This window comes from Triticum urartu, chromosome 7 (genome assembly GCF_003073215.2).
Source record: "Triticum urartu cultivar G1812 chromosome 7, Tu2.1, whole genome shotgun sequence".
NCBI lineage: Eukaryota > Viridiplantae > Streptophyta > Magnoliopsida > Poales > Poaceae > Triticum > Triticum urartu.
In genome coordinates, this window is record NC_053028.1 from 612,518,571 (window position 1) to 612,590,659 (window position 72,089).

Below are 72,089 nucleotides of genomic sequence, written 5' to 3' on the forward strand. Positions count from 1 at the left end.
CAAAGGAGGAGATACACATATCCGTATTGCCTAGCTTGCCTTCCACGCCAAGTAGAGTCCCATCCGGACACGAGACGAAGTCTTCAATCTTGTATCTTCATAGTCTACCGGTCCGGCCAAAGGATATAGTCCGGCTGTCCGGAGACCCCCTAATCCAGGACTCCCTCAGTAGCCCCTGAACCAGGCTTTCAATGACGATGAGTCTGGCGCGCAGTGTTGTCTTCGGCATTGCAAGGCGGGTTCCTCCTCCGAATACACCACAGAAGTGTTTGAATACAAGGATAGTGTCCAACCCTGCAAAATAAGTTCCACATACCACCGTAGAGAGAATAATATTTCCACAAATCCAATTTGCTGACTTGTCTTGGCAACACGACATTATGCCGTGGCCCAACGATTATTCGAACCGTTTCCTTTAACTAGCCCCGCACATAACGCGAGGCAGTTTTTTAACACGTCTTGTTAAAGCAGAGATCGTGTCCCCTTATCATGGGATTCTCATCAATACGGGCGTGGGTAACCCAACCGCGTCTAGGACTCCTAGATAATAGGTAAGTCCTAAACGGCCACGGAGAGGACGCTTGATATTCACCCTCTTTATAAAGGGCCAAGGCTTTCACTTTTTTCCCTCCCGTGCTCAATCGAATCCTTCCCCCGCCTCGAGTTCTAACACCCAAAGCCCAGGTCAGGTGCTCCGGATCCTCAATCATGTCCGGATCCATCCGTCAAGGCCGATGGATGCCCTCCTCCGTTATGGAAGAGGATATCAAGAAGTTGAGGGAGGCCAGATACCTGACCGCCGAGGTTTCGCATCGGCTGCCTGCCCGAGGGCAGGTCGTCCCTACTCCTGATCCCAATGAAGACGTTGTGTTCATCTCCCACTTCCTCCGAGGTCTAGGCCTCGCTCTGGATCCCTTCGTAAGGGGTTTGATGTTCTATTACGGGCTAGACTTCCACGATCTAGCCCCGGACTCCTTTCTCCACATCTCAGCATTTATTGTCATGTGTGAGGCTTTCCTCTGCATTACACCTCACTTCGGCTTGTGGCTCAAGACCTTTGATGTGAAGCCGAAGACAATCGAGGGACAGTACACAGCGTGCGGAGGCGCTTTAATAAGCAAGATTGCAGGAGCTCCGTGGCCAAAGGGTTCCTTTCCAGAGGTGTCCAGAACGGGAGTGGTTTTACATCACAGCCCCCAGAAGTGCCAAGTGGGTGGCTGCCCCTGCTTTCCGCTAGCGCCCCCCACCACAACTGATGTCATGGATTAGCAGAGGGCTGAGCTGGGGTCCCGCCAAGGACGTGCCTATACTGCAAAGCCGCATTCAAGCTCTCTTCGAGGGAGATTTTAATTTGGTTATGGTAATGCAAGTCATGCTGGTTCGTCGAGTGCAGCCTTGCAAACGCCGACCCCTTTGCCTGTGGGAGTTCAACCTAGAAGGACCGCGTGCTATTCAAAGTTTCCTCGGCCTGACACATGAAGAGATGTACAAGTCATTCTTCGGACCTCAAACAGAGTGTCTGGATACTACCAAGGACGTGGGCCTGAGTAGCAACGGCGCCGCCGACCAAGTAAGTAATCCTCTAGCTGAACACACCGTCTTTTATTTACCATGACGTCATTCTGAGAAATCGCCCTTTGACCATGACTGGCTAACAAAGGTGAAGATGATTCGGTGTTCGGCCCCCTCCCTGAGGGTTTGGAAAATCCGGTACTGGAAAAGATGCTTGAGCTCGCACCTTGCCCAGAGCCTTCGAAGGAGGATAAAGGGGGGAATAGTGCGGGCGAAAGCGGGCCCCCATCGCTACCAATTCCAACCGAGGGAATGAGCGCCTCCATGAGGGAGGATAACCAAGGGGAAGATTCTGAACTTCTTTCGCTACGGGGAGAAAGAGGATTGCCTCTGAAGATCCGGAAACCGAAGCTTCCAAACGGGACAAAAAGTCTCCAACGGAGGGTCCTGCCTCGGGGGGTGCTCCTGCCGCACAAAGTCCGCGCGGGGATCAGCCCTCTAACGAGCCGTAAGTGATCAAAAATACTTTAATAGTGAAGATATACTACCTTTCCTCTGAGGAAAATAACCGAAGCATATATCTTGCAGTTCGGATCTTAGCCCTTCTCAGCTGAGCTCGTCTTCAGGGGATCTTCTTCCGGAGATGGAGAGCGAATGCCTCCCCCGGACTCCCCGCTCAAGAAGAAGGTGACCTCGAAGTGTCGTCACGGAGGGCCTCTCCGGATCCGGTGAGGCCAGAAGATAATCCTATAATCACCCGAATTCCCCAGCGTCCGGCTCTCGAAGAGAGCAAACAAAAGAGTCCGGCACCATCTGGTATGCGGTCGGACGTACTGAGGGAGCTATTGGAGCGAGCGGCCATCTCAGAAGAACATCGTACGTTGATGGTTACGGTGATGGAAAGAATTTCGTCCGCCGAAAGCGGATTACATGAAGCCTTTATGAGTCTACTGACGGGCTTTGAGGTATGTGAAATGATATACTTTTTGATAGTACCACACATGTTTAGGTGTGCCTGTGTAGATAGTAGCCCCTGAGACTCTGGTTGTCGTCGAGAACGGCGGCAAACAGAGGATCATAGTCCCAGGTAATAACCAGACTGCCTTTATGTGCAGGTGGTGGAAGCTCCGGTGGCTAGCCGGACTAATGAGTTTGCTGAACTAAAGCGGCAACTGGATGCGGCAGACGCCGACATCGAGCTTGTTAACAAGCGGCTAGACGAGTCACAGGGTAAGTAATGTTTTCTGGTGAATGTCACATAGTAAGAGCAGCATGATGCCAGTATCTTTAATATGTTGTGACTACAGACGGAGCTACCACCATGGAGACCCTTCGGGCGGAACTTGCCCGAGCCAAGGAACAAGCGAGGATTAATAATGCGGCTGCTTTGAAGGCGGCCGAAGAGTTAAGAGCCGAGAAGGCTGCGCATTGTGAAAGCAAAGAGAAGATGGCCAAGATGGCCGTAAAATTAAAAGACACTGCCGATCGTTGCTAGTTCCTTGAAGAAGAGAACCAAGTGAAGGCAGCGGACCTTGAAAAGGCCACGGTGGTGACCAAAGACACCCGCTCTGCTATGAGGGCGAAGAAGAAGGAGCTGCGTGAAGCTGGGGATCTTGCGGCTGGGAAGCCCTTTCTGCTGCAGAGGAAGTCCGGAGATCCACGATATGCCCCTCTGGATCGGCTGTGGAGTTCGGCAGACGCATATATGGACTTGGCAGCGAGCGCTGTCGATGCGGCCGAATACTTCCGAGATCAGACAGATCGTGAAGTGGACAAGCTGTTCTGGTCGCAATTTAACGTTCTAGAGTGTCCGCTTCCCTTGACTGATCAGCTAGCTGAATGGGCCGAACTTAATAGATTGTCCGGACTTGCCATGAGGTCCATCGTAGATTATCTGTGGCCGGAGAAGCCGAAGCCGAACAGCTATTTCAGCTTAGTGTAGCAGTTCCTTGGTGCGGTGCCACGCATCAATGCGATGAAGAGGTCGGCGTGCATAGAAGGCTCGCAGATGGCCCTTGCCCGTGTCAAAGCATACTGGGCGGAGATGGATGCTACCACTGTTGCGGCGCAGGGTTCAGCCATAGGTAGAGTGGCTGCCGAGCACTATTTTGAAGAAGTTCTTGAGGGTGCTCGTTTGATAGAGGCCCGGTGCTCGAAGAATATTATGTTTGAGTGACATGTATTCCCATTGTAAACACAATTTTTTTATGAAATGTATTAAGGCTGTTTTTATACTTTTGCCTGAAAGTAATATTATGCCTCATGTGCGGCTGTTTATGTATATATGTATATAACCTGAAAGATTGCAGTCGTCGGCTTCAACCCCCACGCATATAATGCGGAGGTTCTCGCAAAAGACGTGTGTTCACACTTAACCCAACGTCTTGGTCCTATTAAGGAGGTGATAGCGCAGCGAACGAGGCAACCGGACTATAATGCTTTAACACTTTCACTTAGCCATAGGAGTTTGACGGTGGGGCTACTATATAGCCCCTGGTGGCTCCGCACTCTCCCAAACTAGGGGTGCGTACATGCCTAGCCGGGAAACGACCCTTCGTTAAAGCGGAGGAATTCTAACATTCCGATAGGTCATCGAGTGGTTGACTAGTCTCGCGCTATATCATGACAGTCAGTTTTCGGCTTTCTCTACTGAGGTGCTCGTCCGGATGAACCAGGGCACAACCGCAGTAGTTCTCCTAGTGCTGCCTTAGCCGATAGAGCGGAACGTAAGGCACCAAAACACAGGAGCCGGGCAAACCCAACATTTGACCAAAGACATGATTCGGAGCTGATGCATATAAGGCGAAACTCACGACGCCGAACACTCCCTAAGGTATTCAGTCTTCATGGTATAAACCGGGCCTAAATAGTGCCCTTTGTAAGAAGCCCCTTGTGTCCAGGTACGTGCATTATTCTGACGTGGCCACATGCCAAGACGTCAGCATCCTTCTCAATTGTAATGAGAATCTGAGGGATGTGTATCAACAAGAGACAGTAAAAAAGGTTTACGCAGGGTCTTAATCTAAAAAGAATCCTTGGAACGGGTCCCTGCTGCACGTCTGTGTCTGTGTCTCTGTTGTGCTGTATCCTGAACGGGTGTAGCACGATGGTCATCTGTAAAAGAGAGGAACTTAGGTGAAAAGTTGTCGTGCAAAAAGGTAGTTTTAAAGAAACCATGTATAATTCAAGATGAGTAAAAATTTCCACTTGTCTGCACGCGTTGAGCCCCTTGTATTTGTAATAGGGGTGTGGCCATCAATCCTGTATGAATTACATATAGCTGCGCTGGACTCATCTAACCGTGTCCGTGGTCTTGACGACCTATCAAATGCTTTAGTTGGTGAGGCCGTTTTTAGTGTGCGGCTGCCAAGGCAGTCGCACTCTCTTCGGCGCGCAAAGATCGCTCAATATTTCCATTCACTGTAATGATGCCACGTGGACCGGGCATCTTGAGCGTGAGGGAAGCGTAATGTGGTATTGCATTAAAGCGAGCAAAAGCTTCGCGTCCAAGTAGTGCTTGATAGCCACTTTGGAACAGAGCAATGTGGAAGGTTAAGTGTTCGCTACGGAAGTTATCGGGGAAGCCGAATATAACCTCTAGTAGCAGGGAGCCCGTGCAATGAGCCCCTGGGACTGGCGTTACTCCTTTAAAGGTAGTGTTGTTGTGGCAAATTTTCGTTGGGTCTATGCCCATTTTGCGGATTGTGGCCTGGTATATCAGGTTTAGACTGCTGCCACCGTCCATCAGGACTCGTGTGAAGTGGTATTCGTCAATTATTGGATCTAATACCAAGGCAGCCCATCCTGCACGCCGGATACTTGCTGAGTAATCCTGATGGTCGAAAGTGATCAGTTGAGACGACCAGTGGCAGGACTCCGCGGTGATAGGCCCTTGGGCATATTTCTCTGGGAGTGCCGCTTTGCTTCTCCCCTTGATCACGTGTAACACGTTTACTGTTTTGACTTCTGTTGGAAAGTTCTTTTGTTCCCCAGTGTCTTGCTTGAGAGGCTCATCCTCGTCTTCGCTTGGTGTATCCTCCCCCTTGTGTATGGCGTTGAGCTTGCCGGACTGCTTGAAGACCCAACATTCTCTGTGGGTATGATTAGCGGGTTTACCAGGGGTGCTATGGATCTGACATATTTGGTCCAGAATTTTGTTTAGGCTGGACAGTTCATCTCTGGCGCCTTTAGAGGGCGGCTTTTGCTGACCTGGCCGAGAGCTTCTGAATCCGGCGTTTACTGTCGTGCTCTTCGGGCTGTCTTCTTTATTCTGGCGTTTATTATTGTTGTTGCGCCGTGATTTCCCGTTCCCATCTCTAACTTCAGATGTACTGGGGTCGCTGGTGCTGCATCTGGCTAGCCAGCTATCCTTACCCGCGCAAAAGCGGGTCATGAGGCTTGTTAATGCTGCCATTGTTCTCGGCTATTCTTGGCCGAGGTGTCTGGCAAGCCATTCGTCACGAACGCTATGCTTAAAAGCTGCCAAGGCTTCGGTGTCCGGATAGTCGACTATTTGGTTCTTTTTAGTAAGAAACATGTTCTAAAGCTTTCGGGCTGACTCTCCGGACTGTTGAGTTATATGACTCAAATCGTCCGCGTTCGGAGGTCTGACATAAGTCCCTTGAAAATTTGCCCGAAAAGCGTCTTCGAGCTCTTCCCAGCTTCCAATGGAGCTTTCGGGGAGGCTTTTAAGCCAGTGCCGAGCTGGCCCTTTGAGTTTGAGGGGTAAATACTTAATGGCGTGGAGATCATCTCCTCGAGCCATATGGATATGGAGGATATAGTCCTCAATCCAGACCACAGGGTCTGTTGTTCCGTCGTATGCCTCTATGTTTACGGGTTTGAATCCCTCTGGAAATTCATGGTCCAGCACCTCATCGGTGAAACATAGGGGGTGTGCGGCACCCCTGTATCTGGGTGTACCGCATTGTTCGGATGTTTGTTATGTTGCATCATATGCTGGAGCACGCTTGCGTGGTCCATAGATGGATCTGGGTTTGCCGTCCTTTTGATGCGAGCCCTCGCGTGGATCGCGTATTGGCTTGTGTGCGGCGTTTTTTGCCGCTCTATGTTGGCCGTGAGGTCGTCTATCCGGCCAGATGGCTGTTTTAATTTTGGTTGTGGGGGATCTAAGGCCTCCTCATCGAATTCAGGTAGCAACTTCCGCTTCGGGTAGCTCTTGGTGGGGCGATTACCGCCATACTTCGCTGCTGTGTTGAGTACTTTACTCCATCTGATTTGGAGTGTGTCTTGCGCAGCCTTGAGCCTTTGCTTCTGATTTTTTAGACTCCTCGCGGTGGCAACAAGCCTTTGATGGTCATTCTGTTGTTCCGGGTGTCTGTCCGGTGTAATGCCGTCTGGACTATTATCTTTGACAGAGTCGGGTTGTTCGGTTTGATTCTCCATGTTGCCATGGTCCGGCAATGGTTCACCCTGCTCTAACACTGGGTCTGTATGATCGTTGTTTCTACCGAGGCGGGATTTGGGGTGGCGCTTACGCCGCCGCTTTGACTGCTTCTCGAGGGGACAATCCTTCATTGTGTCCTTCCGTTCCTCGTCATCATTTTCTTTTGGTATGTCCACCATGTATACGTCATGTGGTGAAGTGGGCGTCCAGTGCCCTGTGGGCAGTGGTTCCTGTTCGTCTCCTGCATCGTCGTCCATACCGTCGATGTCTTCGGAGTCGAGTCGAGCATGTTGGTTAAGTCATCGACGGCGTCTACTAAGTGGGTGGTGGGTGGGTGGCGAATTTCTTCGTCATCCGCATCCCAATCCTACCGGGCGTAGTTCGGCCAGGACTCTCCTGACAAGGAGAGAGACTTTAGTGAATTCAGTATGTCGTCAAAGGGCGAGTGCTGAAAGATATCCGTGAAGGTAAACTCCATGATCGTCGCCTAACCGGATTCGATAGGAACAGGCGCAGGCGGTTCGGAGTCCGTGGCCGGAGAAGTATCCAGTAGTTTAACAACATGGCTCTTGTGAAGGGAAAGGTCGATGTTCGGCTCGATCGCCACTGAGGGTAATGCCTCCATGGCAGGGTCCATCCACCCGTCCATGGACGGCGTGACTGGCTCCGAATTGGGGGTCGGAGCGGCTGCCGGTGCGATCTCCTGAACACTGTCTGATGGTAGAGCTAAATCGTACTCATCGCGACCGTGTGACGCACAAGGCAGAGGCTCGAATCCGTCGAAGATCAAGTCTCCGCGGATATCGGCCGTGTAGTTTAAGCTTCCAAACCTGACCTAGTGGCCAGGGGCATAACTTTCAATCTGCTCCAGATGGCCAAGCGAATTGGCCCGCAGTGCAAAGCCGCCGAATACAAAAATCTGTCCGGTGAGAAAAGTCTCACCCTAGACTGCATCACTAACGATGCTCGAAGGAGCCATCAAGCCTAACGGCGACGACACAGAGGAACTCTCAATGAAAGCACAAATGTCGGTGTCAAAACCGGCGGATCTCGGGTAGGGGGTCCCGAACTGTGCGTCTAAGGCGGATGGTAACAGGAGGCAGGGGATACGATGTTTTACCCAGGATCGGGCCCTCTCGACGGAGGTAAAACCCTACGTCCTGCTTGATTAATATTGATGATATGGGTAGTACAAGAGTAGATCTACCACGAGATCGGAGAGGCTAAACCCTAGAAGCTAGCCTATGGTATGATTGTCTGTTGTCCTACGGACTAAACCCTCTGGTTTATATAGACACCGTAGGGGGTTAGGGTTACACAAGGTCGGTTACAAAGAAGGAGATACACGTAACCGTATTGCCTAGCTTCCCTTCCACGCCAAGTAGAGTCCCATCCGGACATGAGACGCAGTCTTCAATCTTGTATCTTCATAGTCTAACAGTCTGGCCAAAGTATATAGTCCGGCTGTCCGGAGACCCCCTAATCCAGGACTCCCTCAGTAGGACCGAAACGTTACGAAGGGAAACAGAGAGATTACAACCCCATCTCGGTGTGACCGAAATCCCTATCAGTGAGACCGATTTGCCTAGGGTTTGTGGCAGTGGCTATGACATTTGAAACTCGGTGGCGCCGGATAGAAAGAATTGGTAGGGCCGAGTTTGACTTTTGGTTTAGGTCATATGTGGATGTGGGAAGGTAGTTGAGGATTTTGGAGCATATCACTAAGCACTATGAAGCAAGCAAGCCATTAAGCAACACCTCATCCCTCCTTGATAGTATTGGCTTTTCCTATAGACTCAATGTGATCTTGGATCACTAAAATATAAAATGTAGAGTCTTGAGCTTTGAGCTTGAGCCAATCTTTTTGTCCTTAATATTTTGAGGGGTCCACATTCCTCATCCATGCCATGCCATTCATTGAGCTTTTCTTGAAATATTAATCTTGGAATAGTATTAGCTCAATGAGCTATATGTTGTTAGGAATTACCAAAACCACCTAGGGATAGTTGCACTTTCAATCTCCCCCTTTTTGGTAATTGATGACAACATATAGATCAAATCTTCGACAAATGATAATAAGAGTGAAAAACATTGTCGCTTTGAGAAGTATGTGAAAGGCAAGAGCTCCCCCTAAATTTGTGCATAGTTTATGGTTTGCTTTGGACTGCAAATGCACAAAGAGTTAGGCTCATGGGTTACTCTCCCATGTCACATACATCTTGGTGGAGCGCTCAAAATGATAATAATTAAATGCATGCACTCATCACCAAGCAAAGTGAATGATTATATAGGGATAAAAAGATAATGTCATCCAACAAGCATTAATGTAGCATATGATCAAACACATGATCATCCATGTATCACGCAGACAGAAAGTATCTCAAACAAGCAAAGCAAATAAAGTTCAACCACCAAAGCAAGAGAGAATAAAAAGTGACGCTCTCTCTCTCGAAGCCTATGATCTATACATTTTTCCCCCTTTGGCAACAAGTTACCAAAAAGTTCCTAGAAAATGCATAGCACTAAATCGTCCCTCAGGCTTGGTCTTCAAGTGGTGGTGTCCGGATAACTCCAAGAACGAAGGCTTCAGTCGAAGTAGATTGAGCTGATGGAGTAGGTGCTGGAGCTGGTGGTACTGAAGCTGTAGCTGGTGCAGATGACGTGGCTCTGGTGTCTGGAACAGGCACTGCAGCAGACCTCTGAGCTCTAGGCACTCTGGCAAATGCATCAGTGGTTATCTTGCCCTTCCTCTCCTGCATATCATCTTGAAGTTGCTCCACAACAGACTGGATCTTAGTTACCTTCACATCCAAGTCATAGAACTTTTGCTCCATGATTCTTTCCAAGCTCTCCTGGTTTTGAGTCAGGGTGGCCAGTCCCTTCTCAATCCTCAGAGTGGATGCAATTAGGTAGCCAAGCTGATCTTGCTTGCTCTTCAGGAGATACTGAGATGCTTCTTCAGTAGTTGGCATCCTTGCAACCTTTTCAGCTTTTGCCTTCTCCTTCTTGGCTTGTGCGTGCACAGAAGATGGTTCATCCTCATTCATAACCACAGTGTTGTCCTCGAAGTCTGGATAGATAGGCATGTGCTCCTTATCCAACAGATATGTACCAGTGCCCATCTTGGAGTTGATCAGCTCCTAGATCTGTGGGGCATACCCACAACTCCTCTTTTGATCTGCAGTTGTCCTCTTGATAGTTTCAACTATTAGGCTCATGACTTTGAACTTCTGTGGGACATCGAAGATGTGAAGAAAGTTAATTGCATGGCCTCTGATAATCTTGTGATCACCTGACTTTGGCAAGAGAGTGTGCCTGAGGATCCAGTTGATGGTTGGCAAGCCTGACAGAAGGTAATGTACAGATCCAAACTTATGTGTCTCGAGAGCAGCATCTGTGATCTCCTTGTACATGTGTGCCATGGTGTTGTGATCCTTCTTCTTGTTGATAGACATCCAAGTCATCTTCACTCTCTTTTGGGGCATTGATCAACTTCGCCCATTCAGCAACCGTGGACTGGTACCTCGTACCTTCAGACATCCAGACAATCCTTCCATCTGGGTAGAAATGAGCTGTGGAGTAGAACTGCATGATGAGCTCATCATTCCATTTTGTGAGCTTCTGAGCCACAAACTCATCGACTCCACAAGCCTTGAAACTGTCATGTACACCTGGATAGTGATCCTCATTCTCTTTGATGTAGTCTCAGTCGACCCATCTCATGTCACACACTGTGGGCTTCTTGTCAAGCAACACTGTCTCATAGAAGTCCTGTTGTTCCTTTGTATGGAACCTATAGTCCACAGCAGTCCTCCTCCTGGTGGCATATGGATCTGACTCTCTCCATAGCCTCAGACCTGAGTCCTTCCTGATCTTCATGTTCTCAGCAACTGGATGAGCATCATTGTGATCTGGGATTTTTGGCTTCAGCTTCCTCAAGACATGTGACTCATCATCTTCTTCTTTCATTCCAGCTTCAGGCACTGGGGCCTTGTTCTTTTCCTCAGCAGGGATGTTCCTGGTGCTCCTTTTCGGTTTTGGCTTTGGAGCTGGAGCAGCAGCCTTTGGAGCAGTCTTAGGCTTAGATGGAACAGCCCCTGCCCTGATGGCATCACCCATAAGCTTCTGAGCTTTGGGTGCTAGTGCAGCATCTTCTTCCTCTTCCTCTTCAGAATCTCTCATGATTGAGGATCTCCCAAGCACTCTAGCAGTGGTCTTTTCGACCCTCTCCTTCATCTTCTTCCCTTCTGCAGTAGCCTCTTTGGGTTCAGATTCCAAAGGGACTTGAGTAGATACTCTGGCCTTAGACATTGGAATTATCTTTGCAGGCACTTTGGTTTTCATGCCAGGCTTAGTGGCAGCAGCAGTGCTATATTCCTTCTTAACCACTTTCTTCTTGGAAGTGGTCTCATCCTCAACTGCCACATAGTCTTCATCCTCAGATTCAGAGGTCTTCTTCTTTCTGGCCCTGGTGGCAGCTTTGGGTAAGTTGCTTGGGTGCTCCTGCTACCATCATCTGAGCTGCTAGAGGTACTAGTGCCCTCACTCAGGTGAACCTGCTCCTCTGACCTGTTCTGGCTGTCACTCTGATCAGACATATTGCAAACACTGACAGCAGACCCTGTGAATAGATATAGATGAGATAGAGTGGATGAGCATCACAAAATGCAGAGGTTTTTGCAAAAGAATGAGTCAAAAACTTAGTTTTAGTTTTCCACAGAAAGCATTTCGGATCAACCGATTTGTAAACTCGGTGATACCGAAGCAGCTGTTGGAACCTAAACTAGTGAACTCGGTCAGACCGAGTCACAGTTCGGTGGCACCGAGACTGCTAGGGTTTCACAAAGTCCTGAACTCGGTCACACCGATTTGCAATTCTCGGTCAGACCGAAAATTACATGTGCAATGGCCTGAGCCGAATCGGTGGTACCGAGTTCCACAACTCGGTGGGTCCGAGATGGTTTCGGCGGAAACCTAACCCTAAATTCTCAATTCATGACTAAACTATGGAGTGTTTTGCCTGGATAAGAATGATCTCAATCATGGCAAGATACATGGCAAACACAATGTGCTAGGAATCAGATAGGGATAGCACAGAGATCGAGTTCATACCCTAGTTCGGCGATGAACTCGCTACGGCGGCAACGGCGGGGTTGATTCCCGTTGACGGCGACGGAGACCAGCGGCAGGAGGCGGCTGGCGACGAGGAAGACGATCCGGAGACCCTAGAGGCAGAGCGGTCTAAGCGTGGGTCGAGGAGGTTCGGAAAGTTTTCCAAAATTTGACCCGTGGGTATATATAGCCCAACCCTGTCGGTGTGACCGAGTGGAACAACTCGGTGGCACCGAGATGCATAACTGCAAGCAGTTACTGCAACTCGGTGTGACCGAAAAGTTCAAATCGGTTGCACCGAGATTGAAAACCTAGATCGACTTAGTGATCTCGGTATGACCGAAATGGGTGAATCGGTCAGACCGAAACGCACAAAGAAGTTTTGGAAGTTTAAGTCTATGACGAATCAGGGACTCCGAGTGCTCCTCACACAGAGTGGTTCGAATCTGACTTGATCAAATTTTGTGATGCAGCATGAATAGAGTTTGAGACGAGAAAAGCATAGATAGCTAGAGAAGGTTCTTAGGCATTCTTGTCCATCCACTTGGCCAAAAGAAAAGGAAACCAATCAATCAAAACAACAAGTGGATGTCCTCGAATGAGTAAATTATGCAACCAACATGCTCACACAATTAAAATGGCAAATGAAATATGTGATAAATCATGCACAAACAATTCTAGCATCTATCAAGCAATTGGCGATGACTAGGTCATCTATATATGAGTATATTGACTTAGGAGTCAAATGAGAACATTTGATCATAGGTCATACTCATCGTTTAAGCACAAGTGGGGTTACCACTTTTACATAAAAGCGTTGTTGTGTTCACACCATTAGAGTTGCTTTAACTCAATTGTTAGAGTAAAGCTCCCCTAGATGTGAGATCCCCCCTAAGAGGGATGAACTAACCTTGGGTTTTGTCGATGATGACTTCATGTAGGTGTTGAAGATGTGGATGCTCTATGTTGATGTAGATCATTTGGAGCTATCCTTTGGAGTGAGTTACACTTTCAATACCTACACGGGTTAGTCCCACAAGGAACAAACAAGGGTATCCATAGACATAGAATGATGCACACACAAGATGATGTCTATGAAAGCTTTAGGTTACCTTGTCCCTTGTCTTACCAACAAGAGGGTTTGTGACTCCTTGAACTAGTGCAAGATATGGAAGTTGATTGCACTTGTTTTTGCCAAAATGATAAGAGTGAAGTATGTTGGAGGAGTCACCCTCAAGAACTCTTCTAGTTCTTCTTCTTCGGGATCCACACCATCTTGATGGGAATCCTCGGAGTTGTAGTTGTACTTGATGTAGTCTTGGGAACCCACTTGACCAAGGCCTTAGGAGCTTCTTCAAATGCATCAATTTCCTCTTGAAGCTTGTCCTTGCCTTTTTGCTTGTGGTCTTGTGGTGGAAGATCATCTTGAGCTTGTGTCCCTTTGGATGAAGTAGGATCATACTTCTCTTGTTGAGGAACAAACTTCGTCTTGGGGTATTGATCCTCTTCCCACTCAACTCCATTGGCATTGAACTTTCGTTCAAAACCAATACCTTGATTCTTCCGGTGCCTTCCTTGCTTGCGTACAATTTCCTCGAATTGCTTGCTCCCGGCAAGGCTCTTGTAAACACCTTTCTCTATAATTCCCTTCAATAAGCTATTTTCTTGCTCAAGTGTAACTTGTTTAAGAGAATCATTAGTGGAATCAAGAGAACTACTAGAAGTGACAATATTGGATTTAGCATGATTATTGTTACTACTAGAAGAAGAATCCTTCTTGTTCTTGTTACTAGACTTGACTTGAGGCATGTAAGTGGATAAGAGTAAACGCTTGGCAATGTAAGAAGAACTTTTCTTGCGAAGATCATCATTGATTGCCTTTAAGAACTCATGCTCTTGCTCAAGGTTGAGCTTTTCAAAACGTAATTTCTCATGAGTCCTTAAAAGTTCTCGATGATCTCCTAAGATAGTTTCATGAGCTAACTTAAGAGTGTTTAGTTCTTTAGTTAGAGACTCAATCTTCTCCTTATCATTGTCATTCGTTTCATCATAGTATTTATCACTATAGTTGTCAACAAGTAACTCATCATCACCTAACAAGTCATCTTCATCACTATTGAAATCAACATACTCGGGGTGTGATGCCTTTGGACCTTTGGCCATGAAGCATCTTCCAATTCCTTCATTTGGTGAATCAAATTTGTCGTAGGAGTTGGTTGACACAAGTGCTAGTCCGGCAACACCTTCATCTTGAGTATATTCGGAGTCGGAGTGATAGCTTCTCTCGGAGTCTTTGTCAGAGTCGGAGCCGGATACCCATTCACCAACATGAGCTTGATGTCTTCATTTTGTGTAGCTCCTTGATGACTTGTCCTTCCTTTCCGAATCCTTGCTTCTCCGTGAGGGTCTTCATTCATACCGATCATCCCTACTCCTTATCTCCCTTGATGGTGATTCTTCTCTTCTACTTCTTATTTTGGGATAATCTTCTCTTCTCTTATGGGGAGCCGTACACTCATTGGAGTAGTTTCCGGGTCTTCCACAATTATAGCAGTTTCGCTCTCGACTAGAAGATCTTTTGTCATTGTAGGACCTTGACTTGAAACTTCTCTCTTTGCTTATATTCTTGTAGAACTTGTTGAAGTTCTTCACCATTAAGCTCAATTCTTCATTGAAGATTTGTTTCTCACTTGATGATGTGGGGGCTTCACATGAGGCTTTGTAAGCACCACTTGACTTGTTATGGAGCTCCTCCTTATCCTTGAGTGACATCTCATGAGCAACAATTCTTCCAATGACTTCCGTTGGCTTGAGATCTTTGTAATTTGGCATCATTTGGATCAATGTGCATACGGTATCGTATTTTTCATCCAAGGCTCTTAGGATCTTCTTGATGATGAATTTGTCGGTCATCTCTTCACTTCCTAAGCCGGCAATCTCATTTGTGATAAGAGCAAGCCTAGAGTACATTTCAGCGACACCTTCACCATCCTTCATTTTTAACTTTTCAAGTTGACTTTGAAGCACATCCAACTTGGATTCCTTGACGGAGTCGGCACCTTCATGCATATCAATCAAAATATCCCAAATTTCCTTTGCATTCTCAAGACGGCTGATTTTGTTGAATTCTTCGGGGCACAATCCGTTGAACAGGATATCACAAGCTTCAGCATTGTATTGTAGCATCTTCAACTCACCCGTGGTAGCTTCACGATTCGATTCTCTCCCATCAAAGAATTCACCTTGCAAGCCAACACACACAATAGCCCAAACGGTGGGGTTATGTCCAAGAATATGCATTTTCATCTTATGCTTCCAACTAGCAAAATTAGTGCCATTAAAGTAAGGACCTCTACGGTGATAATTTCCCTCGCTAGACGCCATACTCTCCTAGGTTGTGAAACCAAGGCTATGACCACCAAAAGCTATGGAAATCAAAGCAAATGGAGACCAAAGCTCTGATACCACTTGTAGGATCGAAAGTATGTCTAGAGGGGGGTGATTAGACTACTTGACCAAATAAAAGTCTATCCTTTTCCCAATTTTAGTCTTTGGCAGATTTTAGCTATCTTAGCACAAGTCAAGCAATCTTAACACAATTCAAGCAAGCATGCAAAGAGTCTATGAGCAGCGGAAAGTAAAGCATGCAACTTGCAAGAATGCAAAGGGAAGGGTTTGGAGCATTCAAACGCAATTGGAGACACGGATGTTTTTGTCGTGGTTCCGGTAGGTGGTGCTATCGTACATCCACGTTGATGGAGACTTCAACCCACGGAGGGTAACGGTTGCGCGAGTCAACGGAGGGCTCCACCCACGAAGGGTCCACGAAGAAGCAACCTTGTCTATCCCATCATGGCCATCGCCCATGAAGGACTTGCCTCACTAGCCGTAGATCTTCACGAAGTAGGCGATCTCCTTGCCCTTACAAACTCCTTGGTTCAACTCCACAATCTTTGTCGGAGGCTCCCAAGTGACACCTAGCCAATCTAGGAGACACCACTCTCCAAGAAGTAACAAATGGTGTGTTGATGATGAACTCCTTGCTCTTGTGCTTCAAATGATAGTCTCCCCAACACTCAACTCTCTCTCACAGGATATGGATTTGGTGGAAAGAAGGTTTGAGTGGAAAGCAACTTGGAGAAGACTAGAGATCAAGATTCATATGGTAGGAATGGAATATCTTGGCCTCAACACATGAGTAGGTGGTTCTCTCTCAGAAAATGTGTATTGGAAGTGTAGGTATGTTCTGATGGCTCTCTCCACGAATGAAGAGTTGGTGGAGGGGTATATATAGCCTCCACACAAAAACTAACTTTTACACACAATTTACCAATCTCGGTGAGACCAAAGTGAAAAACTCGGTCGGACCGATTTAGCAAACCTAGTGACCGTTAGGATTTTCGGTGGGACTGAGATGCAACTCGGTAGGACCGATATGGTTAGGGTTAGGGCATAACGTAATCTCGGTGTGACCGATGTTGGGGAACGTAGCAGAAATTCAAAATTTTCTACGCATCACCAAGATCAATCTATGGAGTAATCTAGGAACGAGGGGAAGGAGAGTGCATCTACATACCCTTGTAGATCGCTAAGCGGAAGCGTTTAAGTGAACGGGGTTGATGGAGTCGTACTCGTCATGATCCAAATCACCGATGATCCTGGTGCCGAACGGACGGCACCTCCGTGTTCAACACACGTATAGCCCGGTGACGTCTCCTATGCCTTGATCCAGCAAGGGGAGAAGGAGAGGTTGGGGAAGACTCCATCCAGCAGCAGCACGACGGCGTGGTGGTGGTGGAGGAGCGTGGTACTCCAGCAGGGCTTCGCCAAGCACCGCAAGAGACGAGGAGGGAGAGGGGTAGGGCTGCGCCAAGAAGGAGATTGATTCGTGTCTATGGCAGCCCAAAACCTCAAGTATATATAGGGGGAGGGGAGGGGCTGTGCCCCCACCTAGGTTTCCACCCCTAGGGGTGGCGGCCAGCCCTAGATCCCATCTAGGGGGGCGGCCAAGGGGGGAGAGAGGGGGGCGCACCACTAGGTGGGCCTTAGGCCCATCTGAGCCTAGGGTTTGCCCCCTTCCACTCTCCCTTGCGCCTTGGGCCTTGGTGGGGGGCGCACCAGCCCACCAAGGGCTGGTCCCCTCTCACACTTGGCCCATGCAGCCCTCCGGGGCTGGTGGCCCCACTTGGTGGACCACCGGGACCCTCCCGGTGGTCCCGGTACATTACCGATAAAACCCGAAACCTTTCCGGTGACCAAAACAGGACTTCCCATATATAAATCTTTACCTCCGGACCATTCCGGAACTCCTCGTGACGTCCAGGATCTCATCCGGGACTCCGAACAACATTCGGTAACCACGTATATCTATTCCCTATAACCCTAGCATCATCGAAGCTTAAGTGTGTAGACCCTACGGGTTCGGGAACCATGCAGACATGACCGAGATAACTCTCCGGTCAATAACCAACAGCGGGATCTGGATACCCATGTTGGCTCCCACATGTTCCACGATGATATCATCGGATGAACCACGATGTAAAGGACTTAATCAATCCCGTATACAATTCCCTTTGTCTAGTGGTACGATACTTGCCCGAGATTCGATCGTCGGTATCCCGATACCTTGTTCAATCTCGTTACCGGCAAGTCTCTTTACTCGTTCCGTAACACATCATCCCGTGATCAACTCCTTGATCACATTGTGCACATTATGATGATGTCCTACCGAGTGGGCCCAGAGATACCTCTCCATTTACACAGAGTGACAAATCCCAGTCTTGATTCGTGCCAACCCAACAGACACTTTCGGAGATACCTGTAGTGTACCTTTATAGCCACCCAGTTACGTTGTGACGTTTGGCCCACCCAAAGCACTCCTACGGTATCCGGGAGTTGCACAATCTCATGGTCTAAGGAAATGATACTTGACATTAGAAAAGCTTCAGCATACGAACTACATGATCTTGTGCTAGGCTTAGGATTGGGTCTTGTCCATCACATCATTCTCCTAATGATGTGATCCCGTTATCAACGACATCCAATGTCCATGGTCAGGAAACTGTAACCATCTATTGATCAACGAGCTAGTCAACTAGAGGCTTACTAGGGACATGGTGTTGTCTATGTATCCACACATGTATCTGAGTTTCCTATCAATACAATTCTAGCATGGATAATAAACGATTATCATGAACAAGGAAATGTAATAATAACCAATTTATTATTGCCTCTAGGGTATATTTCCAACAACCGATACACAAACTCGGTGGGACCGATTTTGGTAATAAGCTAACCAGAGAGTTGGTCAGGTAAACTCGGTGGGACCGATCGCTCATTTCGGTGGGACCGAAATGTTATGAAAGAGAAAAAAAGAGTTTACATTGCAATCTCGGTGGGACCGATCGCTCATCTCAGTAGGACTGAAACGTTACGAATGGAAACAGAGAGATTACAACCCCATCTCGGTGTGACCAAAATCCCTATCGGTGAGACCGATTTGCCTAGGGTTTGTGGTAGTGGCTATGACATTTGAAACTCGGTGGCGCTGGATAGAAAGAATCGGTAGGGCCAAGTTTGACTTTTGGTTTAGGTCATATGTGGATGTGGGAAGGTAGTTGAGGGTTTTGGAGCATATCACTAAGCACTATGAAGCAAGCAAGCCATTAAGCAACACCTCATCCCTCCTTGATAGTATTGGCTTTTCCTATAGACTCAATGTGATCTTGGATCACTAAAATATAAAATGTAGAGTCTTGAGCTTTGAGCTTGAGCCAATCTTTTTGTCCTTAATATTTTGAGGGGTCCACATTCCTCATCCATGCCATGCCATTCATTGAGCTTTTCCTGAAATATTAATCTTGGAATAGCATTAGCTCAATGAGCTATATGTTGTTAGGAATTACCAAAACCACCTAGGGATAGTTGCACTTTCAGATATGTGTTTTGCCTGGAGCGTCTTTTATGATTTGAGTCTTTGCTTGTTAGTTTACCACAATCATCCTTGTTGTACACACCTTTTGAGAGAGCCATACATGATTTGGAATTTGATAGAATACTCTATGTGCTTCACTTATATCTTTTGAGCTTTATAGTTTTGCTCTAGTGCTTCACTTATATCTTTTAGAGCATGGTGGTGGATTTGTTTTATAGAAACTATTGATCTCTCATGCTTCACTTAGATTATTTTGAGAGTCTTAATAGCATGGTAATTTTCTTAAAATCCTAATATGCTTGGTATGCAAGATTAATAATAAAACTTTCTTATGAGTGTGTTGAATACTAAGAAAAGTTTGATGCTTGATGATTGTTTTGAGATATGGAGGTAATAATATCAAAGTCATGCTAGTTGAGTAGTTGTGAAATTGGGAAATACTTGTGTTGGAGTTTGCAAGTCCCGTAGCATGCACGTATGGTAAACGTTATGCAACAAATTTGAAACATGAGGTGTTATTTGATTGTCTTCCTTATGAGTGGCGGTCGGGGACGAGCGATGGGATTTTCCTACCAATCTATCCCTCTAGGAGCATGGGCATAGTGCCGAGGTTTTTGATGACTTGTAGATTTTTGCAATAAGTATGTGAGTTCTTTATGACTAATGTTGAGTCCATGGATTATACGCACTCTTACCCTTCCATCCTTGCTAGTCTCTTCGGTACCGTGCATTGCCCTTTCTCACATTGAGAGTTGGCGCAAACTTCGCCGGTGCATCCAAACCCCGTGATATGATACGCTCTTTCACACATAAACCTCCTTATATCTTCCTCAAAACAGCCACCATACCTACCTATCATGGCATTTCCATAGCCATTCCGAGATATATTGCCATGCAACTTTCCATCATTCCGTTCATCATGACACATTCATCATTGTCATATTGCTTAGCATGATCATGTAGTTGACATAGTATTTGTGGCAAAGCCACCATTCATAATTCTTTCATACATGTCACTCTTGATTCATCGCATATCCCGGTACACCGCCGGAGGCATTCATATAGAGTCATCTTTGTTCTAGTATCGACTTGTAATCATTGAGTTGTAAATAAATAGAAGTGTGATGATCATCATTATTAGAGCATTGTCCCGAGTGAGGAATAAATAAATAAAAGAGAAAGGCCATAAAAAAGAGAAGGCCCAAAAAAAGAGAAAGGCCATAAAAAAGAAAAGGCCCAAAAAAGAGAAAAAGAGAGAAGGGACAATGTTACTATCATTTTACCACACTTGTGCTTCAAAGTAGCACCATGATCTTCATAGTAGAGAGTCTCTCATGTTATCACTTTCATATACTAGTGGGAATTTTTCATTATAGAACTTGGCTTGTATATTCCAACAATGGGCCTCCTCAAGTGTCCTAGGTCTTCGTGAGAAAGCAAGTTGGATGCACACCCACTAGTTTCTTTTGTTGAGCTTCCATATATTTATAGCTCTAGTGCATCCGTTGCATGGCAATCCCTACTCCTTGCATTAACATCAATCGGTGGGCATCTCCATAGCCCATTGATTAGCCTCGTTGATGTGAGACTTTCTCCTTTTTTGTCTTCTCCACACAACCCCCTTCATTATATTCTATTCCACCCATAGTGCTATGTCCATGGCTCGCGCTCATATATTGCGTTAAAGTTTATAGATTTGAGATTACTAAAGTATGAAACAATTGCTTGGCTTGTCATCGGGGTTGTGCATGATGAGAGCATTCTTGTGTGACGAAAATGAAACATGACTAAACTATATGATTTTGTAGGGATGAACTTTCTTTGGCCATGTTATTTTGAGAAGACATAATTGCTTAGTTAGTATGCTTGAAGTATTATCATTTTTATGTCAATATGAACTTTTGTCTTGAATCTTTCGGATCTGAATATTCATACCAAATTAAGAAGAATTACATTAAAATTATGCCAAGTAGCACTCCGCATCAAAAATTTTGTTTTTATCATTTACCTACTCAAGGACGAGCAGGAATTAAGCTTGGGGATGCTTGATACGTCTCCAACGTATCTATAATTTTTGATTGCTCCATACTATATTATCTACTGTTTTGGACTATATTGGGCTTTATTCTCCACTTTTATATTATTTTTGGGACTAACCTATTAACCGGAGGCCCAGCCCAGAATTGTTGTTTTTTGCCTATTTCAGTGTTTCCGAGAAACAGAATATCAAACGGAGTCCAAACGGAATAAAATCTTTGGAAACATGATTTTCTCATCAGATAAGATCCAGGAGACTTGGAGCCTCCGTCAAGAAATCCACGAGGTGGTCACGAGGGTGGAGAGCGCCCCCCCCCTAGGGCGCGCCCCCTGCCTCGTGGGCCCCTCGAAGCTCCACCGACGTACTCCTTCCTCCTATATATACCTACGTACCCCCAAATGATCGGGGACGGAGCCAAAAACCTAATTCCACCGCCGCAACTTTCTGTATCCACGAGATCCCATCTTGGGGCCTGTTGCGGAGCTCCGCCGGAAGGGGAATCGATCACGGAGGGCTTCTACATCATCATCCAAGCCCCTCCGATGAAGTGTGAGTAGTTTACTTCAGACCTACGGGTCCATAGTTAGTAGCTAGATGGCTTATTCTCTCTTTTTGGATCTCAATACAATGTTGTCCCCCTCCCTTGTGGAGATCTATTCGATGTAATATTCTTTTTGCGGTGTGTTTGTTGAGACCGATGAATTGTGGGTTTATGATCCAGTTTATCTATGAATAATATTTGAATCTTCTCTGAATTATTTTATGTATGATTGGTTATCTTTGCAAGTCTCTTCGAATTATCAGTTTGGTTTGGCCTACTAGATTGGTTTTTCTTGCCTTGGGAGAAGTGCTTAGCTTTGGGTTCGATCTTGCGGTGTCCTTTCCCAGTGACAGTAGGGGCAGCAAGGCACGTATTGTATTGTTGCCATCGAGGATAACAAGATGGGGTTTTTCTCATATTGCATGAAACTATCCCTCTACATCATGTCATCTTGCTTAAGGCGTTACTCTGTTTTTAACTTAATACTCTAGATGCATGCTGGATAGCGGTCGATGAGTGGAGTAATAGTAGTAGATGCAGGCAGGAGTCGGTCTACTTGTCTCGGACGTGATGCCTATATACATGATCATACCTAGATATTCTCATAACTATGCTCAATTCTGTCAATTGCTCAACAGTAATTTGTTCACCCACCGTAGAATACTTATGCTCTTGAGAGAAGCCACTAGTGAAACCTATGGCCCCCGGGTCTCTTTCTCGTCATATCAATCTCCATCACTTTATTATTGCTTTGCTTTTACTTTGCCTTTTACTTTTCACTTTGCATCTCTATACCAAAAATACCAAAAATATTATTTATCATCTCTATCAGATCTCACTTTTGTAAGTGGCCATGAAGGGATTGACAACCCCTAAGCGCGTTGGTTGCGTTGAGCTATTGTTTTTGTGTAGGTACAAGGGACTCGAGCATAGCCTCCTACTGGATTGATACCTTGGTTCTCAAAAACTGAGGGAAATACTTACGCTACTTTGTTGCATCATCCTCTCCTCTTCGGGGAAATCCAACGCAGTGCTCAAGAGGTAGCACTTGGGCCTTGAGCTCTTTGATTTCCTCTACATGGTTAGTCTCAACACAAGTACTAGAGGAAGTATAAGCTTCATCGTTAGAGCAACAAGGCATGGAAAGCAATTCATCACAAGATGTACCAACATTGTGAGTGTTGGGGAATGTAGTAATTTCAAAAATTTCCTACGCACATGCAAGATCATGGTGATGCATAGCAACGAGAAAGGAGAGTGTTGTCTACATACCCTTGTAGACCGAAAGCGGAAGCGTTAGCACAACGCGGTTGATGTAGTCGTACGTCTTCACGGCCCGACCGATCAAGCACCGAAACTACGGCACCTCCGAGTTCTAGCACATGTTCAGCTTGATGACGATCCCCGGACTCTGATCCATCAGAATGTCGGGGAAGAGTTCCGTCAGCACGACGGCGTGGTGACGATCTTGATGTTCTACCGTCGCAGGGCTTTGCCTAAGCACCGCCACAATATTATCGAGGATTATGGTGGAGGGGGGCACCGCACACGGCTAAGAGATCAATGATCAATTGTTGTGTCTATGGGGTGCCCCCTGCCCCCGTATATAAAGGAGCAAGGAGGGAGGCGGCCGGCCTAGGAGGATGGCGCGCCAAGGGGGGGAGTCCTACTCCCACCGGGAGTAGGACTCCTCCTTCCCTTGTTGGAGTAGGAGAGAAGGAAAGAGGGGGGAGGAACAAGGAAAAGGGGGCTGCACCCCTTGTCCAATTCGGACCAGGGGGCGCGCCTCCTTCCTTTTGGCCTCTCTCCTCTATTCCCGTATGGCCCAATAAGGCCCATATACTCCCCGGCGAATTCCCGTAACTCTCTAGTACTCCGAAAAATACCCGAATCACTCGGAACCTTTTCGATGTCCGAATATAGTCGTACAATATATCGATCTTTATGTCTCGGCCATTTCGAGACTCCTCGTCATGTCCCCGATCTCATCCGGGACTCCGAACTCCTTCGGTACATCAAAACTCATAAACTCATAATATAACTGTCATCGAAACCTTAAGCGTGCGGACCCTACGGGTTCGAGAACTATCGGTGTCAAAACCGGCAGATCTCGGGTAGGGGGTCCTGAACTGTGCGTCTAGGCCGGATGGTAACAGGAGGCAAGGGACACGAAGTTTTACCCAGGTTCGGGCCCTCTTGATGGAGGTAAAACCCTACGTCCTGCTTGATTAATATTCATGATATGGGTAGTACAAGAGTAGATCTACCACGAGATCGGAGAGGCTAAACCCTAGAAACTAGCCTATGGTATGATTGTTATTCTATATGTTGTCCTACGGACTAAAACCCTCCGGTTTATATAGACACCGGAGAGGGTTAGGGTTACACAAAGTCGGTTACAATGGTAGGAGATCTACATGTCCGTATCGCCAAGCTTGCCTTCCACGCCAAGGAAAGTCCCTTCCGGACACGGGACGAAGTCTTCAATCTTGTATCTTCATAGTCTAGGAGTCCGGCTGAAGGTATAGTCAGGCCATCCGGACACCCCCTAATCCAGGACTCCCTCAGTAGCCCCCGAACCAGGCTTCAATGACGATGAGTCCGGCGCGCAAATTGTCTTCGGCATTGCAAGGCGGGTTCTCCTCCAAATTCCGTGTACCTATTGAATAAAGTCCGGTTTCTTGTAAATGTTATGCTCATTGGCTTCTACGCCCAATAATGGCCGTCTCCCACGTGTCAAACGAATATGAAAAGTCTGAGTGTTTTTACATCCACACCCCTAGCCGCATAAATGAGCCGCCCATTTAAGGGGACGAGGATTTAGATCCAAACCACACCTTCTCCCCTTCGCGAGTGTTCATCAGAGCGCATCCGACAAAGGTCCATACCACCATGGCCAGCCGTCGCAACTCCTCCTTTCGCCCTTCCAGCCCTCAGCCTGGATATTGGGAGAGATGCTCCATCCTGCATAGCGAGCTAGTGACGCTCCAGACCAAGGGATTTCTCCCCCCGGCCTATATGGTCCCGGTTCGAGCCGGTCTTGCCATCTATAATGGTGGAGAGCAAGCGGAGAGTGCCCCTAATCCCTCCAAAGGAGAGCGGGTATGCCTCGTCCCTTATTTAATAAGAGGGCTCGGATTTCTCCAGGGGCTCCTGGAGTTCTGTGGCCTCCAGCTACACAATCTTACGCCTGCCTCCGTATTGCATATCGCGGGCTTTGCAGCCCTCTGCGAGCTGTTTTTGGGTGTTGAGGCTCATTTCGGGCTATGGAAAGAGCTATTCTGCCTTGTGCCCCGTTCTCAGAAGGAGTCGATATATCAAGTGGGTGGAGCCGAAGTGTGGCACATCGCCGGGACCGGATATCTATCCGGAACCCCAAAGAGGGCATCCGAGGACTGGCCTTCGGAATGGTTTTACATAGAGGACGTCCCGCTGCCGGATCCTGTCCGGATCGGCCTCCCTGAGTTCGATAGTGCTCCACTAAAGAAGCGCCTAAGTTGGCGTCCACGGAGCCCTCAGAGGGAAAGTGACAAGGACGTCCATTACCTGATGGGCCGGATAAGATTGTTAGCTCATTCCGGACTGACCATGATCGGGGTCATGGCCGCATGCATCATGCGAGGGGTGCAGCCGCTACAATACAGAGGCCACCCCATGTTGGATTTCAACGGGGAGGACGACGCCACCCGCTACGGCCGTAAGGGACCGGATTCGGCTGCGGCCCTAACAAAGACCTTGTCCGCTTTGTACAAGGGAGAAGAGGAGGAATTTCTCCGCGTCAACCCACAGGGTGGATTTTCTATGTACAATCCCCCAAGCTAGGTAAGTGGTTTACTTGCCCATCCGTTTTATATTCCCATTGTTAAATATTCAGTCTAACGGCTTTAACGCAGGAACTGCGCCAGGCTGTTAAAGAAATAAACAGCCCTCCTCCACAAACCGAGGACCCAGGACGGTCCCTCGACCCGGCCTCTTAAGAGGATCCGGACTTATTTGTGGAGCTGATTGATGGAGTGTTCCATCAATTGAGCAAGGACAACGCCTTGGTGGCCATTACGGCCGATTACCCAGGGCTAATCCCGGCCTCCCAGGTAACTGAGATCGAAGTCCCAATACCTCGAATAGGGGTCCGCCCTCTCGTGTTTTCAGTTTCCTGATTACAACCGAGCTTTGCAGGGGAGGTTTTTGAGACGGGAGGCCGAACCTGCGGCGACAAGCCAACGAGGGGCCGCAGGGCCCCGTGGGCAGAAAAGAGGTGCAGTCCGGACCGAGGCGTCAGCGCAAAGGTATGGCGCGCCCCTTATCCCAGGTGTTATACCTTCAAGGCATATTAACACTCGTGCTCTCTTCAGGACAAAGAGACCTCGCCGGACTATATCCGGAGAGGCTGCCAATCGCGCCTCCACCAGCCAGGCTCCAAAGCCTGGTCCGGAGGTGGAGGCGAACACAAGGCGCGCACCGGACGCTCCTCCGATGGAGGATGTGGACAGGTTGTCTGCCACCAACTCTGAGGTGGAGAGTGCCATGAACCACAGGCGTCGCCGGACAATTCTTCACGACGCTTGTTTCTCCCAAGAGGCATTAGATGCCTTCAATTCGGGAGATGCGTACCTCCGTGCCGCTCAAAATGGTCTAGCCAGAGCCACGGAGCAATATGTAAAAGACATACGGGTAAGAAAATTTTGGTAATTATATATATACCAGTAGCCCCCGAGACTTGAAACAGTTAGAATAACTGATTTAAGGATCATTAGTTATGCAGGTTCTTACAGAAAAGAATTCCCTACTGTCCCAGGAGCTGGAAGAGTGCAAAGCCCAACTTGAGGCCGCACTAGCCGCGGCAGGGGAGCCCAAGGAGACCCCCTCTGGTAATATACACTTTGAAAGATAAGTATTTTGCGAAGCACGGCATGGGTGCAAATCTGACAAATGAAACTGCAGATGGCGCCGGATTGAGTCCAGAAAGGCAACAACTCCTACGCCAGCTGAAGGCTGGTGAGAAGGTGCTGACAAAGGTGAGGCGGGAGAAGAACGATCTCCAAGATGCCAACACCAAGCTGGGCGTCGACCTGAAAGATGTTCGTGCCCAGCTGTCAGACTCCGTTAAGGAGAATTAGCGGCTTCGGCGCGGCATATTTAGTAAGTGCTTGAACAAACCTTTGAAAAAAAAAAGTTCGGCGGGGAAGTCGACTAACAGAGTAATGTCTGTAGGTGTGTTAACAGGTCGTCCTGGAGAGGAGATGCCCGGTTCTACGGGTGACCTTCTTCCCGAGCTCTCACAACTGCTCGAGCGAGTTCGGTAGGCGATGCAAGGCAACGCCCAGGCCTTGTGGCCATCCATCTCCATGCCCGAAGGTCTTGGAGAGCTTGCGGAGAAGCTAAAGGGAGCACGGCGGTCCTTCCGATTGTGGAAGATATCGGCCTACCGTCAAGGCGCTAGGGGGGCCTGGGCCATGGTGAAGATGCGGTACACAAAGGCTGACCCCAACCACATGGCCAAGGTCGGTCCTGTGGGGCCCGATGAGAAGGAGATCCCTGTAAGCTTAGTATACGGCCAAGTAGAATTGGCCGCAAAGTATTCCTAGCAGGACTGTAAATTAGACAGCCTGTTAGATGGTATTGAAGAGGAATACAATCAGTCAGAATGACTATGTAATTTAATTGACATTTATAATGCCTTCTAGCCGGATTGTAGATTGTTTGTCATGGCCGACCTTTTCGCTTCAGCCTCGGGACCTGACGGTCCGGAGTGTGTCCGAATTCCCATGTGGTTATATAAGAACCGGGGAATGCATGGAGACCAGGCGTAGGGGTCATTAGTGCGTGAACAGACAAGTGCCCGACTAGTTATGTTATATTACATGGTTAGTAAGAAACATCTTCCAGGGAGACTAGTTCAGGGTTCCTTTCCCTGGGAGGCATGCCCTAAAGTGCATGCCCATTCTGCGAAAAAGACGCGGGAAAAAGCATCTGGGGGCGCATAAATAAATAAGTGAAAAGATCATCTTTTAGGTCACCGACCGAATATTCCCTTAAGAATGCTAGCTTTCGGCTTCACCCAGTCTGAGGTACACATCCGGCTGATCCGGCAGTAACAATCACAGAGGTGCTCCCTTTACCGCCTAGCCGAATAATCGGGAACGTAGGGGTAAGCACAGGAGCTAGGCAACCCAGCTTGGCCAAAACTTAAGTCATATCGATGCATATAATGGTGAAATAAAAGGTACATGCGGAAGTGTAACACATGTGTTGGGCATGAAGCCCGTATAAATAAGCTTCTGTTAAAAGAAGCCCCCAGGTTTAATGAGTGCGAATAGCACGTAATTTGATGAGCCTTCAAAGCCTATGAGAGAAAGGAAGGGGAGAAGGAGAGAAATGTAAGAAAGACAGTATATAAAAAATGGACAGAGGAAGGAGATGAACATAGAGTCCGGCGCTAGGCATAGAATCTTCGAAGACGGGCTGCGTTCCATGGGTTCGGCTCGAGTCGGTTATCCGATGCATCTCGCAGGCGGTATGCTCCACCAGTCAGGACTTGGTCAATTATGAAGGGACCTTCCCACTTGGGCTTGAGTTTGTCCTTTTTCTTGTCCGGCAGGCGTAGAACTAATTCGCCAACATTGTAATTTTTGGCCCGTACTTCTCTGCTTTGGTATCTTCGAGCCTGCTGTTGATAGAATGCGGAACGGGCTTTTGCCACGTCACGCTCCTCCTCCAATGCATCCAAACTGTCCTGCCGATCAAGCTCGGCTTCTCTTTCTTCGTACATGCGCACTCGAGGTGAGTCATGAATTATGTCGCAAGGCAAAACTTCCTCTGCGCCGTACACCATAAAGAATGGTGTGTATCCGGTGGTGCGATTCGGCGTGGTCCGCAGCCCCCAGAGTACGGAGTCGAGCTCCTCTACCCAGTGCGTGTTAGATTCCTTGAGGGACCGCACTAATCTGGGTTTGATGCCGCTCATGATAAGACCATTTGCACGTTCGACCTGGCCGTTAGTTTGTGGGTGATAGACGGAAGCATAATCGATCTTGATGCCCATGTTTTTGCACCAGAGTTTTACCTCGTCGGCCGTAAAGTTCGTGCCGTTATCAGTGATGATGCTGTGGGGGACGCCGTAATGGTGTACAACCCCGGATATAAAGTCTATCACCGGTCCGGATTCGGCTGTCTTAACAGGCTTGGCTTCTATCCATTTGGTGAACTTATCCACCATGACCAGTAAGTATTTTTGCTTGTGGGTTCCGCCTTTAAGGGTTCCAACCATGTCAAGCCCCCAGACCGCAAAGGGCCAAGTGATGGGGATAGTTTGGAGGGCGGTGGGTGGCATATGGCTTTGGTTTGCAAAGAGCTGGCAGCCGACGCATCGTTGGACTAAGTCCTGGGCGTCTGCCCGGGCCGTCGGCCAATAAAAGCCTGTACGGAAGGCCTTTCTTACAAGGGACCGAGCTGCAGCGTGATGACCGCCGAGTCCGGCATGAATTTCAGCCAGGAGGTTCCACCCTTCCTCTTCAGAGATGCACCTTTGAAGGACTCCGGTAGTGCTTTTCTTATAAAGCTCTCCCTCGTGGACTTTGTAGGTTTTGGATCGCCGCACTATGCAGCGTGCCTCATTTTGGTCCTCGGGGAGCTCCTGCCTAGTAAGGTAGGCGAGGAATGGTTCTGTCCACGGGGCGATGACGACCATTATTACGTGGGCTGAAGGTGTTATTTCATTGGCAGAGCCTCCGATTGTGTCAGAATGTTCGGTGTCGGGCAGTGCGGTTGGGTCCGGGCTGTTATTGTTCGGCTCCCCTTCCCATACTATGGATGGCTTGAACAACCTTTCCAAGAAGATGTTGGGGGGACTACATCGCGTTTTGCGCCGATGCGTGCCAGGACATCTGCCGCCTGATTATTTTCCCGGGCTATATGGTGAAATTCAATCCCTTCGAACCGAGCTGACATTTTTAGGACGGCGTTGCGGTAAGCTGCCATTTTTGGATCCTTGGCATCGAAGTCTCCATTTATTTGGGATATTGCGAGGTTCGAGTCCCCGTGCACCTCTAGGCGTTGAATGCCCATGGATACTGCCATCCGGAGTCATATTCGGCTGCATTGTTGGAGTCTGTGTACATAATCTGGAGTACGTATTGAATTGTGTCTCCTATGGGGGACGTCAAAACGACGCCAGCCCCTAGTCCGGCCAACATCTTGGAGCCGTCGAAATGCATGATCCAATTTGAATATGTGTCATACTCTTTAGGGAGTTCGGCCTCCGTCCATTCTGCGACGAAGTCGGCCAAAACTTGCGACTTGATGGCTCACCGTGGCTTATAAGTTATGTCGAACGGGAGGAGCTCAATGGCCCATTTTGCAATCTGGCCCGTTGCGTCACGGTTGTTTATAATATCGTTAAGTGGTACTTCCGAGGCTACTGTTATTGAACACTCTTGAAAGTAGTGTCGTAGCTTCCGGGATGCCATGAATACCGCGTACGCAATCTTTTGATAATGCAGGTACCGTGATTTGCACGGAGTGAGGACAGTGGACACATAATAGACCGGCTTTTGAAGGGGGAATTTGTGTCCGTCCGTTTCTCGTTCGACGACGAGCACTGCGCTTACAACCTGATGTGTTGCTGCAATGTACAATAGCATTGGTTCACCAATGTTTGGCGCGGCCAGGACTGGGTTTGTTGCCAATATGGCTTTTATTTCGTCGAGTTCGGCCGTGGCTGCATCCATCCATTCGAAGTGTTCGGTGCACCGAAGGAGGCGGTAAAGGGGTAGGGCCTTTTCTCCCAAGCGGGAGATAAAGCGGCTTAGAGCCGCCACGCATCCGGTTAACGTTTGTATTTGTTTGAGGTCCTTTGGGATATCCAATTGTGACAGAGCTCGGATCTTGGCTGGATTTGCTTCAATTCCTCTACCGGATACAATGAAGCCCAAGAGCTTTCCGGCTGGGACGCCGAAAACGCATTTTTCCGGGTTGAGCTTGATGTCGTATGTTTGGAGGTTATCAAATGTGAGCCTCAAGTCGTCTACTAGAGATTCGACATGTCTTGTTTTGATGACCACATCATCTACATATGCCTCCACTGTTTTGCCGATCTGGTTTGCCAGACATGTCTGAATCATTCGCTGATATGTTGCGCCGGCGTTTTTGAGCATGAAGGGCATTGTGTTGAAGCATAATGGGCCGTGTGGTGTGATAAATGTCGTTGCGGCTTGGTCTGATTCTGCCATCTTGATTTGATGGTAGCAGGAATATGCGTCGAGGAAACACAACGAATTGTGTCCTGCGGTAGTGTCGATAATTTGATCGATGCGGGGGAGGGGGAAGGGATCCTTTGGGCAAGCCTTGTTAAGGTCTTTAAAATCAACGCACAGGCGCCAGGATTTGTCCTTCTTTGGTACCATCACCAGGTTTGCTAGCCAGTCCGGATGTTTTATATCTCTGATGAATCCGGCCTCCAATAGCTTTGCTAGCTCCTCTCCCATGGCATGTCTCTTAGGTTCGGAAAAACGCCGAAGAGCTTGTTTGACAGGTTTGAATCCTTTTAGGATATTTAAGCTGTGCTCGGCCAGCCTGCGTGGGATTCCTGGCATGTCTGAAGGGTGCCAAAATGTCCCAGTTCTCTCGTAGGAACTCTCGCAGTGCGGCGTCTACATCAGGGTTTAACTGTGCCCTGATGGAAGCTGTTTTATTGGGGTCCGTTGGATGGACCTGGAATTTGACTATTTCGTCCGCCGGTTTAAAGGAGGTGGACTTGGATCTTTTGTCGAGTATCACATCGTCCCTATTCACCGTGGAGCGCAGCGCAGTCAGTTCCTCAGCCGCTAGGGCTTCGGATAGTGCCTCGAGGGCCAGTGCGGCTGTCTTGTTTTCGGCGCGGAGTGCTATGTCCGGATCACTAGCGAGAGTGATGATCCCGTTAGGCCCGGGCATCTTGAGCTTCATGTACCCGTAATGGGGTATTGCTTGGAAGATTGTAAACGCTTCCTGCCCTAGCAGAGCGTGATAACCGCTGCTGAACGGAGGCACATGGAACGTGACCTCTTCAGACCTGTAATTATCCGGCGTGCCGAACACCACGTCTAGTGTGATTTTTCCTGTACATCGCGCTTCCCGACTGGGGATTATTCCTCCAAAGGTTGTGCTGCTTCGCTCAATGCGGTTCCAGTCTATTTCCATTTTTTTGAAGGGTTTCCTCATAAATGAGGTTCAATCTACTGCCGTCGTCCATGAGTACCTTGGTAAGACGAAAGCCGTCCACTATTGGACTGAGGACCAATGCGGCTGGTGCTCGGGCTGTTCGGAATTTAGGTTCATCACTGGCGTTAAAGGTAATAGCCGTGTCACTCCATGGGTTTATTGTTGCTACTTGGTAGACTTCGGCAAGGCTGCGGAGTGTCCTTTTTCGCATATTATTTGATGCGAAAGTCTCGAAGACTGTTAATACCGTATTGGTGTCTCTGGGGTGGCTTTCTGTGGCCTCCGGAATTAGGAGATCTTCGCCAATTTTGGCCACCTGCCGGAGTATCCAACATGCTCTAAGGCTGTGAGTTGGTGTGGCGTCCTCTGTACTGTGAATTTTACAGGGTCCATTAAGCCATCCTTCCAGTACGGTTCCATGCCCTGTAGAGGGTTTTTGCTTTTTGGTGTTTGATCCGGGTGTCTGGCGATGATGCACCCTTTTATTTCGGACTGGGTTTGTATTCAGGGCCGGATCGTCCCAAAATTTTATTTCGGATTTCCAGGCGATTTCCATCACATAGTATTTTCATACAATGGACGCCAAGTCAGCGAAGCGTGTAATATCACGGCGACTTATGGCGTTGAGGATTCCCTTGTCCGTGCAATTATTGCAGAAGATTGAGATTGCGTCTTCCTCGCGGCAGCCCCTTATCCTGTTCCTAACCAGGAGGAATCTGGCCCGGTAATGATGTAATGTTTCTTCGGGCTCTTGCCTGATTTGGGATAGATCGCTTATGTTCGGGTGGGTGGGTGGAATTAAATCCGAAGCCTCGCCCAATCTGAGGCTCAGAGGCCGAGGAATTTTTGAACTCGAAAATTTGGATTCCTGGATGTTGTCCAGTGAATCCAGCCCGTCGCCTGACTCTAAGTTCAGGTCTTGAGTGATATCCTCCCCTCCGCGGGTATCCGGCTTGGAGGGATCAGGAATCCGGACGTAGCTAGTCCTTAAGATAGATGAAGGGTCGCCGCATTGTCCCTCTACCACGGCAACGTGATGGGTGACTTGGGGAGAGTTAATCTCTCTCAGATCGGGTTTAGGCCCAATCTGGTTGTAATCCGTAGCGACTCCCAGGGCGGCGATGCGATCCAAGATCTCGTTTATGGAGGAGAGCTCCATTGGATTTAACTGCTCGGCGAGTTCCGAGCTGACATGAAGATTGTTTTCGATGGCTCGAGAGGTCATCGTTGGCGTAGAAGCTGAACAGGCGGTCATAAGAAAACCACCTATCCGGAGGGTTTGGCCGACAGCCAAAGCTCCCTTAGCAATGGTGCCGTCTTTAAAGACGGGGCGAGGCATCCTTCCTCATGGCGACGACACAGAGGAGCTCTCAATGAAAGCACCAATGTCGGTGTCAAAACCGGCGGATCTCGGGTAGGGGGTCCCGAACTGTGCGTCTAGGCCGCATGGTAACAGGAGGCAAGGGACACAAAGTTTTACCCAGGTTCGGGCCCTCTTGATGGAGGTAAAACCCTACGTCCTGCTTGATTAATATTGATGATATGGGTAGTACAAGAGTAGATCTACCACGAGATCGGAGAGGCTAAACCCTAGAAGCTAGCCTATGGTATGATTGTTGTTCTATATGTTGTCCTACGGACTAAAACCCTCCGGTTTATATAGACACCGGAGAGGGTTAGGGTTACACAAAGTCGGTTACAATGGTAGGAGATCTACATATCCGTATCGCCAAGCTTGCCTTCCACGCCAAGGAAAGTACCTTCCGGACACGGGACGAAGTCTTCAATCTTGTATCTTCATAGTCCAGGAGTCCGGCTGAAGGTATAGTCCGGCCATCCGGACACCCCCTAATCCAGGACTCCCTCAAGAACAATGTAGACATGACCGAGACACGTCTCCGGTCAATAACCAATAGCGGAACCTGGATGCTCATATTGGCTCCCACATATTCTACGAAGATCTTTATCGGTCAAACCGCATAACAACATACGTTGTTCCCTTTGCCATCGGTATGTTACTTTCTCGAGATTCGATCGTTGGTATCTCAATACCTAGTTCAATCTCGTTACCGTCAAGTCTCTTTACTCGTTCCGTAACACATCATCCCGCAACTAACTCATTAGTTGCAATGCTTGCAAGGCTTATAGTGATGTGCATTACCGAGTGGGCCCAGAGATACCTCTCCGACAATCAGAGTGACAAATCCTAATCTCGAAACATGCCAACCCAACAAGTACCTTCGGAGACACCTGTAGAGCACCTTTATAATCACCCAGTTACGTTGTGACGTTTGGTAGCACACAAAGTGTTCCTCCGGTAAACGGGAGTTGCATAATCTCGTAGCCATAGGAACATGTATAAGTCATGAAGAAAGCAATAGCAACAAACTAAATGATCAAGTGCTATGCTAACAGAATGGGTCAAGTCAATCACATCATTCTCTAATGATGTGATCCCATTAATCAAATGACAACTCATGTCTATGGTTAGGAAACATAACCATCTTTGATCAATGAGCTAGTCAAGTAGAGGCATACTAGTGACACTCTGTTTGTCTATGTATTCACACATGTATTATGTTTCCGGTTAATACAATTCTAGCATGAATAATAAACATTTATCATGATATAAGGAAATAAATAATAACTTTATTATTGCCTCTAGGGCATATTTCCTTCAGTCTCCCACTTGCACTAGAGTCAATAATCTAGTTCACATCGCCATGTGATTTAACATCAATAGTTCACATCACCATGTGATTAACACCCATAGTTCACATCGTCATGTGAACAACACCCAAAGGGTTTACTAGATTCAATAATCTAGTTCACATCGCTATGTGATTAATACCCAAAGAGTACTAAGGTGTGATCATGTTTTGCTTGTGAGGGAAGTTTAGTCAACGAGTCTGCTACATTCAGATCCGTATGTATTTGTAAATTTCTATGTCAACAATGCTCTGCATGGAGCTACTCTATCTAATTGCTCCCACTTTAAATATGTATCCAGATTGAGACTTTGAGTCATCTGGATCAGTGTCAAAACTTGCATCGATGTAACCCTTTACAACGAACCTTTTGTCACCTCCATAATCGAGAAACATATCCTTATTCCACTAAGGATAATTTTGACCAATGTCCAGTGATCTACTCCTAGATTACTATTGTACTCCCTTGCCAAACTCAGGGCAGGGTATACAATAGGTCTGGAACACAGCATGGCATACTTTATAGAACCTATGGCTAAGGCATAGGGAATGACTTTCATTCTCTCTCTATCTTCTGCCGTGGTCGGGTTTTGAGTCTTACTCAACTTCACACCTTGTAACACAGGCAAGAACTCCTTCTTTGACTGTTCCATTTTGAACTACTTCAAAATCTTGTCAAGGTATGTACTTATTGAAAAACTTATCAAGCGTCTTGATCTATCTCTATAGATCTTGATGCTCAATATGTAAGCAGCTTCACCGAGGTCTTTCTTTGAAAAACTCCTTTCAAACATTCCTTTATGCTTTGCAGAATAATTCTACATTATCTCCGATCAACAATATGTCATTCACATATACTTATCAGAAATGTTGTAGTACCCCCACTCACTTTCTTGTAAATACAGGCTTCACCGCAAGTCTGTATAAAACTATATGCTTTGATCAACTTATCAAAGCGTATATTCCAACTCCGAGATGTTTGCACCAGTCCATAGATGGATCGCTGGAGCTTGCATATTTTGTTAGTACCTTTAGGATTGACAAAACCTTCTGGTTGCATCATATACAACTCTTCTTTAATAAATCCATTAAGGAATGCAGTTTTGTTTATCCATTTGCCAGATTTCATAAAATGCGGCAATTGCTAACATGATTCGGATAGACTTAAGCATAGATACGAGTGAGAAACTCTCATCGTAGTCAACACCTTGAACTTGTCGAAAACCTTTTTGCGACAATTCCAGCATTGTAGATAGTAACACTACTATCAGCGTCCGTCTTCCTCTTGAAGATCCATTTAATCTCAATGGCTCGTCGATCAATGGGCAAGTCAATAAAAGTCCATACTTTGTTCTCATACATGGATCTCATCTCAGATTTCATGGCCTGAAGCCATTTCGTGGAATCTGGGCTCATCATCGCTTCCTCATAGTTCGTAGGCTCGTCATGATCAAGTAACGTGACCTCCAGAACAGGATTACCGTACCACTCTGGTGCGGATTTCACTCTGGTTTACCTACGAAGTTCGGTAGTAACTTGATCTGAAGTTACATGATCATCATCATTAGCTTCCCCACTAATTTGGTGTAGTAGTCATTGGAACAGATTTCTATGATGAACTACTTTCCAATAAGGGAGCTGGTACAGTTACCTCATCAAGTTCTACTTTCCTCCCACTCACTTCTTTCGAGAGAAACTCCTTCTCTAGAAAGGATCCATTCTCAGCAACGAATAACTTGCCTTCAGATCTGTGATAGAAGGTGTACCCAACAGTTTCTTTTGGGTATCCTATGAAGATTTACTTCTCCGATTTGGGTTCGAGCTTATCATGTTGAAACTTTTTCACATAAGCATCGCAGTCCCAAACTTTAAGAAACGACAGCTTAGGTTTCTCGCCAAACCACAGTTCATACGGTGTCATCTCCACGGATTTAGATGGTGCCCTATTTAACGTGAATGTAGCTATCTCTAATGCATAACCCCAAAACGATAGTGGTAAATCAGTAAGAGACGTCATAGATCGCACCATATCTAATGAAGTACGGTTACGACGTTCGGACACACCATTACACTGTGGTGTTCCAGGTGGCGTGAGTAGTGAAACTATTTCACATTGTTTTAACTGAAGGCCAAACTCGTAACTCAAATATTTTACTTTTGCGATCATATCGTAGAAACTTTTATTTTGTTACGATGATTCTCCACTTCACTCTGAAATTCTTTAACTTTTCAATTGTTTCAGACTTGTGTTTCATTAAGTACATATACTCACATCTGCTCAAATCATCTGTGAAGATCAGAAAATAATGATACCTGTTGCAAGCTTTAATATTCATCGGACCACATACATCAGTATGCATGATTTCCAACAAATCTGTTGCTTGCTGCATTGTTCCGGAGAACGGAGTTTTAGTCATCTTGCCCATGAGGCATGGTTCGCAAGCATCAACTGATTCATAATCAAGTGATTCCAAAAGTCTCCTCTAAGTGATCATGTGATCCAAATCAACTAAACCATGTCCGATCATCACGTGAGATGGAGTAGTTTCAATGGTGAACATCACTATGTTGATCATATCTACTATATGATTCACGCTCGACCTTTCGGTCTCCGTGTTCCGAGGCCATATCTGTTATATGCTAGGCTCGTCAAGTTTAACCTGAGTATTCCGCGTGTGCAACTGTTTTGCGCCCGTTGTATTTGAACGTAGAGCCTATCACACCCGATCATCACGTGGTGTCTCAGCATGAAGAACTTTCGCAACGGTGCATACTCAGGGAGAACACTTATACTTTGATAATTTAGTGAGGGATCATCTTATAATGCTACCGTCAATCAAAGCAAGATAAGATGCGTAAAAGATAAACATCACATGCAATCAATATAAGTGATATGATATGGCCATCATCATCTTGTGCTTGTGATCTCCATCTCCAAAACATCGTCATGATTTCCATCGTCACCGGCATGACACCATGATCTCCATCATCTTGATCTATATCAATGTGTCGTCACATGGTCGTCTCACCAACTATTGCTCTTGCAACTATTGCTATCGCATAGCGATAATTGTAAAGTAATTATTTGGCGCTTGCATCTTATGCAATAAAGAGACAACCATAAGGCTTCTACCAGTTGCCGATAACTTCAACAAAACATGATCATATTATACAACAACTTATATCTCATCACGTCTTGACCATATCACATCACAACATGCCCTGCAAAAACAAGTTAGACGTCCTCTACTTTGTTGTTGCAAGTTTTACGTGGCTGCTACGGGCTGAGCAAGAACCGTTCTTACCTACGCATCGAAAACCACAACGATAGTTTGTCAAGTTAGTGCTGTTTTAACCTTCTCAAGGACCGGGCGTAGCCACACTCGGTTCAACTAAAGTTGGAGAAACTGACACCCGCTAGTCACCTGAGTGCATAGCACGGCGGTAAAACCAGCCTCGCGTAAGCGTACGCGTAATGTCGGTCCGGGCCGCTTCATCCAACAATACCGCTGAACCAAAGTGTGACATGCTGGTAAGTAGTATGACTTATATCGCCCACAACTCACTTGTGTTCTACTCGTGCATATGACATCTACGCATAAAACCTAGGCTCGGATGTCACTGTTGGGGAACGTAGTAATTTCAAAAATTTCCTACGCACACGCAAGATCATGGTGATGCATAGCAACGAGAGAGGAGAGTGTTGTCTACATACCCTCGTAGACCGAAATCGGAAGCATTAGCACAACGCGGTTGATGTAGTCGTACGTCTTCACGGCCCGACCGATCAAGCACCGAAACTACGGCACCTCCGAGTTCTAGCACACGTTCAGCTCGATGACGATCCCCGGACTCCGATCCAGCAGAATGTCAGGGAAGAGTTCCGTCAGCACGACGGCGTGGTGACGGTCTTGATGTTCTACCGTCGCAAGGCTTCGCCTAAGCACCGCTACAATATTATCGAGGATTATGGTGGAGAGGGGCACCGCACACGGCTAAGAGATCAATGATCAATTGTTGTGTCTATGGGGTGCCCCTGCCCCCGTATATAAAGGAGCAAGGGGGGAGGCGGCCGGCCTAGGAGGAGGGCGCGCCAAGGGGGGAGTCCTACTCCCACCGGGAGTAGGACTCCTCCTTCCCTTGTTGGAGTAGGAGAGAAGGAAAGAGGGGGAGGAACAAGGAAAAGGGGGTTGCACCCCTTGTCCAATTCGGACCAGAGGGGGGGCGCGTGCCTCCTTCCTTTTGGCCTCTCTCCTCTATTCCCGTATGGCCCAATAAGGCCCATATACTCCCCGGCGAATTCCCGTAACTCTCCGGTACTCCGAAAAATACCCGAATCACTCGGAACCTTTCCGATGTCCGAATATAGTCATCCAATGTATCGATCTTTACGTCTCGACCATTTCGAGACTCCTCGTCATGTCCCCGATCTCATCCGGGACTCCGAACTCCTTCGGTACATCAAAACTCATAAACTCATAATATAACTGTCATCGAAACCTTAAGCGTGCAGACCCTACGGGTTCGAGAACAATGTAGACATGACCGAGACACGTCTCCAGTCAATAACCAATAGCGGAACCTGGATGCTCATATTGGCTCCCACATATTCTACGAAGATCTTTATCGGTCAAACCGCATAACAACATACGTTGTTCCCTTTGCCATCGGTATGTTACTTTCTCGAGATTCGATCGTTGGTATCTCAATACCTAGTTCAATCTCGTTACCGTCAAGTCTCTTTACTCGTTCCGTAACACATCATCCCGCAACTAACTCATTAGTTGCAATGCTTGCAAGGCTTATAGTGATGTGCATTACCGAGTGGGCCCAGAGATACCTCTCCGACAATCAGAGTGACAAATCCTAATCTCGAAACATGCCAACCCAACAAGTACCTTCGGAGACACCTGTAGAGCACCTTTATAATCACCCAGTTACGTTGTGACGTTTGGTAGCACACAAAGTGTTCCTCCGGTAAACGGGAGTTGCATAATCTCGTAGCCATAGGAACATGTATAAGTCATGAAGAAAGCAATAGCAACAAACTAAATGATCAAGTGCTATGCTAACAGAATGGGTCAAGTCAATCACATCATTCTCTAATGATGTGATCCCATTAATCAAATGACAACTCATGTCTATGGTTAGGAAACATAACCATCTTTGATCAATGAGCTAGTCAAGTAGAGGCATACTAGTGACACTCTGTTTGTCTATGTATTCACACATGTATTATGTTTCCGGTTAATACAATTCTAGCATGAATAATAAACATTTATCATGATATAAGGAAATAAATAATAACTTTATTATTGCCTCTAGGGCATATTTCCTTCAGTCTCCCACTTGCACTAGAGTCAATAATCTAGTTCACATCGCCATGTGATTTAACATCAATAGTTCACATCACCATGTGATTAACACCCATAGTTCACATCGTCATGTGAACAACACCCAAAGGGTTTACTAGATTCAATAATCTAGTTCACATCGCTATGTGATTAATACCCAAAGAGTACTAAGGTGTGATCATGTTTTGCTTGTGAGGGAAGTTTAGTCAACGAGTCTGCTACATTCAGATCCGTATGTATTTGTAAATTTCTATGTCAACAATGCTCTGCATGGAGCTACTCTATCTAATTGCTCCCACTTTAAATATGTATCCAGATTGAGACTTTGAGTCATCTGGATCAGTGTCAAAACTTGCATCGATGTAACCCTTTACAACGAACCTTTTGTCACCTCCATAATCGAGAAACATATCCTTATTCCACTAAGGATAATTTTGACCAATGTCCAGTGATCTACTCCTAGATTACTATTGTACTCCCTTGCCAAACTCAGGGCAGGGTATACAATAGGTCTGGAACACAGCATGGCATACTTTATAGAACCTATGGCTAAGGCATAGGGAATGACTTTCATTCTCTCTCTATCTTCTGCCGTGGTCGGGTTTTGAGTCTTACTCAACTTCACACCTTGTAACACAGGCAAGAACTCCTTCTTTGACTGTTCCATTTTGAACTACTTCAAAATCTTGTCAAGGTATGTACTTATTGAAAAACTTATCAAGCGTCTTGATCTATCTCTATAGATCTTGATGCTCAATATGTAAGCAGCTTCACCGAGGTCTTTCTTTGAAAAACTCCTTTCAAACATTCCTTTATGCTTTGCAGAATAATTCTACATTATCTCCGATCAACAATATGTCATTCACATATACTTATCAGAAATGTTGTAGTACCCCCACTCACTTTCTTGTAAATACAGGCTTCACCGCAAGTCTGTATAAAACTATATGCTTTGATCAACTTATCAAAGCGTATATTCCAACTCCGAGATGTTTGCACCAGTCCATAGATGGATCGCTGGAGCTTGCATATTTTGTTAGTACCTTTAGGATTGACAAAACCTTCTGGTTGCATCATATACAACTCTTCTTTAATAAATCCATTAAGGAATGCAGTTTTGTTTATCCATTTGCCAGATTTCATAAAATGCGGCAATTGCTAACATGATTCGGATAGACTTAAGCATAGATACGAGTGAGAAACTCTCATCGTAGTCAACACCTTGAACTTGTCGAAAACCTTTTTGCGACAATTCCAGCATTGTAGATAGTAACACTACTATCAGCGTCCGTCTTCCTCTTGAAGATCCATTTAATCTCAATGGCTCGTCGATCAATGGGCAAGTCAATAAAAGTCCATACTTTGTTCTCATACATGGATCTCATCTCAGATTTCATGGCCTGAAGCCATTTCGTGGAATCTGGGCTCATCATCGCTTCCTCATAGTTCGTAGGCTCGTCATGATCAAGTAACGTGACCTCCAGAACAGGATTACCGTACCACTCTGGTGCGGATTTCACTCTGGTTTACCTACGAAGTTCGGTAGTAACTTGATCTGAAGTTACATGATCATCATCATTAGCTTCCCCACTAATTTGGTGTAGTAGTCATTGGAACAGATTTCTATGATGAACTACTTTCCAATAAGGGAGCTGGTACAGTTACCTCATCAAGTTCTACTTTCCTCCCACTCACTTCTTTCGAGCTCCTTCTCTAGAAAGGATCCATTCTCAGCAACGAATAACTTGCCTTCAGATCTGTGATAGAAGGTGTACCCAACAGTTTCTTTTGGGTATCCTATGAAGATTTACTTCTCCGATTTGGGTTCGAGCTTATCATGTTGAAACTTTTTCACATAAGCATCGCAGTCCCAAACTTTAAGAAACGACAGCTTAGGTTTCTCGCCAAACCACAGTTCATACGGTGTCATCTCCACGGATTTAGATGGTGCCCTATTTAACGTGAATGTAGCTATCTCTAATGCATAACCCCAAAACGATAGTGGTAAATCAGTAAGAGACGTCATAGATCGCACCATATCTAATGAAGTACGGTTACGACGTTCGGACACACCATTACACTGTGGTGTTCCAGGTGGCGTGAGTAGTGAAACTATTTCACATTGTTTTAACTGAAGGCCAAACTCGTAACTCAAATATTTTACTTTTGCGATCATATCGTAGAAACTTTTATTTTGTTACGATGATTCTCCACTTCACTCTGAAATTCTTTAACTTTTCAATTGTTTCAGACTTGTGTTTCATTAAGTACATATACTCACATCTGCTCAAATCATCTGTGAAGATCAGAAAATAATGATACCTGTTGCAAGCTTTAATATTCATCGGACCACATACATCAGTATGCATGATTTCCAACAAATCTGTTGCTTGCTGCATTGTTCCGGAGAACGGAGTTTTAGTCATCTTGCCCATGAGGCATGGTTCGCAAGCATCAACTGATTCATAATCAAGTGATTCCAAAAGTCTCCTCTAAGTGATCATGTGATCCAAATCAACTAAACCATGTCCGATCATCACGTGAGATGGAGTAGTTTCAATGGTGAACATCACTATGTTGATCATATCTACTATATGATTCACGCTCGACCTTTCGGTCTCCGTGTTCCGAGGCCATATCTGTTATATGCTAGGCTCGTCAAGTTTAACCTGAGTATTCCGCGTGTGCAACTGTTTTGCGCCCGTTGTATTTGAACGTAGAGCCTATCACACCCGATCATCACGTGGTGTCTCAGCATGAAGAACTTTCGCAACGGTGCATACTCAGGGAGAACACTTATACTTTGATAATTTAGTGAGGGATCATCTTATAATGCTACCGTCAATCAAAGCAAGATAAGATGCGTAAAAGATAAACATCACATGCAATCAATATAAGTGATATGATATGGCCATCATCATCTTGTGCTTGTGATCTCCATCTCCAAAACATCGTCATGATTTCCATCGTCACCGGCATGACACCATGATCTCCATCATCTTGATCTATATCAATGTGTCGTCACATGGTCGTCTCACCAACTATTGCTCTTGCAACTATTGCTATCGCATAGCGATAATTGTAAAGTAATTATTTGGCGCTTGCATCTTATGCAATAAAGAGACAACCATAAGGCTTCTACCAGTTGCCGATAACTTCAACAAAACATGATCATATTATACAACAACTTATATCTCATCACGTCTTGACCATATCACATCACAACATGCCCTGCAAAAACAAGTTAGACGTCCTCTACTTTGTTGTTGCAAGTTTTACGTGGCTGCTACGGGCTGAGCAAGAACCGTTCTTACCTACGCATCGAAAACCACAACGATAGTTTGTCAAGTTAGTGCTGTTTTAACCTTCTCAAGGACCGGGCGTAGCCACACTCGGTTCAACTAAAGTTGGAGAAACTGACACCCGCTAGTCACCTGAGTGCATAGCACGGCGGTAAAACCAGCCTCGCGTAAGCGTACGCGTAATGTCGGTCCGGGCCGCTTCATCCAACAATACCGCTGAACCAAAGTGTGACATGCTGGTAAGTAGTATGACTTATATCGCCCACAACTCACTTGTGTTCTACTCGTGCATATGACATCTACGCATAAAACCTAGGCTCGGATGTCACTGTTGGGGAACGTAGTAATTTCAAAAATTTCCTACGCACACGCAAGATCATGGTGATGCATAGCAACGAGAGAGGAGAGTGTTGTCTACATACCCTCGTAGACCGAAATCGGAAGCATTAGCACAACGCGGTTGATGTAGTCGTACGTCTTCACGGCCCGACCGATCAAGCACCGAAACTACGGCACCTCCGAGTTCTAGCACACGTTCAGCTCGATGACGATCCCCGGACTCCGATCCAGCAGAATGTCAGGGAAGAGTTCCGTCAGCACGACGGCGTGGTGACGGTCTTGATGTTCTACCGTCGCAAGGCTTCGCCTAAGCACCGCTACAATATTATCGAGGATTATGGTGGAGAGGGGCACCGCACACGGCTAAGAGATCAATGATCAATTGTTGTGTCTATGGGGTGCCCCTGCCCCCGTATATAAAGGAGCAAGGGGGGAGGCGGCCGGCCTAGGAGGAGGGCGCGCCAAGGGGGGAGTCCTACTCCCACCGGGAGTAGGACTCCTCCTTCCCTTGTTGGAGTAGGAGAGAAGGAAAGAGGGGGAGGAACAAGGAAAAGGGGGTTGCACCCCTTGTCCAATTCGGACCAGAGGGGGGGCGCGTGCCTCCTTCCTTTTGGCCTCTCTCCTCTATTCCCGTATGGCCCAATAAGGCCCATATACTCCCCGGCGAATTCCCGTAACTCTCCGGTACTCCGAAAAATACCCGAATCACTCGGAACCTTTCCGATGTCCGAATATAGTCATCCAATGTATCGATCTTTACGTCTCGACCATTTCGAGACTCCTCGTCATGTCCCCGATCTCATCCGGGACTCCGAACTCCTTCGGTACATCAAAACTCATAAACTCATAATATAACTGTCATCGAAACCTTAAGCGTGCAGACCCTACGGGTTCGAGAACAATGTAGACATGACCGAGACACGTCTCCAGTCAATAACCAATAGCGGAACCTGGATGCTCATATTGGCTCCCACATATTCTACGAAGATCTTTATCGGTCAAACCGCATAACAACATACGTTGTTCCCTTTGCCATCGGTATGTTACTTGCCCGAGATTCGATCATTGGTATCTCAATACCTAGTTCAATCTCGTTACCGGCAAGTCTCTTTACTCGTTCCGTAACACATCATCCCGCAACTAACTCATTAGTTGTAATGCTTTCAAGGCTTATAGTGATGTGCATTACGGAGTGGGCCCAGAGATACCTCTCCGACAATCGGAGTGACAAATCCTAATCTCGAAATACGCCAACCCAACAAGTACCTTCGGAGACACCTGTAGAGCACCTTTATAATCACCCAGTTACGTTGTGATGTTTGGTAGCACACAAAGTGTTCCTCCGATAAACGGGAGTTGCATAATCTCATAGTCATAGGAACATGTATAAGTCATGAAGAAAGCAATAGCAACAAACTAAACGATCAAGTGCTATGCTAACGGAATGGGTCAAGTCAATCACATCATTCTCTAATGATGTGATCCCGTTAATCAAATGACAACTCATGTCTATGGTTAGGAAACATAACCATCTTTGATCAACGAGCTAGTCAAGTAGAGGCATACTAGTGACACTCTGTTTGTCTATGTATTCACACATGTATTATGTTTCTGGTTAATACAATTCTAGCATGAATAATAAACATTTATCATGATATAAGGAAATAAATAATAACTTTATCATTGCCTCTAGGGCATATTTCCTTCAGTGAGTAGATGAATTACAAGGACTAGCACATGGTAACATAGCATTGTGACTAGAAATAGTGCTAGTTCCACATGAGGCTCACTAGATGTTACCTTAGCAATCATGGCCTCGTGAGCTAACTTTAGCACATTATGGGATACTAGAAGATCATCATGAGAGCTTGTGAGCTTTACATGATTTTCTTCCAACATCCCATAATTGCTAGATAGCAACTCAAGTTGAGCCCTTAGCTCAACATTCCCCTTCAATATGGATGCTTCACAAGAGATAGAGTTAGTAGCACAAGCATCATCATTAGCAACAAGAGGAGAAGACAACTTGGCATGCTCCTTTGAATATGAAGCTTTAAGTTAAGCATGAGACTAGGTGAGTTTGATGAGCTCACTCTTAATGACCCTTGAGCTATTTTCGAGGTGCTCAAAGTCCTCAAGGAGTTTAGCATGCGCAACTTCAAGCTCGGCATTTTTAGTTTCAAAAGCATGGGCCACCTCAAGAGCTCTATCATGAGATTCCTTCACTCTAGATAATTCTAGAGCAAAAGTCTCCTCAAGAGATTCCTTGGTGGTTTGTTCAAGTTCAAGAGCTTGAGAGAGGTCTGCAATCTCATTAGCGTAATCACGCTCATGACCTTCCATTTTATCAATGGTGACCTCATGCTCCTCAAGATGAGATTCCAACTCATCAATATATTTCTTGCCCTCAATAGCAATAGACATGATTTCCATGAAGTTGGAACGAGCAATTTTATTCTTAAGAAGAGCTTTAAAAATCATTTCCCCCTTAATTTTTAAGGAGGCAACATCATCATTCTCTTCATCATAATCAACATCATCATCACTCTTGCAATCATCAATATCATCACAAGATATATTGGGATTCAACATGGGAGATACCTTTGAAGCCTTGGCCACGAGGCAAAATGCAATAGATGATGACGTAGGATCCCTTGAAGCACCATTCAAGACCACATCTTGTTCTATGGAGTGTTGGGTTTCCACTACATTGTTAGCACAACAATTCAAGGAAATATATGCATTTTTATCATGGCAACAAGACATAGTAAGCATATCATCATGATATTTAGTCAAGCAATTTCTACATGATATGAAAGGACTATCAACACAAGCATGTGAAACATTTGGAGTGCTAGAAGTGTTGGGGAACGTAGTAATTTCAAAATTTTCCTACGCACACGCAAGATCATGGTGATGCATAGCAACGAGGGGGGAGAGTATGATCTACGTACCCTTGTAGATCGCAACGGAAGCGTTGACACAACGTAGAGGAAGTAGTCGTACATCTTCTTCCCGATCCGACCGATCCAAGCACCGTTACTCCGGCACCTCCGAGTTCTTAGCACACGTATAGGTCGATGACGCTCCCCGGGCTCCGATCCAGCAAAGCTTCGGGGATGAGTTCCGTCAGCACAACGGCGTGGTGACGATGATGATGTTCTACCGACGCAGGGCTTCGCCTAAGCACTACAACGATATGACCGAGGTGGAATATGGTGGTAGGGGGCACCGCACACGGCTAAGGAACGATCACGAGGATCAACTTGTGTGTTCTAGGGTGCCCCTTGCCTTAGTATATAAAGGAGCCAGGGAGAGGGGGCGGCCGGCCAAGGTGGGCGCGCCAAGGGGGTAGGACAAGGAGTAGGACTCCTAGTTGGACAAGGAGAGAGGGGAAAAGAGGTGGAAGAGAGGAAGGAAAGGGGGGGCCGCCGCCCCCTTCCCTTGTCCTATTCGGACTAGGAAGGGGAGGGGCGCCGCGGCCACCTCTTGCCTCCTTCTCTCTTCTCCCTCAAGGCCCATGTAGGCCCAATAAACCCCCGGGGGGGTTCCGGTAACCCCCGGTACTCCGGAAAAATGCCGATTTCACCCGGAACGATTCCGATGTCCAAATATAGGTTTCCAATATATCAATCTTTACGTCTCGACCATTTCGAGACTCCTCGTCATGTCCGTGATCACATCCGGGACTCCGAAATACCTTCGGTACATCAAAACATATAAACTCATAATACCGATCGTCACAAAACTTTAAGCGTGCGGACCCTACGGTTCGAGAACAATGTAGACATGACCGAGACACATCTCCGGTCAATAACCAATAGCGGGACCTGGATGCCCATATTGGCTCCTACATATTCTACAAAGATCTTTATCGGTCAGACCGCATAACAACATACGTTGTTCCCTTTGTCATCGGTATGTTACTTGCCCGAGATTCGATCGTCGGTATCCAATACCTAGTTCAATCTCGTTACCGGCAAGTCTCTTTACTCGTTCCGTAATACATCATCTCACAACTAACATATTAGTTGTAATGCTTGCAAGGCTTATGTGATGTGCATTACCGAGAGGGCCCAGAGATACCTCCGACAATCGGAGTGACAAATCCTAATCTCGAAATACGCCAACCAACATCTACCTTTGGAGACACCTGTAGTACTCCTTTATAATCACCCAGTTACGTTGTGACGTTTGGTAGCACCCAAAGTGTTCCTCCGGTAAACGGGAGTTGCATAATCTCATAGTCATAGGAACATGTATAAGTCATGAAGAAAGCAATAGCAACATACTAAACGATCGGGTGCTAAGCTAATGGAATGGGTCATGTCAATCAGATCATTCAACTAATGATGTGATCCCATTAATCAAATAACAACTATTTTGTCTATGGTTAGGAAACATAACCATCTTTGATTAATGAGCTAGTCAAGTAGAGGCATACTAGTGACACTCTGTTTGTCTATGTATTCACACATGTATTATGTTTCCGGTTAATACAATTCTAGCATGAATAATAAACATTTATCATGATATAAGGAAATAAATAATAACTTTATTATTGCCTCTAGGGCATATTTCCTTCAGTCTCCCACTTGCACTAGAGTCAATAATCTAGATTACACAGTAATGATTCTAACACCCATGGAGCCTTGGTGCTGATCATGTTTTGCTCGTGGAAGAGGCTTAGTCAACGGGTCTGCAACATTCAGATCCGTATGTATCTTGCAAATCTCTATGTCTCCCACCTGGACTAGATCCCGGATGGAATTGAAGCGTCTCTTGATGTGCTTGGTTCTCTTGTGAAATCTGGATTCCTTTGCTAGGGCAATTGCACCAGTATTGTCACAAAAGATTTTCATTGGACCCAATGCACTAGGTATGACACCTAGATCGGATATGAACTCCTTCATCCAGACTCCTTCATTTGCTGCTTCCGAAGCAGCTATGTATTCTGCTTCACATGTAGATCCCGCTACGACGCTTTGTTTAGAACTGCACCAACTGACAGCTCCACCGTTTAATGTAAACACGTATCCGGTTTGCGATTTAGAATCGTCCGGATCAGTGTCAAAGCTTGCATCAACGTAACCTTTTACGATGAGCTCTTTGTCACCTCCATATATGAGAAACATATCCTTAGTCCTTTTCAGGTATTTCAGGATGTTCTTGACCGCTGTCCAGTGATCCATTCCTGGATTACTTTGGTACCTCCCTGCTAAACTTATAGCAAGGCACACATCAGGTCTGGTACACAGCATTGCATACATGATAGAGCCTATGGCTGAAGCATAGGGAACATCTTTCATTTTCTCTCTATCTTCTGCAGTGGTCGGGCTTTGAGTCTTACTCAATTTGACACCTTGTAACACAGGCAAGAACCCTTTCTTTGCTTGATCCATTTTGAACTTTTTCAAAACTTTGTCAAGGTATGTGCTTTGTGAAAGTCCAATTAGGCGTCTTGATCTATCTCTATAGATCTTAATGCCTAATATATAAGCAGCTTCACCGAGGTCTTTCATTGAAAAACTCTTATTCAAGTATCCCTTTATGCTATCCAGAAATTCTATATCATTTCCAATTAGTAATATGTCATCTACATATAATATCAGAAATGCTACAGAGCTCCCACTCACTTTCTTGTAAATACAGGCTTCTCCAAAAGTCTGTATAAAACCAAATGCTTTGATCACACTATCAAAGCATTTATTCCAACTCCGAGAGGCTTGCACCAGTCCATAAATGGATTGCTGGAGCTTGCACACTTTGTTAGCTCCCTTTGGATCGACAAAACCTTCCGGTTGCATCATATACAACTCTTCTTCCAGAAATCCATTCAGGAATGCAGTTTTTACATCCATCTGCCAAATTTCATAATTATAAAATGCGGCAATTGCTAACATGATTCGGACAGACTTAAGCATCGCTACGGGTGAGAAGGTCTCATCGTAGTCAATCCCTTGAACTTGCCGAAAACCTTTTGCGACAAGTCGAGCTTTGTAGACAGTAATATTACCGTCGGCATCAGTCTTCTTCTTGAAGATCCATTTATTCTCAATTGCTTGCCAATCATCGGGCAAGTCAACCAAAGTCCAGACTTTGTTCTCATACATGGATCCCATCTCAGATTTCATGGCTTCAAGCCATTTTGCGGAATCTGGGCTCACCATCGCTTCTTCATAGTTCGTAGGTTCATCATGATCTAGTAGCATGACTTCCAGAACAGGATTACCGTACCACTCTGGTGCGGATCTTACTCTGGTTGATCTACGAGGTTCAGTAGTATCTTGTTCTGAAGTTTCATGATCATTATCATTAGCTTCCTCACTAATCGGTGTAGGTCTCGCAGAAACAGGTTTCTGTGATGTACTACTTTCCAATAAGGGAGCAGGTACAGTTACCTCGTCAAGTTCTACTTTCCTCCCACTCACTTCTTTCGAGAGAAACTCCTTCTCTAGAAAGGATCCATTCTTAGCAACGAATGTCTTGCCTTCGGATCTGTGATAGAAGGTGTACCCAACAGTTTCCTTTGGGTATCCTATGAAGACACATTTCTCCGATTTAGGTTCGAGCTTATCAAGTTGAAGCTTTTTCACATAAGAATCGCAGCCCCAAACTTTAAGAAACGACAACTTTGGTTTCTTGCCAAACCATAGTTCATAAGGCGTCGTCTCAACGGATTTTGATGGTGCCCTATTTAACGTGAATGCGGCCGTCTCTAAAGCATAACCCCAAAACGATAGCGGTAAATCAGTAAGAGACATCATAGATCTCACCATATCCAGTAAAGTACGATTACGACGTTCGGACACACCATTACGCTGTGGTGTTCCGGGTGGCGTGAGTTGCGAAACTATTCCACAATTTTTCAAATGTACACCAAACTCGTAACTCAAATATTCTCCTCCACGATCAGATCATAGAAACTTTATTTTCTTGTTACGATGATTTTCCACTTCACTCTGAAATTCTTTGAACTTTTCAAATGTTTCAGACTTATGTTTCATTAAGTAGATATACCCGTATCTGCTTAAATCATCTGTGAAGGTGAGAAAATAACAATATCCGCCACGAGCCTCAATATTCATCGGACCACGTACATCTGTATGTATGATTTCCAACAAATCTGTTGCTCTCTCCATAGTACCGGAGAACGGTGTTTTAGTCATCTTGCCCATGAGGCACGGTTCGCAAGTACCAAGTGATTCATAATCAAGAGGTTCCAAAAGCCCATCAGTATGGAGTTTCTTCATGCGCTTTACACCGATATGACCTAAACGGCAGTGCCACAAATAAGTTGCACTATCATTATCAACTCTGCATCTTTTGGTTTCAACACTATGAATATGTGTATTACTACTATCGAGATTCAATAAGAATAGACCATTCCGCAAGGGTGCATGACCATAAAGATATTACTCATATAAATAGAACAACCATTATTCTCTGATTTAAATGAATAACCGTCTCGCATTAAACAAGATCCAGATATAATGTTCATGCTCAACGCTGGCACCAAATAACAATTATTTAGGTCTAATACTAATCCCGAAGGTAGATGTAGAGGTAGCATGCCGACCGCGATCACATCGACTTTGGAACCGTTTCCTACGCGCATCGTCACCTCGTCCTTTGCCAGTGTTCGCTTAATCCGTAGTCCCTGTTTCGAGTTGCAAATATTAGCAACAGAACCAGTATCAAATACCCAAGTGCTACTGCGAGCTCTAGTAAGGTACACATCAATAACATGTATATCACATATACCTTTGTTCACCTTGCCATCCTTCTTATCCGCCAAATACTTGGGGCAGTTCCGCTTCCAGTGACCAGTCTGCTTGCAGTAGAAGCACTCAGTTTCAGGCTTAGGTCCAGACTTGGGTTTCTTCTCTTGAGTAGCAACTTGCTTGCCGTTCTTTTTGAAGTTCCCCTTCTTCTTCCCTTTGCCCTTTTTCTTGAAACTAGTGGTCTTGTTGACCATCAACACTTGATGCTCCTTCTTGATTTCTACCTCCGCGGCTTTCAGCATTGCGAAGAGCTCGGGAATAGTCTTATTCATCCCTTGCATATTATAGTTCATCACGAAGCTCTTGTAGCTTGGTGGCAGTGATTGGAGAATTCTGTCAATGACGCAATCATCTGGAAGATTAACTCCCAATTGAATCAAGTGATTATTATACCCAGACATTTTGAGTATATGCTCACTGACAGAACTGTTCTCCTCCATCTTGCAGCTATAGAACTTATTGGAGACTTCATATCTCTCAATCCGGGCATTTGCTTGAAATATTAACTTCAACTCCTGGAACATCTCATATGCTCCATGACGTTCAAAACGTCGTTGAAGTCCCGATCCTAAGCCGTAAAGCATGGCACACTGAACTATCGAGTAGTCATCAGCTTTGCTCTGCCAGACGTTCATAACATCTGGTGTTGCTCCAACAGCAGGCCTGGCACCCAGCGGTGCTTCCAGGACGTAATTCTTCTGTGCAGCAATGAGGATAATCCTCAAGTTACGGACCCAGTCCGTGTAATTGCTACCATCATCTTTCAACTTTGCTTTCTCAAGGAACGCATTAAAATTCAACGGAACAACAGCACGAGCCATCTATCTACAATCAACATAAACAAGCAAGATACTATCAGGGACTAAGTTCATGATAAATTTAAGTTCAATTAATCATATTACTTAAGAACTCCCACTTAGATAGACATCCCTCTAATCCTCTAAGTGATCACGTGATCCAAATCAACTAAACCATGTCCGATCATCACGTGAGATGGAGTAGTTTCATTGGTGAACATCGCTATGTTGATCATATCTACTATATGATTCACGCTCGACCTTTCGGTCTCCGTGTTCCGAGGCCATATCTGCATATGCTAGGCTCGTCAAGTATAACCCGAGTATTCTGCGTGTGCAAAACTGGCTTGCACCCGTTGTAGATGGACGTAGAGCTTATCACACCCGATCATCACGTGGTGTCTGGGCACGACAAACTTTGGCAACGGTGCATACTCAGGGAGAACACTTCTTGATAATTTAGTGAGAGATCATCTTATAATGCTACCGTCAATCAAAGCAAGATAAGATGCATAAAAGATAAACATCACATGCAATCAATATAAGTGATATGATATGGCCATCATCATCTTGTGCCTGTGATCTCCATCTCCGAAGCACCGTCATGATCACCATCGTCACCGGCGCGACACCTTGATCTCCATCGTAGCATCGTTGTCGTCTCGCCAATCTTATGCTTCCACGACTATCGCTACCGCTTAGTGATAAAGTAAAGCATTACATCGCGATTGCATTGCATACAATAAAGCGACAACCATATGGCTCCTGCCAGTTGCCGATAACTCGGTTACAAAACATGATCATCTCATACAATAAAATTTAGCATCATGTCTTGACCATATCACATCACAACATGCCCTGCAAAAACAAGTTAGACGTCCTCTACTTTGTTGTTGCAAGTTTTACGTGGCTGCTACGGGCTTAAGCAAGAACCAATCTCACCTACGCATCAAAACCACAACGATAGTTTTGTCAATTTGACTCCGTTTTAACCTTCGCAAGGACCGGGCGTAGCCATACTCGGTTCAACTAAAGTTGGAGAGACTGTCGCCCGCAAGCCACCTATGTGCAAAGCACGTCGGGAGAACCGGTCTCGCGTAAGCGTACGCGTAATGTCGGTCCGGGTCGTCTCGTCCAACAATACCGCCGAACCAAAGTATGACATGCTGGTAGGCAGTATGACTTATATCGCCCACAACTCACTTGTGTTCTACTCGTGCATATAACATCAAACCATAAAACCTAGGCTCTGATACCACTGTTGGGGAACGTAGTAATTTCAAAATTTTCCTACGCACACGCAAGATCATGGTGATGCATAGCAACGAGAGGGGAGAGTATGATCTATGTACCCTTGTAGATCGCAATGGAAGCGTTGACACAACATAGAGGAAGTAGTCGTACGTCTTCTTCCCGATCCGACCGATCCAAGCACCGTTACTCCGGCACCTCCGAGTTCTTAGCACACGTACAGCTCGATGACGCTCCCCGGGCTCCGATCCAGCAAAGCTTCGGGGATGAGTTCCGTTAGAACAACGGCGTGGTGACGATGATGATGTTCTACCTATGCAGGGCTTCGCCTAAGCACTACAACGATATGACCGAGGTGGAATATGGTGGTAGGGGGCACCGCACACGGCTAAGGAACGATCACGAGGATCAACTTGTGTGTTCTAGGGTGCCCCTTGCCTCAGTATATAAAGGAGCCAGGGAGAGGGGGCGGCCGGCCAAGGTGGGCGCGCCAAGGGGGAGTCCTACTCCCACCGGGAGTAGGACTCCTAGTTGGACAAGGAGAGAGAGGAAAGAGGTGGAAGAGAGGAAGGAAAGGGGGGCGCCGCCCCCTTCCCTTGTCCTATTCGGACTAGGAAGGGGAGGGGCGCGCGGCCACCTCTTGCCTCCTTCTCTCTTCTCCCTCAAGGCCCATGTAGGCCCAATAAACCCCCGGGGGGGTTCCGGTAACCCCCGGTACTCCGGAAAAATGCCGATTTCACCCGGAACGATTCCGATGTCCAAATATAGGTTTCCAATATATCAATCTTTACGTCTCGACCATTTCGAGACTCCTCGTCATGTCCGTGATCATATCCGGGACTCCGAACAAACTTCGGTACATCAAAAATGCATAAACTCATAATAACTGTCATCGTAACTTTAAGCGTGCGGACCCTACGGTTCGAGAACAATGTAGACATGACCGAGACACATCTCCGGTCAATAACCAATAGCGGGACCTGGATGCCCATATTGGCTCCTACATATTCTACAAAGATCTTTATCGGTCAGACCGCATAACAACATACGTTGTTCCCTTTGTCATCGGTATGTTACTTGCCCGAGATTCGATCGTCGGTATCCAATACCTAGTTCAATCTCGTTACCGGCAAGTCTCTTTACTCGTTCTGTAATACATCATCTCACAACTAACATATTAGTTGTAATGCTTGCAAGGCTTATGTGATGTGCATTACCGAGAGGGCCCAGAGATACCTCTCCGACAATCGGAGTGACAAATCCTAATCTCGAAATACGCCAACCCAACATCTACCTTTGGAGACACCTGTAGTACTCCTTTATAATCACCCAGTTACGTTGTGACGTTTGGTAGCACCCAAAGTGTTCCTCCGGTAAACGGGAGTTGCATAATCTCATAGTCATAGGAACATGTATAAGTCATGAAGAAAGCAATAGCAACATACTAAACGATCGGGTGCTAAGCTAATGGAATGGGTCATGTCAATCAGATCATTCAACTAATGATGTGATCCCATTAATCAAATAACAACTATTTTGTCTATGGTTAGGAAACATAACCATCTTTGATTAATGAGCTAGTCAAGCAGAGGCATACTAGTGACACTCTGTTTGTCTATGTATTCACACATGTATTATGTTTCCGGTTAATACAATTCTAGCATGAATAATAAACATTGATCATGATATAAGGAAATAAATAATAACTTTATTATTGCCTCTAGGGCATATTTCCTTCATGAAGTGTTAAAGCTCAAAGAAGGAGCATTGCAATAAGATAGTGATGAAGGATCATCCTTAATAAGCATACTATCATCATTGCAATGACCAACACTACTCACCATATCATTACCTTGTGGAAAACCACATGTAGGTAAAGTAGAAGAAGTTGAGAAGACTATACGACCGGAGGTGGAGGGAGAAAAATTATCCCCACAAATCTTGGACACACCATATTTATCTTGAAGCTTCGTCCACAACTCATGAGCATCCCGAAATGGCATGAGTTGAAATATAACTACATTGCTCAAAGCATCAAAAAGCACCTTAGAAGCTTGAGCATTGAGATAAGATTTTTTCTCATCCTATAAAGATAATCTTTGGGGGTCCTTTGGAGGAGAAAAACCCATATCTACAATTCGCTGTAAATTTGGGTCCATGACCCTAAAGAGATTAAGCATGCGAATTACCCAAACATCAAAATTTGTGCCATCGAAACTAAGAGTGTCAGAGAATCCTAATCCCCTAGTCGACATCTTTACTCTCTAGGCGGTAAAGCCTAATAAAGAGAGACGAGGCTCTGATACCAATTGAAAGATCGTGGATGTCGCCTAGAGGGGGGTGAATAGGCGTTTTAAAATAATTACGGTTTAGGCTTGAACAAATGCGGAATAAACCTAGCGGTTAATTTGTCAAGAACAAAACCTACAAAAACTAGGCTCACCTATGTGCACCAACAACTTATGCTGAGCAAGATAAACTACTAGGTGATAGCAATATATATGACAAGAAACAATATGGCTATCACAAAGTAAAGTGCATAAGTAAAGAGCTCGGGTAAGAGATAACCGAGGCACGCGGAGACGATGATGTATTCCGAAGTTCACACCCTTGCGGATGCTAATCTCCGTTTGGAGCGGTGTGGAGGCACAATGCTCCCCAAGAAAACACTAGGGCCATCGTAATATCCTCACGCCCTCGCACAATGCAAGATGCCGTGATTCCACTAAGGGACCCTTGAGGGCGGTCACTGAACCCGTACAAATGGCAACCTTTGGGGGCGGTCACCGAACCCGTACACTTTGGCAACCCTTGGGGGTGGTCACCGGTACCCGTCAAATTGCTCGGGGAAATCTCCACAACCTAATTGGAGACCCCGACGCTTGCTCGAAGCTTTACACCACAATGATTGAGCTCCGAACACCACAAAGGTTGGGGTTACCTCCCCAACAACACCATGAAGCTTCACCACAATGGAATGTGGCTCCGAGGTGACCTCAACCGTCTAGGGCGCCCAAGCACCCAAGAGGAACAAGCTCAAGGGTAGCAAGCACCCAGAGTAATGAGCTTCTCAACTTGTAACTTCCACGTATCACCGTGGAGAACTCAAACCGATGCACCAAATGCAATGGCAAGGGCACACGGAGTGCCCAAGTCCTTCTCTCCCAAATCTCACCAAAGCAACTAATGCTAGGGAGGAAAGTGAGAGGAAGAACAATAAGGAGAACACCAAGAACTCCAAGATCTAGATCCAAGGGGTTCCCCTCACATAGATGAGAAAGTGATTGGTGGAAATGTGGATCTAGATCTCCTCTCTCTTTTCCCTCAAAAACTAGCAAGAATCCATGGAGGGATTGAGAGTTGACAAGCTCGAAGAAGGTCAACAATGGGGGAATAACACGAGCTCAAGAGATAAGGTTCATTGGGGAAGAAGACCCCCTTTTATAGGGCCTCCCGAATCCAACCGTTATGTGCTCAGCCCGCACACGAGCGGTACTACCACTTAGCATGGTCAAAACACCCCAACGAGAGAGAAAACACGAGCTGAAAATCTGCCAGAGAGGTAGTACCGCTCTGGGGAGAGGTAGTACCACTTACTGCTTATAAGAGGTTCTACCGCTCGGGTGGAGAGGTAGTACCTCTTACCGCATATAAGAGGTACTACCACTCAGGTGGAGAGGTAGTACCGCTTACCGCTTATAAGAGGTACTGCCGCTCTACTACCGCGAAACTTGACACGAAAAAGGCACATCCCAAGAAGCAGCATTACTACGCGCGGCACAGGGCCGCGGTACTGCCGCTTACAAGCGGTACTAACACTCTAGAGAGCAGTACTACCGCTTGAGGCTTTCAAGAACACAACAGAGAAAACAGAGGATGCAATAAGCCTAAACTGCCACAACTTCTGCATATGAGCTCTGAATTAAGCAAACTCAAGCTTGTTGGATAGAAGACGACGAGTAGAATCCAACAACGAGTGGTTATAGTAAGAAGAGGCAGGTGAGGTATGCCTAACAAATGGAGGAGAGAAACCTCCAACCGAGAAGAACCGACATAACCTCCAACATCGAAAACATCATAAAAGATGCGAGTGAACTCCGCTTCCGATGAACTCGAGCTTGTCATCAAGATGACCATAAGATCTAAGACTCACAAAGAGAACCAAACAAGAACCAAGAAAGATGATGCAAGGATGCAATGGTTTGAGCTCTCTACGAATGATACGTTCAAGCTACTCATTGAGAGCCCCCCTTGATAGTACGACAATCGATCCTATGACCCGGTCTCCCAACTACCATCATGAGACCGGTAAAATAGAAAACCTATCAAGGGCAAACCTTTGCCTTGCACATGGTCCACTTGAGCTAGATGATGACGATCTTGACTCCCTCAAGTTGGACCACCTTTCTTGATTGCGTTGGCTCGATGAAGACTAGTTGATTGCTCCCCATACTCCACTATGGGTGAGCCACTCTTCCGCACATCTTCACAAGTCCATTGTCACCACAATGGACGGCAAGCTTCAAGCATTTGATCTCTTCGTGATGCTTCACTTGAATTTGCACACCGCAACCTAACCCCACAAAGAACTCTCACAAAGATCATGGGTTAGTACACAAAGCGTAATTTACAATGCTTACCATACCATGGGATCGATTGATCCCTCTTGGTACATCTTCTACGCTTTGTGGGGTGACCAACTTGATTCACTCTTTGACTTAGTCTTGATCAACCTCTCACAAGACCAATCTTTAGGTAATTCCTTGAATAGCACCTTGGTCGACACAAACTCTCCTTGAAACCAACACATGTACTTCAAGAAAAGCCTATGGACAAAACCTTCAAATATAACTCAAGGCAACCATTAGTCCATAGAGATTGTCATCAATTACCAAAACCAAACATGGGGGCACCGCATGTTCTTACACTTACCTTCGTCGAGATCCCAATCTTCAAAGTTGCGTTTAATTCTCTTCAATAAATCCCATTTGAATTCAATAGTCTTCATCATAAAAGAACTAGTACAAGAAGTATCGAGTATGGAGCGATTATTAAGAGAAAGCCGAGCATAATTGTTTTGAATAATAATTTCTCTTGAGAGCTCATGATTGGGGCATGAATATAACATTGACTTAAGCCTCCCCCAAGCTTGAGAGATGCTTTCTCCTTCGCGAGGCCAAAATTATATATATAATTACAATCACGATGAACCAGATGCATAGGATAAAACTTGTGATGAAATTCCAATTTCAATCGGTTGTAGTTCCATGATCCCATATCATCACATAGCCTAAACCATATCAATGCCTTTCCCTTCAAAGATAAAGGGAAGACCTTCTTCTTGATAACATCCACGGGCATACCTGTAAGCTTAAATAATCCACAAACTTCATCCACATAGATTAGGTGCAAATCGATATGTAATGTTCCATCTCCTGTAAAAAGATTAGCTAGCAGTTTCTCTATCATACCCGAAGGGATTTCAAAGTAAACATTTTCAGTAGGTTGAGGAGCAACTCTTTGCTCTACTGGTCGGGGTGAAGATACCCCGAACAAGCCCCTCAAAGGATTATGTTCCATAGTAACAAGTGACAGTAAATTTCAGCACACTATATAATTTTTTTCTTCCCAAAGGCGCTTCACTCCCCGGCAACGGCGCCAGAAAAGAGTCTTGATGACCCACAAGTATAGGGGATCTATCGTAGTCCTTTCGATGAGTAAGAGTGTCGAACCCAACGAGGAGCAGAAGGAAATGATAAGCGGTTTTCAGTAAGGTATTCTCTGCAAGCAATGAAATTATCGGTAGCAGATAGTTTTGTGATAAGGTAATTTGTAACAGGTAACAAGTAACAAGAGTAAATAAGGTGCAGCAAGATGGCCCAGTCCTTTTTGTAGCAAAGGACAAGCCTGGACAAACTCTTATATAAAGGAAAACGCTCCCGAGGACACATGGGAATTATCGTCAAGCTAGTTTTCATCACGTTCATATGATTCGCGTTCGGTACTTTGATAATCTGATATGTGGGTGGACCGGTGCTTGGGTGCTGCCCCTCCTTGGACAAGCATCCCACTTATGATTAACCCCTCTTGCAAGCATCCGCAACTACAAAAGAAGTATTAAGGTAAACCTAACCATAGCATGAAACATATGGATCCAAATCAGCCCCTTACGAAGCAACTTATAAACTAGGGTTTAAGCTTCTGTCACTCTAGCAACCCATCATCTACTTATTACTTCCCAATGTCTTCCCCTAGGCCCAAACAATGGTGAAGTGTCATGTAGTCTACGTTCACATGACACCACTAGAGGAGAGACAACATACATCTCATCAAAATATCAAACGAATACCAAACTCACATGACTACTTATAGCAAGACTTCTCCCGTGTCCTCAGGAACAAACTTAACTAATCACAAATCATATTCATGTTCATAATCAGAGGGGTATTAATATGCATAAAGGATCTGAACATATGATCTTCCACCAAGTAAACCAACTAGCATCAACTACAAGGAGTAATCAACACTACTAGCAACCCACAGGTACCAATCTGAGGTTTTCAGATAAAGATTGGATACAAGAGATGAACTAGGGTTTGAGATGAGATGGTGCTAATAAAGATGTCGATGGAGATTGACCCCCTCCGCTGGAGAGGATTGATGGTGATGACGATGGTGATGATTTCCCCCTCCCAGAGGGATGTTTCCCCGGCAGAATAGCTCCGCCGGAGCCCTAGATTGGTTCCGCCAAGGTTCCACCTCGTGGCAGCGGAGTTTCGTCCCGTAAGCTTGCTTATGATTTTTTTTTTCTCAGACGAAAGACTTCATATAGAAGAAGATGGGCACCGGAGGCCTGCTAGGGGGCCCACGAGACAGGGGGCGCGCCTAGGAGGGTAGGGCGCGCCCCCACCCTCGTGGCTAGGGTGTGGGCCCCCTCTGGTTAATTCTTTCGCGAGTATTTTTTATATATTCCAAAATATGCTCCAGTGAAGTTTCGGGACTTTTGGAGTTGTGCAGAATAGGTCTCTAATATTTGCTCCTTTTCCAGCCCAGAATTCCAACTGTCGGCATTCTCCCTCTTCATGTAAACTTTGTAAAATAAGAGAGAAAAGGCATAAGTATTGTGACATAATGTGTAATAACAGCCCATAATGCAATAAATATTGATATAAAAGTATGATGCAAAATGGACGTATCATGCCCCCGCGCACGCCTCGCCACCGGGCTATGGCTTCTTTTTCATAGTTGCCCCCACCTTCCATGTAAGCCTCCCTCCCATCCTAATCCTTCTTCTCCAATGCCGACAACCCATCCCACACCCTAAATTGTCAAGCCTTAGGCTTCCCTCCACCCGTGGCACTACATATGCGTCGTCCCTGACTCTGGGTCACTCCCACTTGCCGCGACGGCGCAACGCCCTCGGCCCCACCTTGGAGATACACTTCCTTCTCTCTCTGAAAATCGACCAACCCAAATTTTGATTTGAAGCAACAATTTTTCTGATTAGTTAGTTCGTGCAATTAGAAAAGTGCACCGAGCATTGTGTTCTATGAGGTGTGCAGTGGTTCCTATACATAGAAAGTGGTTGCTTAGAACCAATATACTCGCTGACTGAAATGAGTGAACAAACACAATAAAATACGTCTATATACATCTGATTCGGAAAAAAAGTTACAACATTTTATAATAGTAAACAGTGGCAATAACAGTCTTGCATCGAAAAAGGTTGCAATACGCCACATTGTTATGTATAATTTCTACCTTTTTAAATAGTGGGTAGAAAATTAGTTAGGTGACTAGGCGGCATACGCACGATAGGATTTGCTCCTTCTTTTCCAAATGAAATGTAGCTGATTTTACTATGCCCATATTGATCTAGCCTTATTGTTCCACTGAAGAATTTGTTGGTGCTAAGGAACTCTTGATTTGCCCCTAAAAAAAAGAACAGTTTGTGATACAGACAATTTTTCCCTTGTTCCAAATATACGCCAGACTTTTTTTTGCTTTTTCTTAATTGAAAAGGAGGTTGAAACTCCATTGCGTCATATTGATGCACACAACCATCTTTAGCGAATTAATGCAAAACAACGAGACCAAAGTTGGGAGTACACAATATGCAACTACGACAAATTATTATAAGAATTTAATTCCAATATCTACGACTGAGTCGTCTTCTTCTGTAGCAACATCTTCAAAAAAGGATAAACACTCTTGCCACCGTCGCCACGTCCGGCCGGAGAAAACAAATGACAATGGTTTTCATCTTGCTTATTGTGGTCAACCACTCAACGCAACACACCAGCAGTAAGACAATGATTTCAATAAGGCAATGCTACAAGTCTGTTGCCGCTGAGCCCAACCAAAAAATTTCAGAACAAGAGTTTCACCCCGAACATGAAGAAGTGCTCCGGTCACCATGGTGAGTTGATAGTTGCGCGAGCTAGTACTCCACGCCGGTCCAAAGTGACTCTAGTAGATTTTTTTTTTTTTGAAAAGAAGAATTACATCCGGCCTCTGCATCAGCATGATGCACACATCCATCGACTCTAGTAGATAGATGGAATATATTCCCACCTCGGACCATCACCATAGTCGTCGGGAGGCCAGACATGCCACGGGGCGGAACTGTCCATTTCCACCATTTGGTCCTTAAAGCCACAGCTAGAAAGATCATCTTGCTCCTAGTTTGTGGTGATGATTTGGTGATTAAACCTAATTTGATGGAATATCTTGTGCACTTTAGCGTCAGTTCCCTTTTGCGCATCAAAGCAAATAATGAAAATCAACTGGTTTAACCAACTAATCACGCAATCATCACTACAAGCCAGGAGCAAAATGGTGTGCATGGTAGCCGATGGTTTTCTAAAGAGACCCACAGAGAGCATTGTCGACTTCAAGATTGACTGATTGATGGAGGTAACCGCTGATCCGGTGATGTGAGAACTCAACTCGTTTCTTTTTCCCTTTTTTGCCTACTGGGCAGGTAGGAATAGTACCAACTGCCAACTGCGAATAGGTGGTTAAATATTGGCATCATTCCGATTTAAACCCTTGAGCTGTTCCTGATGACCGGCTAACCCAGAGGCTTGTTGTTCAAAGAATATCTACAGTGAAGTTGAGTTGCTGTCAAATGAATAGGATGGCGTGTCCGTCTATCTTCAAAGATGGTATCGAAAAATAGGAGTTAAGTTGATCGGGACATGGTGAGTTGGTATTGCTCTTGTGAATGAGACAACTTGAGAAATGAAAAATCAAATGTGGAGTAGGTAGCCCATGCGCAAACAGTGGTGGAACAGGTGCTAGGTGCTGGACCAAATCAGCACTGCAAGCGTGCTCATCTCCAAAGAAAGAAGAATATAATCCAGTGGAATAAGCAAAGAAAGACTACTACTTAAGAAAGTGCGCCCACTTTTGTAACGTTGCCAGCCGGAATGTTCCATGTCTGCATTACGTGTGTGTGCTCCCATGTTTGTTTGTGAAGCGTGTAAGAAACAACTGCTAACTAAACAAAGGATCGGAGGGGACAAAGCATAGGGTTAATGGCCGGCAGCATGACCCGGGTGGCGGATGATTATATGCACAATGGCACGCCTAGTAGCTTCAACTAACAATGCATTTGGCCTTTTGTCTCAAGTCTTGTTCGACAACATACTGGAACTTGGTCTGCAAAAAAGGTTTGGAACTATGTATTTGTGACTGAAGAGACAGTGGAAAGGTCGTTTGACCAGCGAAATTTTATAATCATGCATCCTGGTTTCGGTAGGCCCACTTTCTAAAACTTAGAAAAAATATTTGTAAGTTTTCTGAAATTCTAAAAAGAAGACGCACCTATATATTTAGTTGAAAGTTATCCACTTAAATGTTTATGAAACAATCTAGCCATTTGCAATGAATGGTCATATTATTTCACGAAAATTTAGATGTGTAAGTTTCTAATTAATACCTATGTGTTTCTTTATTTATTTATTGTAATTTGTCAAAATGTATAGCTATGTTTTTTTTTTCATTCTAAGTATTAGAAGTGGATTGTTGGTGTATCTAAGTTTCCAGAATCCGTGCACAAAGAATCCACTCCACTTTTTCCCTACGGAGAGAAAGAAGTGAAACCACCTATGGTTGGTGCCTCCATTTGCCGGCGTTGTCTCCGGTGGCTCACCTCCCCTGTCGGCATCCGGTCGCCGGTGGGAGTGGACGCCACGGTTGCGTGTGAGGTTGGGGGGGGGGGGGGGGGGGGGGGATCTTTGACGCGCTGGAGAGGTGACGCCGACTCGTCCTTGGTTTCATCTCTGATGGTGGTGCTGGGGGCGGTGAATGAAGTTTCTCTTGATCCCTCTTCGACGTAGCGATTACCATTGTCGTCTCTGGTGAATCCAATAGATTTGTTGGTCAAGTAGGGTTGGCGCGGCAATGATGATGACTTTGTGGAGGCCCGTTGTGCTTCAGGCCGACATGATGCCAACCTTAATCACCTAAAAAAACTTTCAAAATCCACTCTATACACTGTCAACCAAGGAACAAACCATATGATTAGAATCAATCTTTTTTTTCTACTTATTAAGGGGCTTGTTGTTCCCAATTTCATTTGCATGGAACCAATAAAACAGCTTAGGTTCAATATGAATAGGTCAGAAAGCCAAAAAAAGTGTTCCTTTCCCTTAGCGGCGGCTAGGGTCACATCTCACATGCAAGCAACACCTCGAACCGTGGACTTGCCTCCCCTCCACCTGCCGCTCTGGTGGCGGGCAGGAAGATTCTAGGCCTTTGCTCCGACCAGTAGTTTTAGGTCAGGCTTTTAGTCCTCTCAGGAGCGGCGTTCGGATGGATGTTGGTGCTTCTTCTTTGATTTGGTCTTCTGGACTCCGATCCTCCTCGAGTTCGCTCGTCTGGACAGATTCGACGGAGCTCCGGTGTAGATTCCTACTGTCTCCTTGAGGCGGCGGCGCTAGGTTTTCTCGTCGTGCGTGTGCGCTTCGGATCGATTCAAGGATTCAACAACGACGACTCTAGGGTGTTGATCCTTAAGGACACGTGTACAAAGACTTCTTGACTGTCATCGAAGGACAAACCGGCTTCGATAGGGAAGCGGTGGCAACGGCGTGTCGGCGGCTCGTTTTTCGGTAGTCTAGAGACCTCGATGTAAATTTTATTATGCTTTGGGTGTTTTGTACTCCCTCTGTAAACTAATATAAGAGCATTTAGATTACTACTTTAGTGATCTAAAAACTCTTATATTAGTTTACGGAGGGAGTACTTCATAATAGATCCGGATGCTTTTATTAAAAAAAAGGAATAGCGAGAAGGCCTTGATCATGAATATGTTCTGTTTTTATGGAAAATACTCCCGGGCCTCTCCACGGACAGATAATGACACAACCCGTTGATCGCCAATTTTGTGAAATCAGAATTAAAATGTTCCTACTGCCTTGGTATACACCCAATGGTTCAATTCCTGTGAGAAGGAATCTAGGTTGGCTTTGTTCCTGTTGCAGCTTTTGTTCGAATTCTGCAATGGTCCGGTCTTGGGGTCAAGCAATCAGTTCCCTTGCACCCCCATCTTTGTCATATCCTCCACCCTTTATAAGCTTTTGGTTGTGCCTTTCCTTTGATGAAAGTGAGCATCTAGTGCTTAGTTCTTTCCTTTTGGGCATTGATTGCTTCTCAAAGACAACAACAAGACAACCAGCTTTGGACCCGGCCCCTCCTTCCCTGGCATGAAAAGTTCCGTGGAACCTCCGCTGCGCTTTGTAATCAGATGTTCCCGAACGAGAAACCTATGATTCAAAGCTGGTCCTCGCGACGATAAAATAATGCCAGCGACAACGCTGATGGCTAGCAGAGCGCGTCCGGTTTCAGGCCATGATTGCTTCGTTCGACTGATGATGGCAGGCAGGGCGACATGGATGGACAACTAGCAAAGATCGCACGAGACATGGCCTCCAATCTCGCAGCGCAGATCATGCATGCACTGTTCCCTTTTAAATCACGGCATGAACCCCTGAACTGAAGCAAACTGCCGACGCGAGAGGAACAAGCAGCGGCATCTGCGGTGGTCACCACCGATCTTTCTTTTTTCGAGAGCATGGTCACCACCGATCTAGCCGTGCTGTTATTTCTTATTGTGTGCGTGCGTGTTACTGCATGGAATCCAAACCGGAAAGAAAAGAGAAGGCGTGTGTTAGGTGCGCGCGCCTACCGCGTGCGTGCGCTGCTCCAGGCCACGCACACCGGCACACGCGACGCCGGCCGGCGAGCACGCCGTGTCGTGTCCCATCCGGGGGATGCCGTTGCCTTGGGCCTACGCAAATTGACGGCGTACTCGCCGTTCGGTACGAGCCGCAGCCGGCCACCCGATGGATCGAGCTCGTCTTTCCGCTCCGCCACCTTCCACAAGATTAGGTCCAAAGTACGCGTGTTGATGATTGGCGCCGAGCTAGCTGCTCAAGCTGTACAGTACAGCTCATGGGCTCTGGTCGCCTGCCACGCCGTTCCTGCCCGGAAAGGCAAGCAGAGCACGCGGCTGCAGGCGCGGCCATGCATGATTGGCTCCGGTCAAGAAGGTGCTAATTCTGATTTAGTCTCATTTTTGTTTTGTATCCTTTGAGGACTGCGACGCGGGTTGGCAGGAACTCGACGTGAGATCAGGTTCGGGACGTCAACGGTACTACTATGTGAAGATTAGCGACATGCAATGCGTCGTCGACCGATCATTGGTGCTGTCTGTGTAACGAGGGGCATGCGCTGGACGGATAGGGACGGGCAGACATGATCGTCGGATGCAACGTACGTACCGCGGCGCCGATGCGTGCGAGCGTGTCCGTCCAACCGCAGCCGCGGGCGGGAAGGCGCCGGCGCCGGCGCCGGCGCGGCGCTGACCCGCCACTGCCCGGCCGGTGCAACCGCAGCCTGCTGCAGATGCGTGCGAGCGTGTCCGACTGCTCTCCGTCCACGACGGCGACGGCGGAGCGGGCATGGGTACGTCGCGAGCCATTTTCTATAGCGCAGTGGCGAGCCGAACTGCGTTCTTTTTTTCTCAGACGAGCTGGCGCTTTTAGAGAGAAGATAACCCAACAGGCCGTGCAGCCCACGGGTGACGATCAACTAGACCGGGCCGTAACTGGGGAGCTCCTATTTGCCGCATTAGTCGCTTGTTCGCACAGATCGCGCCCGATTGGGCCGGCCATTGGGGTCAGCGCCAAGGGTTTGACCAATATTTGAACAATATTTTTCAAAATTATGAACAATATTTGAACTTCGGGAAAAGCTGAAAATAAAAAGGAAAAATAATATCGAAAAAGAAAAGAAAAAACAAAGAAAACGAAAAAAAATAAAGAACAGAAAAAGACAGTGAAGAAAACCTGAAAAAACCAGTAGAAGGAAATAAACCAAAAAAACTCGGTTCAGGGAGAAGGTTCCCAAAACCGGTTGGCACCCACCTGTGGTCACGCTCTAAAGCGGGCCGGCCCAGATCCTGCGCTTTGTGTGCTACACCTGTGCGTTGCCTCGACAGTTCGACGCAACGAGTGGCACATAGGGAATTCCTCATAACTGCACGAAGTTTTGAAAAGTAGCTTGTCCTCAAGTGGTAAAAGGATGTGCTGTCAAAATCCAACAACTTTCCCGAAGACGCCAGAAAGGAAGGTACTCCCTCTGTCCCATAATATAATAAGTAATTTCCTATTTGCCGCTTGTTGCCACAAGATGCCGGCCGCTTGCCCCGGCCTCATTTCAATGTGATTTTTTTAATCCAATTTATTCTTCTACTAGATGATTTCTTCGAGTTGTTACGTTTTCTATTTTCCTTTTTATTAGTTTGGTTTTTCATTACTTATATAATATTTGAAAAAATATGAACATTTTTAAAACTCCTAAGCAATTTTTTAAGGATATGTTTCAGTTACATGATTATTTTTAAAAATCAAAATCATTTATTAAATTCATGAAATTTTGAGAATCCACAAATATTTTTTAAATGCAATAAGTTTTTAACTTGTGAATATAATTTAAAGAAAATAGAGTTTTATTTAGAGAAGACAAGTGTGTTATAAGAGTTCATGTCACTGCATTATAGGCTATGTTCATTTGAGGTTATTATTTTTAAATGGTTGTGCTATAATCGTCTCTATGACAGTGTTATAGGCTAGTTCATGTTTTTTCTCATGCCTTGTGCATGAAAGGTTAGGGTTCAAAAAAGGAAGGGCCACCTGAACTCACAAGATAAGCCTGCTATGGGTTGAAAGGTATCCATGGACTACATTAAAATGAATTTGGGTTGAATTAGCTAACCAAGCACCACATACAAGTATTTGGGTCTGCCAACGGATATGAGGAGATCAAAGAATGGGGTCTCTAAGTATTTGAACGATAAAGTATGGAAGCGAATTCAGGGACGGAAGGAGCAAATTTTGTTAGTAGGAGGAAAAAAATTCTTATTAAGTCAATGTCACAAGCTCTACCTATGCAATGGAGTGTTTCAGATCATCGAGGGGGTTATGCTAGCATATTGATTCCATGCTTCGTATTTTTTTGTGGGGTCGAAGGAAGGGAAAAGGAAGAAAACTTCAGTGATCTACGAGGATATGACCCAGTCAAAATGTTTGGGAGTACCTGGTTTCCGAAATATGTAGTTATGCAATCTTGCACTACTACCGTAACAAGGATGGAGGTTGGTACAGCAATAGAGTACTTTCAGTGAATGAATTTTAAAGGAGGTGCACCATTCTACTGGAGATTTTCTATCAGCGTCATTGGGCTCCCGTCCCTCGCAGATTTGGAGGTCTATTCTAGATGGCCAGGAAGTGCTTAGACATGAATTAATTAAAAAGGATTGGAGATGGGCAGACTATCCAAATTTGGAATGAAAATTGGTTGCCGAGGGAGAGCATATATGTAGCCCACATGTGGTGCTCAACTTGCGCCGGACCGTAACTGCAGGGAGTTTGGAGAAGTAGCAGGACCTTGAGTGCTAAAATATTGTTTTTCGATCTGTATTGGGCAGGTCAAATCTAATGTTTAGGTTGTTACCCTCGTATTAATTCCTGAAGACGTCAGGAAGGAAGCTGGTTTCCTATTTGTCGCTCGTTGCTACAAGATATCGGGCAATCACTCAACAGCTAGCTAGTTGTCTCGGCCTCATTTCGTTGTGATTTTTTCTAATATATTTTCTTCATCTAGATGTTTTCTTCTATTTTTATCTTTTAAAATTATTTACCTTTTTAAAAAATCACGATAGTTTAAAAAACCCAGATAAGTTTTAAAATTCATGAATATTTTCAGAGAACATGAATATGTTTTTTAAATTTGAGATCATTTATTAAATTCCTAGACAATTTCTAAATCACAAATATATTTTTAAATGCACGAATATTTGTTAAATCCAAGATTTTAGAGTTGTCAGTATTGTTTCTCGATTTTTGCACATTTTCTCTAAAGAAGATAAATATGTTATAAGCGTCCATGTGATTGTGTTATAGGCCTATGTTTAGTTGAAGTTTTTCTAAATATAATTTTGTTATAATGGTCTTTGTGACTGTGTTATAGGTCTAGCGCATGTAAAGATTCGATTTTGGTTCAAAAAAAGAAAGAGCCACCCGAACTCATAAGATGGGCTGAAAGAGGTACATGAAGTGCATTAAAACGTTATTGTCTTTATTTCTTCTAATGTCTACTTCTTCTATGTTTTTAGAAGAATATGAACATTTTTAGAACTCCTAAACATTTTAAAAATTTGTTATGTTTTGGAGTACATTAATATTTTAAAATAAAAATCATGTATTAAATTAATGAATTTTTGAGAATCCACAATTAATTTGTAAAATGGATGATTATCATTTAAATGCAATAAGTTTTTAATTTGTGAATATACTTTTACAAAACTGAACATTTTTTAGAGAAGACAAGTCTGTTATAAGAGTTCATGTCACTGCGTTATAGGCTATGTTCATTTGAAGTTTTTTTCCTTCAAAAAATGGCTGTGTTGTAAGCGTCTGGATGACGGTGTTATAGGCCTACTTCATGTTTTTTTTCTCACGCCTTGTGCATGCAAGGATTATATTAGAGTTTAGAAAAGGAAGGGCCACCTGAACTCATAAGATAAGCTTGGTATATGTTGAACGGTATCCATGGACTACATGAAAAGGAATTTGGGTTGAATTAGCTAACCAGCACTACATACAGGTATTTGGGTCTGCCAACGGATATGAAGAGATCAAAGAATGGGGTCTTCAAGTATTTGAAGGATAAAGTATGGAAGCGAATTCAGGGATGGATAGAGCAAAAAATTTCAGTAGGAGGAAAACAAGTTCTTATTAACTGCAGGGAGTTCGGAGAAGTAGCAGGACCTTGAGTGCTAAAATGTTGTCTTTGGATATTTGGTATTGGGCAGTTCAAATCTAATGTTTAGGCTGTTACCCTCATATTAATTCCCGAAGACGTCAAAAAGAAAGGTGGTTTCCTATTTATCACTCGTTGCTACAATATATCAGATAATCACCCAAGAGCTAGCTAGTTGGCTCTGTCTCATTTCAATGTGATTTTTTTCTGTTATATTTTCTTTTTATAGACGTTTTATTCTACTTTTTTCTTTTTAAAAATTATTTACCTTTTCGAAAAATCATGATAATTTTATAAATCCGCAGAAGTTTTTATAATTCATGATTTTTTAGAGAACATGAATATATTTTAAAATTTGAGATCTTTTATTAAATTACTGAACATTTTCTAAAATTCACAAATGTATTTGTAGATGCACTACTATTTGCTAAATGCAAGATTTTCAAGTTGTGATTTTTTTGAAATTTTGAACATTTTTCTAAAGACGATAACTATGTTATAAGCGTTCACGTGATTGTATTATAGGCCTATGTTCAGTTTAAGTTTTCTTTAAAGATGATTGTGTTATAATGGTCTTTGCGACTGTGTTATAGGCCTTGCGCATGTAATGTTTGGATTTTGGTTCAAAACATGAAAGAGCCACCTGAACTAGTAAGATGGGCTGAAAGGGGTCCATGAACTATATTAAAAGGCTGTTGTCTCTCTTCCAAATTGACCCGCGGCCTTGTAGAGATTGTAAACATTTTTCTTTATTTATATTTTCCGAGGAGTATCACAGGGACGCATATAACACAAATCGTCTTTTTTCTTACCCACAATGATTCAAGGCATGAATTGGATAACCGGGGTCTGCACGTAGGTACGCCGTACGCCACGGGTGCCGCGGGAAGAAGAGGAAAAAGCGAGGGCAGCGGCGGGGAAGAAGAGGAGACGAGAAAGGGAGGGAAGCAGAGTCAAAAAGAGTGTTCTTTTTTTGTTGCCTGCGCATATATTCTCGTGTGATCTTTTTACGGGCACAGTAGTTAGTTAATTCTAAAAATCCACTACGGACCGGAAGTGGTAGTGTGGCACTGTCCGTTATAGCGCACGAGACATCCTTGGCCTGTTGAGAGGATTGATATAAAAATGGTGCTGTGCTAACGGAGGGTTGGTACGGGTGATGCGTTGGTAACTTTTCTTTAGAGTAAAAACTGCCTGCATTGAGCGAGCAGATCCTGCTTGAGGCTCCAACGCTGTGGTACACGACAAGATGTCCATATTTTCTAGGGCGGTCAGGTGCAGAGATGTCTCAAGGTTTTCTTTAGATTAATAGTAGCAACTGAATATGTATATGAGAGCCGTTATTGCAGATGCGTTGGTGCTACACAAAATCAGTACTACTGCTTTTGCCGTTGCGAATGTGGCGTGCTTTTTCCATTTTTGACACGAACAAATTTGGCATGTCCGGAGTTTGTACATGTGTCGACTCATGATTTTTTTCTTCTCTAGCTGTTGCAGCATGTTTTTATACGTACATGCATTTTAATTGTTGATCAGTGATACCTGTAGTTTACTGACAAAACTACAGATTTCTTTTTCAATGAGGCTGAAACCCAGGCATCTGCATCATTGTCATGCATACATCTATTTTAATTGATTATTAAAGCAGAGTGAAGAATAAAGGCGCACCCACAACGTTTCTATGGTTGGCAGAAGACAGGGAGTTACACATATGAAACCGCTTGGATTGTGTGAAGGAAATATATTAGGGATGACAGAGCACACGCAGCTATGGCTGGCAAAAGACACGCAATCTCGAACATACTCACGCCTTCTCATGGAAAAGACGCAGAAACTCGAGCAAAATGAAGTACCCAATAGAGAGCGCCGCAGTGCCGCATACAAGGAGATGGATCTAGGGGTGGGGCCATGGAGGCCATGGCCCCCTCACACAATTTACAAATTCTATTTTACTAATGCAATATTTGTTCATCATACTAATTTCTGTGCATTGTAGTGTATTTTTTTCCTAGCCATTGGAATGTCGTTCATGGTTGACCCCAACATTGTCAAATCCTAGATCCGTCACTGGTTGCAAGGAGTATCAAGCAGGGGCCGGCCCAGGAATTCAAGACTGTGTATTCAAAAATTGAAAAGTTTTTTTTGAGTCCTACAGCCTTCTATTTGGCGCGTAAAATTGATTATACCAGCATATTATAGTAGTTCTAAACTATATAAAAGATACCATATAATATATTATATTCATCAAAATTGATCATAACTTGGCATTGTTCAACATGTAGAAGTAAAAAATTATTCAACATATCAAGGCAAAAACTAAGATATATAGAGGATAAAAAATAGTAAATGATAAAAAACTTACAAATTACAGGATAACTTTGTGATCCTTGATGCTCTGGAAATGAGTGATGATGTCCTCATCCTTAACTTGCAAGAAGAAATCCCTTTCGACAAATGTGACCAAGCAATCATTCAAGTATTTTT